At 34.2% G+C, this 72,089-nt stretch overlaps 2 protein-coding genes across 8 annotated transcripts; both read right to left on the reverse strand.

Annotated features, from left to right (window-relative positions):
- Window positions 1-3,074: 3,074 nt before the first annotated feature.
- On the reverse strand, window positions 3,075-5,845 carry LOC129805686 (uncharacterized). The gene is made up of 3 exons (XM_055853769.1): window positions 5,826-5,845; window positions 3,957-4,924; window positions 3,075-3,898 (listed from the first exon to the last, which is right to left on the reverse strand). The coding sequence occupies exons 2-3, from the start codon at window positions 4,922-4,924 to the stop codon at window positions 3,199-3,201; spliced, it is 1,668 nt and encodes a 555-aa protein (XP_055709744.1). The 5' UTR covers window positions 5,826-5,845; the 3' UTR covers window positions 3,075-3,198.
- A 7,619-nt stretch (window positions 5,846-13,464) lies between these two features.
- On the reverse strand, window positions 13,465-59,332 carry LOC129805694 (putative epidermal cell surface receptor). Of its 7 annotated transcripts, none has more exons than XM_055853799.1 (9): window positions 58,921-59,332; window positions 37,800-38,128; window positions 32,497-33,137; window positions 22,219-22,438; window positions 21,392-22,147; window positions 20,607-21,182; window positions 19,872-20,442; window positions 13,772-14,466; window positions 13,465-13,714 (listed from the first exon to the last, which is right to left on the reverse strand). In XM_055853799.1, the coding sequence occupies exons 2-9, from the start codon at window positions 37,873-37,875 to the stop codon at window positions 13,707-13,709; spliced, it is 3,543 nt and encodes a 1,180-aa protein (XP_055709774.1). In that variant the 5' UTR covers window positions 37,876-38,128; window positions 58,921-59,332; the 3' UTR covers window positions 13,465-13,706. The 7 variants fall into 7 exon arrangements, with proteins under 7 accessions (XP_055709774.1, XP_055709755.1, XP_055709782.1 ...); XM_055853780.1 differs by having other exon boundaries at window positions 58,905-59,332; XM_055853807.1 differs by lacking the exon at window positions 58,921-59,332 and adding an exon at window positions 38,875-39,087.
- Window positions 59,333-72,089: the final 12,757 nt, after the last annotated feature.

A 72,089-nucleotide genomic window follows, 5' to 3' on the forward strand; every position in this document is an offset into this window, starting at 1 on the left:
CCTCCGACTCCCCTTACCTAAAGAGGTCAAACATTGAATTTTCAAATGGTTCCAATTGTCAGACCACTTACTGGAAAAATTTTGGTGTTTTGGAAAGCTTTCGTGGAGTACTATAATCCTTATGACACCCCAATTTCATACGATTTAATCGAAGGTCCGAGTACGATTAATCGAAAAATCGATTTTCGATTAATCGATCTCGAATATTTTGAAAACTACACGATGTTTTTTCTTTAAATTTTAGTATGTTGTAGCTGAGGTCGAGACCTTTCCAACGATGGGTCGCACTCCTCCCTCGATGTACCTTGACCTGAGCCATAACCAAAAATGTCTTGACCAGACTGCATTTCTTGTGTTTATGAAAGAATTTCCATGAAATTTTAGCATATACTGTATCTGAGAGCAAGATCTTTTTAATAATGGGTCCCATCCGTTCCTACTCCAACCCACTGTATCCCGACCCTTACTGTATCCAAATGGACCGAACTCTATCTCTAATGTTTATTGACCGAATTCAATGAACTTTTTTTTCTTTTGTTTGCCCTTCTCACAGAGACTATTTAAAATTGAAAATGACCAGTGATAAACCCAGATGAGCTTATGGTAACTGAGATTATTTACAGGCGACCTCGAAATGCGTGCAACTCGGGGTGCTTGCAACGCGGAATGCGTGAAAATTCGACCGGGGAGTTTTGGGACACTTTTTCACATTTTGACTTTAAGATATTATTCCAAAAAACCACGATAGTGTATTACAATTTTATGCGGTATATAAGATACGTATGGGTATTGACTTTATAAAAAGTACTCGATAGAACTTGGAAAACAACTGAGTTTTCTTGGAGAAGATAAAACATTTAACTTGACATTTTATCTTAAACCTCCCCGATGTGGGGTAGTATGGGACACAAAAGGGGATGTTTGGGAAACGTTTTTTCTCGCATAATTTGCATAATTAGAGCACGTTAATTAATTTTAAATACTAGATTAAAAATATTTCTAGCAGTAATAAAAATGTTTAATCTATTTATTTCATACTTAGAAATTAATATCAATTTTTTTTGTACAGTAGAGTCATTTATTGTCAATTAATTATTTAAAGTATTTTCATCTTATTTTCCATCTACCTTTCTTTCCTTTTTTATCCTAAATATTCCAATCATGATTATCAAATTCCTCAGCCGAGTAGATTTTTTTTCCAAATTTCAGTTTTGAACTCATGGACGGATTCCGGTTTGATTTTACGACATCTTCATGGTACCTGTTTTTTTCTTTATTTCTCTGAATAAGCTTTCGCCATTTCTGGAAAACTTGTGAGAATTTTAGAGGATATTGCTCGCGAAATTTTCGTGAAAATAGTTGTTAACGGGATTGGGCAAAGGTCGAATATCCTCTGAAGAAGAAATTATGGATTCCCAAGACAAGGATGGTTTATTTGTCTCTGTAGTTAGAGACATTTGCTCCACTGGTAAAGTTTGCACAAGAGGGAGATTTGTAGTGGAAATTGGGAATTACTCTCCATTTTGACAGTAAGTATTTGCGCGCCACCTACAATCTTGCCGAAAATCAACGTCTCATTCATCCCCGTTCAGGTGTCCCAAACATCCCCGCGTGTAGTTTTGGTATTTAAAACCTTTAAGTAAAAAACAAAAGCGTATAATCTCTGAAACTTTTATAAAAATATGTTCCCAGATTATACTGCTAGCAAATGAGATAAAAAAAGTTTTGATTTTATTATATCGCTGATATGAAATACAAAGAGCAAAACTGAGAAATCAAAAAATACAATTTTTATCAATTTTTAAGAAAGTGTTCATAGAATTATAACCATAAAACTGAGGATATCCATTCTTTTAGTCAATATACATAATCAATGTTGCCTACGATTAAGTAGTGATTAAATCCCAATTATTTCAAAAAAACAAAGAAAAAATCGCCTTCTCCCACACTACCCCTGTCCCAAACCTCCCAGGTCTCCCCTATATCCATATTGAAGAGTTTTTCCTATACTAAGCAGGAGCTTAGTTCAACGTAAACATAAATTTCTCTAGTGTGTAGGGGCCATAAGACACATTTACGACGTAAGTTGAGAAAAAGCTTAACATAATTATAATCAAAATAATGATCATGGCTTAGGGTAAGTGTGCTAAATTTCGGCATAGTTGCTTGCAAGCGCCAAAGTCTTAGGTTTTAAATGTGATATTTTTAATACAAATTGAATTTTTTTGTTACTTCTTTTTAAATCTTGCAAAGTCTTTTTCACATCATTTCGATCGTAGAATGGGCATTTTTTGCTTATATTTTACATTGTTTATTCTCTAGAGTTTGCAATAACTAAAAATTCATGGAATTTTGATGAACAAAAGAGGTGGCCGAAATTGCAAGCTGTCCGAAATTTGGTACACTTACCCTGGTTAGAGGGAAACTGATGGAAATTTAGTCAAATCATTATTTTGATTATAATTCCGATAAACCCTCTCTTGGCTTAAGTTGCAAGTGTGTCTAGGGCATAAGGCCACCTTTAGCACAATCTTCAGTTTGTCCTCTTCCTCCCCTCCTACCGACAAATTCTTTTTTTCTTAAGAATAAAAGAACAAGCATAGGATCAATGTGTTCGAGCATCCCGCAAAGCTGAGATGCTTCTGTAACCCCATCTTCTTGAAGTTAATGATTTAAATTTCGCAAATTTGCAAAGGTTGTTATCAAGAATAAGGTCACGTATGAACAAAAAAAGGATTCATTTTGTGATAGGAGCTAATTAAATTAATTATGCCTGGCCTTCAGTTGATATAATTTAATTCGAAATCCAGAATTAACTTTTTTTTTTAAATAAGAATGGGAAAAAGAAATAATTTTCAGAAATGCCTTATCGTTAAGTTCCAGGACTTGATTAGAAAAAAAATACTAAAAAATTTTCACTTATAACGCTTACACGAGTCATTGATGATACTGGTAACAATCTTAAAATAGCTTTGAAAAATTCTAAGAAATGATCATATATGATAGTGATTCTCATAAAATGCGCCGCATTAGGGGCTAAGAAAATTTTAATTATTGTTTCTTGAAAATCCGAGTCAATTTAATTCTGTCTTCTTTATTGTTTCATTAAAAACCATTGAGAACAATTTTTTATGTTATAAAGAAATTGAGCTTATCGGGATAAAAATCAATTTGAACACATCTCCTTACTAAATATACTCAATAAGCATAATCATTTTCTGGTTCACCAGAAGTATTGTCTTCATCATCCCACGGAATGTCAGGACTCTTCATTTCTTTCTGTCTGACGTGATGCGAGTGGGCTCGTCTTGGGGAATGATGGTCGTAGTGATAGTAGTAGGGATCGTAATCATATCGACTGCGATGGAAGAGTCTATCCTCGTCCTCCTCAGAGTAGTACGGATAATTTGACATAGGTCTGGCTGCATAAGGATTGTTATTCAAATCCTCAACAGTGCAGTTTCTAATTGTAACATTGTTATCATCTCCTATAACCTTGCATTTCTGTACAGGAATATCAAAGTCATTCTCATCGATCACAGTGTCATTAAGCGTATCCGTAATAAAACCTTCATCTTCAGCATCGGGAAATATACCATCTTGTTCCTCATCTTGCCATACCGGAGGCCTATGATGTGGAGGTCTGTGGGGATGATGATGTGGGTAGTGAGGTGCAAATCCCCACGCAGGATCAATATATTCGTGCCCATAACATCCGTAACCGCATTCTAGATCATAACCATCGTAGCATGTTCCAGTTAGGAAACAAGGTGGTTCGTGGTAGTAGTACGGTCTAAGAACAGGACCCCGACGATACATTGGACCATATTCGAAACCATCATCGTAGCAACCATGACATTCTGGACCATGTCCTCCGTAGTAACTGTCGTAGCCATATCTACAATTCAACGACAAAGTTAGTAAGTGTAGGCTTGTATATAAGTGATAGGGCTTACCCGTAGTGTTCATAGCACCCTTCACAGAAGGACTCTCTGTGTCCACCGCAGGTAACATAAGGCCATTGCCTATGATGAACACATCTTGGTCTAGGTTGTGGCACGTAGGCAACCCTTTCTTCGCATGATCCTGTAACAGAACATCTCTTTCGGGGTACAGCATGAATTATTCTAGATTTGCATTGATGACCACATGTTCGACGTCTCTTATGGTGGCATCGGTAGCCTTGAGATGAAGCATGGCATGATTTTGGCTGTACTGAGAGACAACAATCACCCTTCTGAGAATACCCTAATCCATATTTACCACCAGATCGTGAAGAGTTGGTATAGATATGAATGTTATTTACATGAGTTGCGTTAACATTCGTCGGTACGTTGACAACGTTTGTATTATTAATGTAGTTATTCAGTTTGATTACTGTCGTGATATTCCTTCCAGAAGTGAGAGGTGTATCAATACGATTTTCAGCATCTCCATTCATGCCGTGAATGATCACCGAACGGTATTCGTTAGTGCACAATCGTTTGCAGTCAGTCTGACAAGCGATGTTAGAATTACAGTTCCCGACGCAAGTGTGGTACTCTAGCGGACAACCAGAACCAGTTTGACTGGGAACAGTTTGGGTTGGACAGACTGGACAAAGCGGTATACATGTTGAGTTGCCCTGGCATCCTGCTACGCATGCTCTGTAGTCATCGCAGTTGGTGTTAATGGGAAGTACTTGTTGTTGCGACAGTGCAACGGGCATAACTGGTAGTGGTTGTTGCTGCAGAAACGGACAGACAGCCTGACGCTTCTTTCGTCGTTCCTTACGGTCTTCCAAGCACTTCATGTACTTCTCATATTCAGTCTCCTCGCATTTTGGCTCATTTTCTTCAACTTCTTTGCACAATTCCGACGGTGCTGCTCTAATTAGGGCCACCAGCGTAGCCGATATCACTAATCCTATCACCAAAATGCGCATCTACAGGAAAGGAAATGAGGTAGTTGTCTTATCATCACATCAATCAATTGTTATGCACAAATTATCGCATATGTGATTGGAAGCCGCTCCTAACTAGGTCATGTTGCCTTACGATAACTGGCCTAACGTTACATGCTTACGATGAAGGAAATGACAACATAGAGCCCGGGTACAAATGTGAATCAATTGATTGTAATTTTATTGGGCTAGTCGTTGAATTTATCATGTTCGGTGTATGTGATAAGAAAAGAAAATGAACGAGGAAAATCTAATTACAGATCGGCTTATTACAATACAAAAGAATTTCTGGTCTTAAGTTCACCATCTGAAGGACACTTCTTATCGGACTTCTTTTTTTTTGTTGAATTTTAGTCAGACATAATTTCGTGTTGAAAGAATTAGGCATTTAATGTGACGTGATCAAGTGTTTTGAAAATTTGATCGTGGACAGTCCTAGAAATTTCATATTACCACTTAATGATTTATGTGCGTTATAGTGGTAACTTTGTGGGATAAAAATGCTGTAGCTAAGGTGTTACCACTTATCAGCATACTGATGATTTTTTTCTGATAAAAATTACGCAATACTTCGACATATTTTAGGTTTTCAGGAACTTTCTGAATTTTCCAGAAGAATAGTTTATCGCGATTCTTACAGAAATCCCTGGAATAATACTTTTGTATTTAAAGAAATTCATGGATCTTCCTAAATTAGCTTGAACTTGATCTTGAAATTGAGATCATTTTGATGATCATTGTGTGGAAACTTCAACATATGTTGCGTAGAAGTCTAAAAAGTATATAATCTAAATTTAACTAAGGAACTATTGATCACTATGAAACTCTTCCACTAGCACTTCACCAAAGTTCTTTTCTAACTCCTCTTTAAGGAACATCTTACCTTTCCGGATGGTTTGAACACACTGGTTCGCACGATTAAGTGTACTCCAATAAAGAATACCGAATTCTTTGCTAAAGATAAGGGCGCTCTTCAGTGAAATGCGTGAGGCAGGTGTGATAAACCTACTTCTGTTTTTATTCACCTGGAATTAGTATTGTATAGGGCAAGCAGTATGAAACTTATCATCACCGTTATCCAACTCCTCGATCTTTGTTTGCCCTCTTGAAAGGACCTCTGGATGTCCATCGAAGCGTATTTGGACTTTTTTGGTGCCGAGGAAAGTCATTCCTTTAAACAGTGAGAAGCTCAGAGAGGATTTTAGGAATGTGACTGTTTGGCATCGACCTCATAATTACGACACTACCTTCACTTCTAAAGCTAGCAGAATATGGAGGGAGTTATCCATCCTGGAAAATCCCTTTCAAGATTCATTTGCAAGAACTGGATTCCTCCATGGATCTTATAGAATTTTTTTTATCGCCATTGAGGGAGGTTTTCAGCCCTTTCTCTTTCTCATCTTTTGGAACTCTGAGTTCTCTAAGGAAAACATGTAGAAGAAATCATTTTTTCATTAATAATTTGGACAGTTTATTATACGCTGATTGGCAGTTATTTTCACTCTCTGGAACGGGATTGAAAAGAGTAAATTAATAGACAACACAAAAGAAGTTCTGGCCCTTAAGTTCACCATATGAAGAACATTTCATTTCGGGGAGTTAGTCTTGGTCCCATCAAGAAGATGGATCATGGAAGTCTATGTTTCCTGAGCTCTTATGACTGGATAATTCCTCACCCAGACCCTGGGGCAACAAGTAAGGGACAGCGCGCTACCTTCGGACGACTCAAGCTTCGGACAATGCAATTTTTTCTCTATGTTCCTTATGGATTTCACCCATAGCTCTTTTCCGAAAATTTGAGGCATTGGACTAGCTATATTGAAATATAATATTATAATGGGTCAAATTCATTTATAACACATTGAAAAAAATTATTTGTGAGAAGCATAAATCTTCCGAAGGTACCGCGCTTTATTTGATTATTTAAAATCGATAAAAATTCTATTCTTGTAGATGATCACAAATTCAAAGGATGTCTAAATTAAAGATTTTTTAAGCAGAAGTTTGATTAATTTTTGAGTTGCGATATTTTTGATAAAAAAAAACTGTGAAACTGACTTGCTGGATTCCGATCCGGAAAATCTTGAAGGAATAAGTTTCAGGGAAAGCCCTATTTTGCGTCAAAGCTTCTATCGTATGTACTTAGTCTACCTGCCCTCCAGATGAAGGAGAGTTAAATTTGAGGAAAAATAGCATTATCGAGAAACAAATTGGTTTTCTAATAAAACTAATTTATAAAATTTTGTATTTGATTCTTAAAGGCTTGATCTTAATCAAATTTTAAAGGCTTGTAAAAAAGAAGTATGGCGTCTACACTAGGGGAGACTGTGGCAAAAAGTCACAAAACGGATATTTTATTTTTTTACAAGCTACTCGAACGCTTCAAAAATTTCTTATTAGAGCAATTTTATAGGAAATTTACCGCTCTACAATTTTGTGAAAGTAATTTTCCTCTATTTTGTAAAGAAATACGTTTATCGAGCCAATTTCTAAAAGGTAATTTTGTGATTATTCTAAAAAATGCTGGGGCAAATAGTACTACACATTGGGTATTATTATATTTTGATTCGCTTCATTACAGGCTTCCGTAAATTTGAAAAAATACCTAGAAGACATATTTTCATAGAAAATTTATTCATCTACACCTTTGTAAAACACCGTTTTATCTGCGAGAAAAGTGAGAAAACGAGAAAAGCGCTTTTCAAGTTATTTTAGAAAAACACACAAAAGACTGCAAATCGTTTGACCAATGCAAACAACAAGCTTCTTACTTACAGCTTCTTACAAGCAGCTTACTTCGCTTTTTTGTTACTTTTTGCTCTATACCTTTTGTTACTTTTTACCCCAAGTAGCCATTTTTATTAAAAGGATTTCTGGAGAAAGGAACTTTTGTGAATTCGTATTCAAAATATCCAAATTATTTAGAAAATATTCACCAGTGCATCAATTTTGGAAAATAAGTAGGTAATAATTGTTATCTTCTGCAAGGACAATATTTCAAAAATAGGACAAAAAATGCAGATATTTTTTATTTTCTAAATTACTTGTTCGAATTCTAAGAAACTTACAACATTGAAGAAGGTCTATATAGGCTATCTATAGAAAAAAATTGAGCCGCTATCTTTTTTACCTTGGAAGATATTGAATTTTGAATTTTTCGATTTGTGACTTTTTGCCCCAGTCTCCCCTACACACTAAAAGCAATTTTCGTCAATTTATTTTTACATGAAGAAAATACATAAAGAGAAAATAATTTTTTCTGACTACCTAAAGTTATTTTTTTCTTATGTTTATACGTAATTGCAAAGTAGAAGGTTGAAGGAATCTAGGATATTTCTTGCAAGTCTCCACCTATTTGCTATATGATAAATATTTAGGCTCAAAAATTACGAATTTTTAAGTTCTCATATTGAAAATTGATTTTAATTAATTTATATACTTCCAATTTTTTTTTAACAAAGCCGTTTTGGAAAAAGAAACTACAATACTCAAACATAATATATTTCATTAGAGTGAAAATTATCATTCCTTGGTATTGTTAGAAAAATCACTTAAATTTTTTAAAGATTAAACGAACTTACCTGTGAAGTTTAATCCTAATTCTACGAATTCCTTTTTCCGAAATGAATACTCTTGTAGTCCTGCGTTTGTACGTGATTGACCACACATTTGTAGCTAAAATTTTTACAGTGTAGCTAAATATGCTACACTAGCGCCATAGTTTCCCACTGAAATCATTAATTTAAAGCTGCTGTAACGCCCAATTGGGATGATATTTGAATTATTTCAAAGATATTTCAAAGATAGGGGTACTGAAAAAATTGGGTGGGCGTATTCATTTCGGAAAAAGGAATTCGTAGAATTAGGATTAAACTTCACAGGTAAGTTCGTTTAATCTTTAAATTCTACTTCATTCCTTTTTCCTTCAATGAATACTCTTGTAGTTGTTCAAAGCATGCGTTACAGCATATAAGTTCAAACCATTCTATTGGATTTGACATTAGAACAATATATTTCAGAAAAAATTCAGCTCATCGTAAAGCTTTCCCTGATACCTTCGCTACAATTAAAGTTAAATTTTTCCAAAATTTAGTTTGATCATCAGAAATATTTATCAAACAATCAGCTGGAAGGTGAATTACTATTGAAACAACCATGGAATTAAACAAAGGGTACCATGGTTGAGTTGGCCATTTTGGAACAACAATAATTCCTTCCGCTCTATCATATTTGATTTTTTGTAATGCTTTTAATATCATAGCAAAAGGTGGAAAGGCATAAAATGAGAACTTTTGCCACGAGATCGTAAAAGCGTCAATTGCAAATGAATCTGGATCTTTCTTCCAGGAAACAAATTTGCGACATTTTGCATTTGATCTTGAAGCAAATAAATCAATATCTGGATAACCAAACTGATTTACAATTTGCTCAAAAGCCTCATTTGATAATTCAAACTCAGTATTTGATCGTAATCTTCGAGATTCTAAATCCGCTTCTGTATTTTCTTCAGATGCAATATATGATGCAAAAATCCAGATACTCCTTTCTTCGCACCAGTCCCAAATTTGTTTCGCCAGACAACTCAACTCTAGATATTGTACAGAACCCATTCTGTTTATATACGATATTGCAGTTGTATTATCAATACGTAATAAAATCTGACAGTTGAACTTATCACTTGCAAAACATTTCAGAGCAAAGTATGCTGCAGTTAATTCAAGATAATTGATACTCAAATTACTTTCGTTTTCTGTCCAGAATCCATGAGCCTTTTCATCATCACAAGTTGCTCCCCAACCTGATTTTGAAGCATCACAAAAAATTGTTAAATCATAATATGGATACCGTATAGGATTACAACTTAATGATCCAACTGATCGCCACCAATTAAGCTCTAACATTGTTTCCTGATTTATCATTAAGTTAGCGTTGTAATTGCCTTTACTTTTTAAAAGCGCGTCATATTTTAACCTCTCAAGGGCCTTTGTATGCGCTAATCCATACCTGACTGCATGACAACATGACACCAAAAATCCTAGCATTTCTGCAAATTTTTGAATCTTGTAAGGTTCACCTACTTTAAATTGTGATACAAGACTTACAATTTTCTCTCTTTTAGAAACTGGTAACTCGATAAGCATCTTTTTAGAGTTATACATAGTTCCCAAAAATTTGCATTTACGTGTAGGCTTTAAATCGCTTTTTTCGTAATTAATTAGGAAACCCAAATCTTTCAACAATTTTTCAGTAACTTTAACATTTTCAGAACAGATTGTGGAAGATTTGCCTGATAGCCATAGATCATCAATATAAATAACTACTATAATTCCGTTCTTACGCAAGAACGCAACTATCGGCTTCATGATCTTCGTGAACACAAATGGAGCTGTGCACAGGCCAAATGGTAGGCATGTAAACTGATACAAAGTACTTTTGAAGAAAAATCTTAGGTATTTCCGATGGGACTCATGAATCGGTATTAAATAATACGCATCCTTAATATCAATTGATGCCATAAAACAATTTTTGGACATTAGGTTCGCAACAGTCCTTCCATCTTCCATCTTGAAATGAACCGGGTTGATAAACTCGTTCAGTTGTTTTAAATTGATTATGAACCGATTGGTTCCATCTGGTTTAGGCACCAAAAAGATTTTTGAGATGAATTGGCCATCTTCTTGTGAACAATGTTCAACTGCTCCCTTTTGGATCAGTTGTTTTACCAATTCTTCAATATCTGTGGCTTCTTTCTCTGACCATTTTCCTTCACTGGGAGGAATATCTTGCACCACTTTTGAACTGAATGGAATTTTGTATCCATTTAGCCAAGACAAAACGACTTTATCATTTGTTATGGATTCCCAAATATGAGAAAAAAAACGAAGGCGTCCTGCCGATTTCTCTAGAGATTTTTGTATTGACGCCTCAAAGACACGTTGTCTTTGCGTCTCAGGCAACATTGGCAGCAGCGATAGTGACATCCCAGAGTCACAAAACGTTTCCACGGACCTATCCCGGGATTGTTTCACTGGAATTTCATTGATTGCTTTTGCAGTCATTTGAGCCATCTCAACAGTATTTTGTTGATAATTTCTTAAAGGCTCCGTCATCTCTGCTGATCTTATCAACCTCTGTGATCGAGATCTGGCACGCTGCCGATGTCTCCAATGCCTCTCTCTAGATTGGCTATCCGAGCGACTTCTCCCTAAGTTTAAAGGAAAATAAACAATCTGTCACTCAATGTAGAACATAACCTATATTCATCAGAATATTAAAGAAAAAAGAAGACTTGGGGATGCCCCCATTATATAAAATCTGTTCGTGAATGCTCCACGACTAAAGTACAGTCTCCAAGTCTAATTTTAAGGAGACGCTCTCCATTAGACGCAAATTTTATTAACATATAATTGAAGTGTCTCCGGAGGATGAAAGGCGTTTGCCTTCCAGGGGACGCTCCCCAACCAGCGTTGCAGAGTATTGTGGGCGCCCCACCACTCAATGCAAAATCCTCCAGATGATAATTTTCATGATGCTTGACTTTCAGGGGATGCTCCCCGACAAGCACAAGAGAGCTAATAGGAGCCCCATTGCTCACATGTTGTCCAAAAGGTTGTTGATTGATGAGGTTGCTTTCAGGGGACGCTCCCCATCTAGCACTGCAGAGTATTTTGTGGACGCTCCACACTCATGCAGACCGCCGTGGATGACCTTCAGGGGCGCCCCCATCCAGTCAAAGTGTTGTGGATCCCCCACAAAACACTCAGCCCAGTTAGACCATCCAGTAGCATTCAAATGGGCGCCCCAATTGAAGCTTGGTCACACAAAAGCAAGTAGGCGCCCTACTTAATGGCTTTGTGTCAAAAAACTGGGCTCCCACGGGGTAATTCAGCTACAGAAGCTCCTCCAGAGGTGTCCGGAAACAACGCGTGGTGTTTTTAGGTTATGTGACCAGAAATCCACTTACTACGGCGACTGCGACTGCTCCTCTTGTATCTACGCCTGTACTTCCGCATCTCTCTCTCCATCCGCTCCATCCTGTCCCGAATTCGATGAATTTCCTGGTGATCTGCCATCTCCAACACGATTTTTTTTCTGAGGTGACGTGCGGTCTTCTCAGCACACAAAAACAGAATGATTTCAGTGGGAAACTATGGCGCTAGTGTAGCATATTTAGCTACACTGTAAAAATTTTAGCTACAAATGTGTGGTCAATCACGTACAAACGCAGGACTACAAGAGTATTCATTGAAGGAAAAAGGAATGAAGTAGAATTAGGCTATTTTTGTCCCTATCGTTCATAGACACAAAAAGTACACCAAGTCAGACTCTGTTTGCTTTCCGAAAGTTAGATGTAGGGCGTTTTACAATTTTTGTTTATCGGTTTCATTTTTATTGATGATTTTCGATCAGCGAGAACTGTCTCGTCGTTAAAGGGTTAAAGAATTTTTACCAAAAACTTTAACCAGAAAATTTAAATAAATAAAAGTAGAACGTAGGCTAAAGGTTGCAAAGTGCTGAATTTTGTTCACACGCACAAAATATGCCATATGATAAAGCAAGAGTGATGTGCCACAATACTTAGGTAAGATTTATCAGAAAAAGCATACACTCGCCCATCAGACTCTTAAAATAGACTCAGTATTAATAAATCAATAAACTCAGTGGAATCCCATATGACGGTCCAGTTTTATATCGCCCGGGTACTTCTGGTAATCACTTTGTCCTTCCAGCCAAAAAGCCTTCCATTCTAGTTTTCCCTTCTTGGACAGGAGTCACTCAAATGTTTGTTCAAACAATTGATACAAGATTTTTTGTCAGCGATTGTACAGCAACATTGTATCAAACAATGCTACTCTGTCGAATTCTTACACATTTGACCCATAAACACCGTTCACACTTTGATGCTGATAAGCACATAGAGTGCGTTATCAGTATCGCAAACACATGCTAAGTTATTGGAAATTCTGCTAATAAGTTACATTTGTATCTCGAATATCTTCCTTCTTGTTGTTTTTTTTTATTTATTTGCAGAGTGAGATATTTTGGCGGAAAGAGAAGAAAGCAGAGGTAAATGACACATTGCCGGTACTTTCACAATATTTACCCCATATATATTTAATTAATGACTAAAATATATAATGTGATAGCGAGATATAATAGAATTGCTTGTTCTCATTCAGAGCGCACTCATTCATTAATCACAGAGTTAGAAAATCACTGCAGAATTATTTTATTGCAACTTGATAAGATTATATCAGAAATAAGAGATATTGAGTGAATTTTCAGTTATAATTTGAATTCGCGATTGAGATATTGGTAAAGCATATGCTTCACGACCTCTTATTGTGCGAAGCAGCATGTACCTCTAGCAAAAGTGGGAAAGACGGCACAGAAATTCAAATCAATTTTCCGCTAAATCTTATGCTTCATGCAACTATCATCTCTTAAATTAAAAGAGAACGACGAAGATATTTTTTTCATAGCTGAAACAAATAAAAATATTTTCAAAGTAAAAATTCATATTCTTGGTATACAAATTTATTACAAATAATTCTGTCTCACATATATACACACAATTCTTGCATCAAGATGAGGAGTTCTTCGTTTAGGTTCTTATATAGCTTCAATACAATATAATTATATACAGTCACACTAAATTCACTCTCGCATTCACGCGGGCTCACTAGAAAAATTATGGAAAATGCTGCTGCAGAGTCTATGGACGGAATCTGGCCTCTGATGAAGGCAGCCAGCAAGGCTCTTCCTACAGATCTGCAAAGAAACAAGACCATTAGGAAATAGAAACTTGTAGATGAAGAAGAAACCTACTCATTGTCTCCTGCTGGATCTCAACCTTGTAGCTTGGATTATCATAGGAGACATCATTCTTCCTAGGAGGAGTAATTGAGGCAGTTTGATGGGCTCTCCTTCGTGTTAGGATCAGCAAGAGGATTAGCGTTGACATCACCGCTAAGGCTGCAACAACAGCAACAACCACGAGTGGTCCGTAGTAGTCACCAGTAGGTTCTACAGTCTCCCCACTTGTTAGTAACTTTCCGGTTTTGCCTGGAGGTGCAGGACCACCTGGTTTCGTAAGGAAGTTCACCACGTTGCTCTTCTTGATGTTGCCATTCGTAAGGTACATCTCCAACCATAACCGGTACCTCGTTCCTGGCTTAAGGTCCATGATTAATGCACCCTGGGTGGAATCTCTCTTGGCCACTTTGAAGACACTAGAATCTTCTTTTCCAGCGTCACTCTGGTAGATGGCGCGGTAGATATTGACGAACTTGTCCTCCGGATATGGAACACCATTCCAAGATACCTCAACACTGCTGGCCTTGACCTTTGTTACATTCACGATAACTTCGAAAGCGAACATATCGATCTTAGTTGTGGTACTGAGTTTCACCATTTCTCCGGCGAGGAGCTCAGCACCATGTCCAGCAAACGGAATCAAGAACAGTCCAACTTCATAACTGGTATCTGGTTTGAGGTTCTCAATTGTGTAGGTGGTTAGGGTCCTACGACAAAATAAAGTTGCGTAAGAGGAAGTTTTTATTGGGAATTCAAAAATTAATCCGAGGATCAATATAACTCATATGAGAATTTTAGTAATTTGGGACTACACGATAGCCCTTACCCTAATTTTGGTATTGGCCAGATAAAGGAACAGAGCAACGCAATTTTGCCGGATATTTATCTTGATCTTGAGTTCTTGATTCCAGAAAAGCAAAGTCTTAAAATTTTCTTGATATTGGTCTCAGAATGGAGGGCATTGTCTGTTTCAGAAAGATATGAGGAAATTTTGTGTCATGCTTTTAAAAATTGGTACATTTCAAAAAAAAAAAAACAAAGGATTAATATATATTGCGCTCTGTGTCTAGGTTGAGCTTTCTGCGTTCCTGCCATTTCATTGATTCTGAATTGATTTAGCTTTTAATTGTTATTGAAAAATCTTGAAATTAAATCCTAGTATTATCATCAATTAACATCTGTTGCGTCATCAATTCCTTCATACACGTAAGAAATTCATCATCTATATTATTATTGGATACTGACTATACCCCTTAGTAAAGCCCACCTTGCATCGTTCATAGGCGTACCATGGCGGGAGCGAAGGGGGCGATTACCCCGAGCGCTGTAAAAATAAGGGGCACCGTATGGCAACCAAAAAAATTTAAGGACCTAAAAGATTAAAGCGTTATAAATGAAGACGTTTTAAAAATAAACACTTAGCAAATTAGAGCTCCTAGTCACCAAGAAATTAGAAAGAAAAAAAATTGACGCAAAAAATTAGGGGCATTTAAAAATTAGGACATTTAAATTTAGAGCGCCCAAAAAATTAGGGGCGCCAAGAAATTAGATTAGACGGTGAAAACTTAAGATGTTAAAATGTGTAGGCGACCCATTTCTGAAAGATTTTCATCTTAAGCTAATTCAGAAACTCTGCTAAATGGACCATAAATTTCTCTGACAGATATTCTCAAGGATGAGAACGATCCAGTCTGGAAAGTCTTTAGGGGCGGACTCTATGCTACGAGGAGACGAGGCCGACCCAGCCTCAAATTGACCGACGCGACGGCGTGGACCAGGACGGCAGCTCATTAGGGGTGCGGAATTGGAGAACAGTGGCGCGTAACAGGCTCGAGTGGCGACGGGTCCTGAGTCAGGCCAAGACCAGTAATTGGTTGTAGCGCCGGATGAGTAAGTAAGTAAGTATTCTCAAGAAACACCAAAAAAAAACCGAAAATAGCAGTCCTTTGAAGGAACACGAGAAAACTTTGTTGCATTGTGTTATACAATGAATTTTATAGTCAATTTTGTCGGAAACCATAAGAGATGGAGGCCTAGAATTTTACATCCGTTTGGAGCAGCCATTATGCTTATACGGGCTTCAGACCTAACAAGGCTTAACTTCTCAAATTTCTTATTATTCGAAAGTTTTTGGAAAATTTTGACTTAGAAATGGGCTTTTAAGGTAAAGTAATCTATTTGAATCAAAGGAACAAATTAAATTGGTTGTTATTTAGGATTTTGAAACCTTTGAAAACTAGGCTAAAGCTCTAGTCTGAAAATGGTTTTACAATGTGCGTAATTCCTCTTGGGAATAAGAAAAATTCTATGAACAAAAAATACAGTCCGCGAATAATTTCGCGAATGCCCGTGGTTGTACCAAAGATCCGCGAAGAATTCCTCGAGTGCATAGTACACTTAACATAATAATAACATTTTTAATAACATTTTTTTCAGTCTGACGCTGAGTCTATTCGCAAGCTTAAAGTCTCCTACACTGAGAAAAAAGAGGGTGCGATTAACTTTTTTTCCTCATAACTTTGACACTTTTTAGGTGTAAAATTATATCAACATTTTTTAATGTTAATTTTACACCATTTTAAGGGTAAAATTAACATGAAAAAGGGTAACTTTAAGCCCTAATACACCTAAAAAGCATAATATTAACACCGATTTCGGATCAATAATGCAGGGTACAATTAACATTTCCGGAATGTTATTTTAACTTTCTCGGATTTCTCTCAGTGTACAATGACTGTCTTCGGTTTATTTACAACCTGAAGCGGGGTGATCATTTCTTCCCTGTATCTCGGTCTGTTGTGGGGTGTGATCTGGCTCAGTATCTTGAATTTAGAGCTGTGCTCTTTATCCTGCCTTTCTCTTTTGTCCTACCACTTTTGTCTGCTAAGTTGGGGGGCGTCTGTCAGGTGTCGGTGTTTCATGGTGCCGAGATCGCGGGGTGCCAGTTTCCAACGAACGCTCTTTGAGCCCGGGATCTACATTTTTAACTCGATTCCACCTGATTCCAGAACGTCTGAACTCTCTCTGCGGTCTTATTATTTGGGTAGGGAAGTCTATAGGATTTTTTTCTTGTTTTGATTTAACTTTCTGTTTTTTTTTTGTTTTTTTTCATATTCTTTTGTTTGTAACTATACGTGAGGGACATAGAAGTCAATTGTATGATTTTCTTTATTAAATAAATAAAATAAAAATAAATAAATAAATAATATTTACACTAACATTTCGAATAATGCCCAACGCACAATAGCTTTTGTTAGTAAACATGCTTTCAAATTTTCCTATGAGAGTGAGCGTGATGACTAGATCTCGGTTTTATTCACTCTCACAGAAAAGTCAAAAACATGTTTACAAAACAAAGGTTATTGTGCGCTAGTCATACGCTGAGAAAAAAAGAGGGTGCGATTATCTTTTTTCCTCATAACTTTAAGACTTTTTAGGTGTAAAAATATATCAACATTTTTTAATGTTAATTTTACACCTTTTTAAGTGTAAAATTAACATAAAGAAGGGTAACTATAATCCCTAATACACCTAAAAAGCATAATATTTACACCGATTTCGGATCAATACTGCAGGGTAAAATAAACATTTCCGGAATGTTATTTTAACTTTTTCGGATTTCTCTTACTTAGTGTAAGTTTAGCTCTGAAATTTCCCGTCTATTAACAATAAGTGCTCTGCTAAAGCCAACCCAAAATATTCGAGACGTAATGGCTCCCTTCTAGACCAGCGTCTCTGATGGTACCGTTATGTTTTTTTTTTAAATTGGTTTATTTAATTAGCTTTTTAGTTTTTTTTACGAAAAATAAAAGAGAAACAAAATGTTTGAAAAATGTTTTTTTTTTGCTTAAAAATTTCAACATCTCGGAAACTAATATACCGATTAAAGATTTTTTTTAAAATTAGTTCTACACTGCAATAGCTCTACAACATAAGCGTAAAATATACGAAATCGATGAGATAGATTTCGAGATAAACTTAAAAACACGAGATTTTTTCAAATCTTGCAAAATATTTTTTTGACAAAAAAAGGGAAAATCATTGTAAAATTAGCTCAAAAGACAAAAAATTTCCCTTTGCCCCAAAGGACGAAACTAAAATTTCCTAAAACGCAGAAAATTTCCCTTGGCCGAAAAAGACGAAAGTAAAAATTTCCCAAAACAGAGAAAATTTTCCTTTGCCCTGAATGACGAAACTAACTGTGTTATCACACTTGCATATTAAAATTTTAATATGATTCACATTAATTGTCGCTGTTGAGAGTCCAAATGTGTAATTTGTGTATTTGAATCATTTTATATTCAAAATTTGATCTATTTGTTGATAAAAAGGTAGACTTGGCCCGCAAAATTTGATATAAATTGATTCATAGCATTAATGCCAAAAATTAATGCGATTTTCTCTTTAATTTTTTAATGTGAAAAATATTTATGCTTTAGGTAAATTTAAACTTATTTTTGCGGGCCAAGTCCACTTCTTTATCAATAAATAGAAAAACCCCAAATATTAAGTGGCACAAAGACACAAATAACATATTTGGACGCTCACAAGCGACAATTAATGTGAATCACATTAAAATTTTAATGTACATGTGTGATAATGCCGTAAAAACTTCAAAAAAACACCATTATAATATCATTATTTTATTTAATAAAATATACTTGTTTAAAATATATGAAAGACAAGATTTCCAAAGACAAAGTTTCCAGAAAACAAAAATTACCGAAGACAGAGATTCCAAAGACAAACTGGGAAAAACAAAATGTAAAAAACAAAGATTCCGCAAACCAAGATATTCGACCCGGGCGCCAAAATCTCTTGGTATGCCACTGATCGTTTCCAAACTACCTAATTATGGATTTATTGTCATCTCTGTTTTTTGCCCCACCCCCTATGCGGCCATCGCCATCTTAACGTCGATTATATTGATAGATGGGGAATTAACTCTTTCGCGTCATTAGGGTCATATATGATCCGGGGAAAAAACAATTTTTTTGACTATTTACATTAATTGAAATCTATTGGTTTGTGCACGACATCATAATAGAAGGACGTAAAATTCTTGGCTAATTTTCTCAAGACTCCACATATTCAGGAAAAGAAAATATTTGAGATCAAAAATCACTAATTTCGAACTTTGTGAAATGACTTTTCTTTTTCAAAAGTTTTTATATTAATTTATTTTTTTCAGCAAAAAGTTCTTTAGAAACATAAAATAGAATATCCAAAGATTGTATATTGCATATTTTGATATAATAAACTACTCTCAATTTTCCAGAAAAGCGTGTAGAATTTTCCGGGTTATATATGACCCTATTGTCGGCAAGGGTAACAGTGTTTTCGTCCCAAACCTATAGCGAAATGTAGTTGGGACATTGGTTTTCTTTGTGAAATGCAGGTGGGACATCTTGCTCCTGGACATTTTATCTTATATCTGATGAATTATAACATATTTTGCAATATTTTAGAGTATTCTACAAGCGTCTCATATTGTGCAATTGTATTGTGTGTGAATAAATATGTGGATAACTTTATTTTTGTCAAATACCACTCAAAATATTGTGACAGTGACTTTTCAAGGGATTACCCAGGAAGATTCCTTGAACACCAGGAGTACAGTGTTCATCACAGCAATCCAGTTTGCCATGGTTTTGGCCAAATTTCAAGCAAAAAAAACTCTTAAAAAGCCCGTGATATAGATTTTGAAAATGGTATGTATACTTCCCTTGAGGACAATAGGGTCATATATGACCCGGAGTTTTTCCGAGTTTTCACGCAATGGAAAATTTTTTTCCTCTCTGAACTATTATATTTGATCATAAAGCATTAGGAAAAACTCAATTTTACATGAATTCATCTACTGAATAAAAATGTGACGCGAAAGAGTTAAGAGATTTCCCTACTCTAGAGCTCTTTGTAAAGAACCTCTCGTTGATAGATAATTTACACCGATCACTGTTCAGGACTTTGCCAAAATCTAAATTGAGTTTCCGGAACTCAAGGTACTAACTAGATCCGGTAGAAAAGGCTGCATCAACCGAATGATTTTTAAACTTTTTAGTTGCAGGGAAACTACTAAAGGAAGGATAACTCAATGTAAACCAAAATATACCTGTGAATCAATGGAGTAGCGTCGTATAGCATTCCGGATTGTTCCTTATATCGCAATTGGATTCCGTCTACATACTCAATTTCATCCTCAGCCAGTTTATTCCACTCTAGCTTCAGCATGGTTGAATTTCTCTCCACAGCTCTAAGTTCTGGATCAGATGCCTTCTTGAGCACATCAGTTATATGGGGTTGATGGTAATCAATGTTAGAAGGTGGAGTTATGGTTCTCTCAGCTGGCATCCTAACGGTGTAAATCTGGCTTGAGGGTTGAGGATTGAGATCTCTCAGAATAAGAGTAATCTTGATCCTGTATTCGGTATTAGGTTCCAAACCCGGCAGTTCAAATTCCATCTGGGACGTTGCTATTAAGTCTTGAGGAGGGGCAAAAACTTGACTTGTCCATGTTTTCGTGTCATTAGATCGGCCATTGGTGTAGAGTAGTTCCACACGTCCATGGAGACCAACAAAAACTTCCGGAACAACAAAAATTATTCTTACAGTGCGTGGATCAATGGCATCTAGAGCTAGAACTTGGAGGCTTGGTTGAATAGCTGGGAATCCTGCAGGAACACCTGAAAATTTGAATAAAGTTTTATAAATTGGTTCAGGATGTATATTCATAACAAGTTTTTAAAGCAAAACGGCATGCTAGGAAGGATAATAGATCAAAAGACAAAGACATGCATGATTCTAAATACGGGCGAGCATGGTGTAAAAATGAAAGCAAGTAGTCAACCTGGAGGAGGAACTACAACGGGTCTATGTGGTGGAAGGCGATGATCTTGCGCATCAGCTCCATATGGGTATGGCACATTGACATTCTGCCCATGTAACAGGGGTCCGGCACCTCCATCAGCCGCATGAATATGCTGCAGGATTTGTTCAATTGTGAGATGCTGACCATAGTTATGTCCACTCTGTCCCAAAACATTAAATAACTCTGGTGGTAGGGGTTTCTCGACAACCTGCGTAGGCCCCTGATTCTGACTGTATTGTCCCGGATATTGGTGCTTATTGCTGGTGCCTGGATTGAAATACCCAGGACCGGGTTGATTTTGCCTGATATCCTCGTCATAGTTGACAAAGTCAAATTTATTGGGATCACCGAGAAGATGGGCAAAGGGATCATGAGATTGAACTTTCTCGGTCTTATTGTCCTCTTTGGGATACTTCTTGCCGGGTTTATCTTGAACAACTCCTTTTGGAGCTTTGCCATCGGATGTAGGATAGAATGGTTGGGACTTGTTGTCTCTGTCACCACCGACCCCCTTCTGTGGCGGCGGTGTTGGTGCAACTATCATTCCTTCATGCCCTACATATGAATACACATAAAATGAATGATCACAAATCGTCCAAGTCAACAGCATAAGTCTCAGTTCAAGTCAGTGATGTCTGATCTAATGATGGCTACAATGAAGCACTATGTTTAATTTACAAATAAAATTCAAATAATAAAAGTGCAGATCTGCTATTTTAGGTGCCTATTAGAGAGATAGGTAGTCAGTTCAAATCCATACTTACCGATTCCTTTGCTAGGATCACTTGGACATGCCCAGTGTTTGCAGCATTCATCATCGGGAATCAGCATAATCCTGGCGGTTCTTGGATCGCAAGGTAGATGTGATGGAGGTAAGGCTGGGACTGGTGGACAAGCTGGTCTACACTCAATAGTACCCTTGGAGCAATAACAGTGTTGCTCACATCCGGTGAGGTTCGTAGGAATCTCGGACCAATTATCAAACATCTGTCCCTGGTATTCGCAAGTTCCATTATCTACACAACGCATTTTTTCGGGACAACATTTGGGCGCAATGGCTCGGAATGTTGCTGGGTCAGGTTCCCACTGGAGACAGTGAGGATTTATGATATCTAATCCGAAATGAGAGGGACATTCCATCTTGGCACAATGGACACCAGCATCAGTACAGATGCATAGAGCTTCGCATCCATTATGGAACTGCTCTCCGATCTTATACTGCTGACCTTTGTATTCACATGGCCGCTCATCCCTCTTGTCACCTGCCGGTGGTTCACCATCTCCTAGCGTGACATCACAAAGTTCAATCTCACAACAGATATCCGTTGGATCCTTCACTTTGACGCATTGATCCGAGGAAGTTTCATTCATTTTGTGACATCTTGGTTCGCATGTGACCTCTCCTGTAGTCTGGCACTTGCAGATTTTCTCACATCCCTCCTCAATGGTAGCCCCGAAAGCGAACATAGTCCCATTGTAAATACACTTCCCAGCATCAGAAATAGTCGAATTCATAGAATCTGCAACAAGAGTCAAATGTTAATAGCATGGCGACTGGGAGTGAAAGGTGAGACATTTGATAGATGCTGACCTTCAGTTTTGAATTCCATCTTTTCATCCGATGCCAGCGACTCGGAGCACACCATTACGGCACAACATTCATCAGCGGCTGGTTTTTCATGGCAGTGTGGATCATCCAGAATCTTCCCTCGTTTGAAGAAGACGCCCGAGCATCGCGGTGAACAGTCCCATTTACCATTTTCCCGGCAAATGCAGCGTTCATCGCATCCTCGATCACTAACATCGTGCAGCTGAAATTAAAAAAAATAGGCATCATGCCATAAAAGTTCTTATGAATTGGAGCAAAATTTGCTAAATAGCTTTCTTAAATTTTATCCGATTTACAATCCTCGTATGAAAGTGCCACGATCGTGTTTCATATGGATCTATAGGATTTCATGCAAAATAGACCAATGTGGTCTAAAGAAAAAAAAAACCTAAAAGCTCATTCACGTGATATAAGAATTCAATGCATAATTTTCTAATAAGACAAAAATTAGGTCAATAAATATTTAGTAAACGTACCGTAGATTTGAATGACTTTGCCCCCCTACTGTTCGTGTTTAATTTTAATATTTAAAAACGGTTCTCACCGCTCAGACATGGCAGATTGGATCGGTAAAGACCATCCTTAACCCTTTAAGGACGAGAAGGTCAGAAATTGAGGGTCAGAAAAAATCATTTTTTCTAACTTTTTAGAGCAAAATACAACTTTAGAAGGCCGTAGGAAAAATTTCATTTTTGGGTCACCGGTGACCCAATTGTCCTTAAAGGGTTAAGTGCTAGAACTAAAGAAAAACTTATGAATAGGAGGGGGAAAAGTCTCCCACGGGAGGACAAAGTCACCCGCATCTACGGTACTTTGTAGATGTCTTAAATTTACCTAACAAAAAAAAGTAAAAAAAAATGAAAATAATTTAGAATAAATTTAGATTTTCGTTTAATTTTCGATTAAAAATGATTGAAAATATTTTACTCATTTGTCATTAAGTGCAGAATCACATTGACAATAAAATTCTCGCCGTAGCCTCACCGTATTTCGTTAATTGACGCATTTTCATTGCAATTCTTATGCAAATTTTCCAATACTGTATTACCTTATCTCATACTCGGTGGTACTAGGTGAAAATAATATAAGAAAATTGAAGAAATAAAATGAAAATGCGATAAAGGGTGAGCAAAAAAAAAAACTGTAAGAGAAATTTATCGTACAGTTTTTTTTTTGCGTAAATGCGTAAATGAACGAAATACGGTGAGCATTTTACTGTCAATGTGATTCTGCCCTAAAAGGATGATTAGAAAGCTAAATTATATAAGTCACGCCCGGCCCATTTGTTTATATTTTTACTACTCAAAAAGTTTTTCATGTCTTATGTTTAAGCGCGGTGGCAGCCAAAATCTCGAAAGCTAAAATCCTGAAACTCAAAATCGCGAACGCCAAAATCCCGAATATTCAAAATCCTGAAAGGGATGAAATTATATAGAGGAAAATGTTTTGCTATATGGAATCCGGCCGATAACTTGATGATAATAGAGAAAACACGGAAATTTCGACCTGGTTCTTCTCCTCCTTGACTAGAAAATAAAGGAGGAGAAGAATCAGGTCGAAATTTCCGTGTTTTCTCTATTATCGAAAATGTTTTGAATAATTTCCTAAAACAGAAGATTTTCCTTTTGCCTCCAGGGCCTCCAGCAAGCGCGGGTGTAATCATGGGAGTAGCTATGACACTTTTAAGAATTCGGGATTTTGGCTTTCAGGATTTTGACCGGAACCCATTTAAGCGCACATAGTATGGAAAATCTTTTGGTTTCCTAAATAGATAAATCTTTGAGGACTTTGAATTATTTCAAGATCTAGCCAATTTTTAGTTCTTTTATTAAATTAAAAATATATACTCTTAGTAAGAGTCCTTAAGACCCCACCCAACTGCTAAAATTGTCAAATAGATTTTCACAGAAAAGTACGAATCTCAAACTCAATTTTGGTTAGTCTTATTTTATTTTAAAGGGCGTGACATAAAGGTATTTAGGGGCGGGGTTTATACAGGTTATTTAATTACAGGTTAGTTAACTAATTAATTAAGTTAACGATCCTGCAAAATATGGATTTTCAAAACTTCAGTGTTTGCTTTAAAATTCCAAATGACTTCCTTATTAATTTTTTAAAGACCCAATTAGGAGCAACGATTTCTCTTATAATGGTTATGGCAAACACCCTGAACACAATTCGTTTTTGCAAAATTATATTAAATGAAAAGGAAATTATCATAAATCTGAGACTAACCGTGAAAAATAGTATTAACAAATATTTATGTGTTTAAAAAATTTTATTGTGCCAATACATTAATTCATTTGCTCTTTCAATATACTCTTTCGCTAAAGATAGCGGTCATTGGTCATTTTTCTTCTATTAGTCACCCATTCTCCTCATTTGCTATCAATTTGCATAATTTCCCTGCACTTTTCTCACTTAAGTAATTACTCAATTGACATGATTTCTCCTGATAAATTATTCTCCATTTTAAATTCTAATCTTACATAAGGTGAAATGGAAACTCAAGCGCAAAAGGCGTCCTTTTGGAAGGGAAATTTTTCAAAAATTTCGCAGATTGGTGCATAGCCTCATGTTGTTGTTAGATTTTAAGTGCACATTATTCGTCAGATTCGATTTAATGCTGGGATCAATGAAGGTAATTAATGCCTGCCACATTGAACTCATCTTCTCTTTCAAGCAATTTTCCCTAACGTCTGCGGAACAATCGTCTTGTAATGTGGAAGATGATCTCCCGCATGATAGATCTTATGTAACTTTCTCGATCGTTTTGCTTGTTCAATTGCATCTCAACGATTCACATACAGCTTCATTGCCCACTCATATAGCATCTTATGCGGTGTTAGATGTAGCATATGGAGCCGTTGTTTGTGGATCAGACGAGAAGATTGTGTCTTTTTTCCAGGTGAGCAACCAAAGAAAAAAAATTGTGAATTTATAATTCTACACAATTTTCTTGATGTGGTGGGCAACATTCACTCGTCACGATCAACAAAATGAAGTCACAGTGTTTTTCATCTTTCTTTGGTGCAGCTTCAGTGGGAATGATGAGAACCTCACGGATTTTACACATAAGTTCATGTGGAACTTATATATGCCATGTACCATTCGCTCTTGTTGGTGTAGATACCAAACAACAAGAAATTGCATTACCACTTGAGCAATTGCTGGGTAAAACTTTTTGATGTCACTGGAACACATGTCAATATATAATTGGGGGATTTTGATTAGAATCCCTTCACTGCAATTGGAGGGATTAAGTTATGAGTCTTTCTTAATCACAGCTACTGTGATAATGTGATTTAGTCCACCATTTTCGATCGATCTCATATATTCAAGGTAGTTGTTTTTCATTTTATTTCATTTTGCAAAAGCACTAAATTAACAAATCAAAATCAAAATTTCCCTACGGCCGTCTAAAGTTACGTTTTGCTCTAAAAAGTTAGAAACAAAATTTCGGACCCTCAATTTTTTACCCTCTCGTCCCTAAAGGGTTAAACGGATGAAACCAAACCCTGTATTAATAAAACGTACAGCAGTCTCTCTCAATTTCGAGCTAGGGACCGAAATGATATCCAAAATTAAGAAATTCGAGCGTAAAAAAGTTTAAATTCATTAAATTTTAAAATACATTAAATATTAAAATTAAACACTTATGCCTATTATAAATCCTACTTGAAACCATTATTAGTGAAGATTCACAAAACAATTTTAAAAAAATCAGTAAATTTGAGCTTATTTGCTTCATTATAAAATTATAACCAAACGTGAAAAACGTCAGACGTTTTTTTAATGTTAGCTGCCTCCCGAATTAAACAGTAGCTCGATCTTTAAAGAACTCAATTAGCGAGAGTCTAGGGGAATGTTGGCATGGTTCGCACAGAAGCAACCTTCAAACGATGCGAATTTTCTCTTTGTTTGCAAAGAGCTGACCTATCATTCCTCATATCGTTTATTAAGCTTTATAATGATCTGTCTTATGGCTAAGAAATGACGAACTACCTCTTTGCAATCAGAGAGAAAGTTTGCGTTGCTTAAAGGTTCACTCTGTGCGAACCATGCCAACATTCCCCTACTGTATTTTCCTAACGACAACCAGTTTGCCAGGTAGAAGAGTATGGGATAGTTTTAGTAATGCGCAGCTTTCGATTGTATCAAATTGTAGGATAATTCTTGAATTAATATATGGGCAATGAGTAGTATTCTCCAAAATTAATAACCAGGAGAAAATATATAAGTTTCCCTAAAAAGCAAAAATAGAAACTCTAAGCTAAAATAAAAACTTCAGCTGCATAAAACTGGCCCCCTCTCACTTACAGGTTTTGAACCAGGTTGCATATTTAATATTTTAATTTAAAATCTCAATTAAACCTTTTCGCAATTTTAAATATTGGCTTTTATAAAAAAAAATGGAAATTATTTAAAAATTTTGTTCTAACATTATCCAAAATAGGACAACACCATTTTAGGTTTCGAAAATTATATTAGCGTAGGTGCGGGCCAAAGTCACCCACGAAGGATAAGGGTGATTTTGGACCCAACGGTTCGTAAGCTTTTCTTTAATTTTGTTTAAAAATGGTCCTCACCGATCAAGCATGACAGATTGCATCGGTAAAAACCCTTCTAAAGTGCTAGAATTAATGCAAAAGTTACGAACTAGAGTCGGTCAAATTTTCGAAATCGGTATAATCACTTTGTATTATAACAGATTTCTAAAAATTATGTAGATTTTAATTATTCGATTTTAGTAAATTGTAGAACAACTTAAAACCTTTACAATATAATTCCTAATTTGAAAATCCCTGATTAAATTTTCCTGTCTGATTTCATTTTTTTCTTGGAAAAAAAGTTCATAAATAATGAATAATAAAATGACAAAAATAAATTTTATGTATTTTAATATAAAGAATTCATCTTTTTTTTTACTATATTTTCCATTCTATTGAAGTGTATCTGTCCTATAATTGTAAATATTTAAAAATTCAAAATATAACAAGGAAATTATTTTAAAGCATTCTTTTTTAAATTAATTAACAAATTGGATTCGCAATGAAACTAAAAGTAAAAAAAAGTAAAAACTAACTTATCTGTTGTTTTTTCTTATGATATTTTCAGCAGAAAAGACCAATGAAAAGTCCATCACTAGAGTATTTTGTTAGAGAATAAAAAGACTTTTTTGCTCTACAATTGCCTTTTGTGGTCTCTGTGGTAGATGGACACGAAAAAAAAATCAGTCACATTTCTTTTCTCACTTCCATGGCGAAATGTCTATTTATAAGATTTCTCTCTTTCTCAAAAATTTCAAATTACATCTTTTATGTTGTATTGCTCAATTTCATAGAAATCCCACATACATTAATTGGCTTCTGTTAATTGAGCATTTTCACCATGAGAACACTGTGAATTGATGGCTTCTTAAATAGAGATGGAAAAGGTGCAAAGATGGTAAAGGAAGAGCTTATTGCGATAATTTCAAGAACATTGCCAAGAAACGGAGAAATTCCAAATGAGGAAAAAGCAAAAGAGCATAGAAACTCTATATTTGACGGTTGTGTGATTTGCTTTAATCCAGTGTTAATTGAACCGCGAAATACGATGTCACGATGGTACACGCATTAAAGCATAACCAATTGCAAAGCATTACCGTTACCTCACTATTAAGGCATCCCACAAAATTAGTTAATTGATTGTTTTATCACAGAAATATCACAACTTTGTACATTAACTTTCTAAGATAGATTTTTTTTAGTGAAATTAGACTTTTATTTGGCATTTCATTTGTCAACGTCTAATGCCTCTCTATATCAAATTTTATTTGATTGTAGAAGAGGAATAATATTGATTGCACATAACTATAAATTTATTTCCATTTTCCCCATGACTATTGTAATATAACAATCCAGTTTAGTGAATTCATGACAAAAATAAATTGAAATTTCTCCTTTAAAATTCATTTACGTGAAAGATAATTTTAAAAGATGATCTTGAAAAGTTTGTCAATGCAATTTTCCTGGGAAATACACTAACAGGGCACTTGAATTCATCATATAGCACATGCTACATGTTTCCGGTTGTTATTTATATTAGGTGAGATTCTTAACAATCTCACCTACTATAATCCTAACAAAATTTCATGTCCTCCGATCGCGCTCAAACTTGGCCAAAATGTGTTTCGCCACTTCCTGATCACGAATATATGGGGGGCTAAGTTACGTTCCCGGCCGGCCGGCCGGCCGTCCGGCCGGCCGGCCGGCCGGCCGTCCGGCCGCTCTTTGGAGCTTAATAGCTCCTAAACTAAAAAAGATATCGACTTGCGGTTTTCGGCAAAGGTTAAATATCGTATGAAAATTGCAACTTGGTGCATTGACCCCCCACCCCCCACCCCTCCTTCCGCCATTTTGAAGACCCCCCTTTTTTTGTTTTCTCAATAGCTCCGCCCCTATGGCATCGAGCGGGCTCAAATTTTAGTATGTTATAGCTGGGCCTTAGAGCTTTCCATCAATACTAAACTTAAGGTCCCTCGACCCCCCTGACCCGAGCTATAAGGGTCCAAAAAAATTTTCTTAAAATGGCCATAACTCCGGTTCTAATTGTCAGAATTTAAAAAGTGAGGGCTTTTTGGAAAGCTCTCGTGAAATGCCACTTCCTCTTCTAACATCGCAAGTTCATAAAACCACCGCTAGGGGCGCTATTATTAAAAAGAAAATTTTTAAATCTTAAAAGTTAAATAACTCAAAAATTCCTTATGCAATCGGGCTGAAATTTTAGTATGTTGTAGCCGTTGATTATACCTATCAAACAAAAAAAACCTTAAGTCGATCCATAACCCCTGACCCGAGCTATAAGGGGTCAAAGTTCGAACATTGACCGGCCTCTATCTCCGGTTCTAATTAACATAGCGACCTAAATTTTACCTTTTTGGTTTCGTCTCGATGAGCACTTTCAGATGGAAGTTCAAAAAGTCACCACAGGTGGCGCTGTGATAGCGTCAAAATTCATCGAAATTCAAAGTCACTTTTCTCAAAAACGGCATTGTGCAAGTTAATGAAATTTTAGTATGTTGTAATCCAGTCTAGGACGTTTCCAAAATGGTGCGTATGCGCGCTGTGGTTTCAATAGAACCGGAGATATGAGGGGTCAAAGTTCACGAAATTCAAAAAATCATATCTCCGGTTCTATGTGACCGATTTTGATGAATGAGGGCTTAAACGAAAGATCTCACCAAATGCTACAACTTTCTAGAATGTTTGAACTTCGTGGGACCAACACCAGGGGCGCCACAGTCGAAAAACCAATTTCAATATCACATAACCTCAATTATCTCGACTGTCGCTGAACCGATTTTGATGATTACTTCAACATAATTGTAGAGCACATTTGTCTCTACATTTCGTCCATACATCATTTTCCGCTCAGACTACGCTATCACTCCGATTTTGCCGTTTAAGTGTGAAAAAATTGATTTTTCCCATAATAACGCTTTGAAATCACTCAGATGCCAATTTGACTGCCACTACTCCACCAAGATACTTAAAATAGGGTTTTAAATGGAAAGTCCCGCAAAATACAACAATTCTTTGATTTAGTTGAAGTTCAACAAATGAACACTTGGGGCACTCTGGATGAAAAAACGAGTTAAGAAACAAAAAACCTCGCTTATCTTGACTTCTGAGTAATCGATGAGTTCAAGTTCTACGGCAAAATTATAGAGAACATTCTGGTCTACATTTCACCCATATAACACTTTTCTGTCAGTTCATCCAAATCCTTGACATTTTGGTTCAAATACAAAACTTGTATAATTTCACGAATTTGATTCAAGATAACTGAATGGCGTCTCCCTACTTCAGCATCAAATCGAATTTGCATGCACTCCGAGTTAGCTCACGTTAAGAATCTCACCTACATAAGCCGGTTAGGATTATCTGTCCCTTTATTTTTTCATCTCTAAGTGCAATTCTTCTGCACAGAAGTTACGGTTTTCTACGCACTGGTATGGAAAATACGTGTATCCCCGTTAAAGTTCTACCAATATGTTTTATACAGAACTGTGCGAAATGTTCTGATCCACTTTGAAATAAATCGAATAAATAAATTGAATATGTTAAAGGAGCTTTAACACTTTGAGGATCAATGTGTGATCATCCACGAAAATTATTTTTTCTATTTAACGCAATTTTTCAAGTTGAAAGTCAGGATTTTTCACCGGTGCTCCCCCCGACCTCAAGGACTTGAACGTACGCTTAGCCTAGGTTATCACAGTTAAAGCTCCGGCATAAATTAATTTTCGGTCCATTATTAACCTAACTTCCAAGACCTTTCAAACGAATACAACATATCCTAAATCGATTGAGAAATACTATCTCTAGAGTCTTTTTAACTCTCAGCCTTAAAAATAACAAGAATGGAACAAAGGATATTTTCAAGACGAAAATATTTGTAGTCAAATGTTTGGTTAAACATTGGTTGGCTAGTCAATTCTAAAAGGGAAGAGAGAGTGGGGCAGTTTCATGCAGCTGTACTTTTTTCTTAACGAATATGAATATTGTACAATGCAGTGCTTTAGAATTTTTTCAAAATTCGAATTGTCACTCTTTCATGTAGAAAAAAGAAAAGAAGACTACATTGAAGACTACGCAAAAGTATTCTAGCTTTAGAGTGGAAGGCTTTTATTTGTAATTTTTCGTAGTTTGCAAACTACTGGTAAATTCTATTATTTCTTGTTAGATTTAAAAATGCAAATATCAGTTTCACGTAAAATTGGCTCTTTAGGAAGTATGACCTGACTACGGATTTTTACGAATGGAGTGTTTAATTGTGTTTAAAATTAAAAAGAGACTTCTTGATTGAAAGAATCCTAAAAGGTAAAGGTCTGAACTATTTTATCATAAGCGGGGCACTTCAAGCATAAATTTAAATTTTAACCCTTTAACGACGAGACACTTTTTACGGACTGAAAATCAACAATAAAAATTAAACTGAGAAACTTAATGTTGGAAAGTCCAACAGAGTCTTATTCGGTGTATTTAGTGCTTCTATGAACGATAGGGACAAAATAGCCCAAAAATTTAAATTATTTTTCTGACAATACCAATGAATAATATTTTTCGTTTTAATGAAAAATATTACGTATGAGTATTGTAGTTTTTATTGCCAAAAGGGTTTTGCTTAAAAAATTGGAAATATAAAAAATAAATAAAAACAATTATGAATTTGAGAATTTAGAAATTCGCCATTTTTGAGCTTAAATATAATATTTACTACATAACAAATAGGTAGAGACTTGCAAAAAGATATTCTAGATTTCTTCAACCTTTTACTTTACTATTATGTACAGACATAAGAAAAAAATAACTTTAGGTAAGCAGGAAGAATTATTTTCTTTATGGGACACCGGTGTTCCAATCGTCCATAAAGGGTTAAATGACGAGAGTAGCTTGACCCTGAGAACCCATTGTGGCTTTTATTTATTATTATAAAAAATAAATTTATCAATTTCGTAAAAACTTTCTCATAGATTTTTGATGTCTGCAACTTACTTAAGATTTAAAGTACTGAAAAACCAATGAAAAAAAACACTGACCAGTTTATTTTTACCTATTGAGAAACCTCTTTTAATATTGTGGTTGGAAATTAATAATGTGAAGAGTTAAAGGCTGAATAAACTGAAGTCACAATTCTGGAATTCCCTAAGTGTCTTCATAAATAAGAAATACTTTTCAATGAGGAGTGTGTTTTTGTTACGTAGGTACTGTAATACAACTCTTGCTTAATTACTTTCATCGTGAATAATAACTTGACCTAGTTCTGTAGCATAGCTGCGGAGTTCTTCAGACCATAAATACCACTGATTTGAGCACTTGAACTAGATTGCTTCGGCAAGCTTTAGAAAAACTATAATCTCCGAAATCCAATAGCCAATATAAAATCAAATTGAACATTTTATCATGTCAATCAACAGAGTGAAAGCCAGGGAAGTTTTTCGTGGTATTCAAAACTCGCAAATCTTCTGCTGAGATGCGTATTGAGGAGGCATTTCTCAATAATCTCTCAACTTTCCGAGTCTTGTGTTCGGAACAAGGAATGTGAAATCTTGCTGAAGATATACTATTGAATTCATGAGGTTGCATGTTTAATCATTTGAGGTGGTTTAGGATACATTGCCACCAGTGATTTTCATACAAAACACCTCTTGGCACATCTCTTGCGGAGAGAACCTGCAAGAGTGTATATATAGTTCTCCTTCTGGGGACTTACCTTGAAGCTCTGCCCCTCAAACATACAGACGACGGGCGTAATTGGTGCAGAATTATGTTCCTCGTCTTCTTCATCCATGCTGACGTCACTGAGGTCTATAATCGGCTTCCGTGTGGCAGCACCTGTTGCTGCCGTTACATAATTTATCGGATTGACCGTGGAGGACATGTCGCCAGGAGTTAGTGTGGTCTGGTGCCCATCGTCATTCCCAGTCTCCATTGAAGTGAAATTGATGGCTCGACCTCGAGCTTCCTGTGCCGGAGGTGTCATCATCGTCGATGGATTAGTGACTTGAATTTGTGAAACAGGTTCCGTTGGAGATGCACCATCCGTAGTAGCACTTCTTTCTGTGTCAGTTTCACTTCGAACAGTCGTTGGGAGGAATAATGGGGCAATTGTATCTTTTTTGCTTTCCTCGGTGGACGCTAATGAATCTGCCATTGATCCGGGGTCTTTGTCTGCATTCGGAGGTGATGAGTGGCTTTCAGTCGTGCCATCTTGAGCGCCTCCACTTTCTGCTACTTTTTGGTCATCTTTTTGGTTAACATCCACCCCCACAGATGTGGCATTGTTCGAGGAGACTTGTAGTGGCAGAACTGACGTTCGATCGGGCACAGATTCAGATACTACCGACGTATTTCCTGCAATTCAAACAGAATTGAACATTTTTAATGCATTTCAAGATAAGAAATTTCGAATAAAAGAAAACGATCAGTCGATAAATCCTGTTAAATGTAAACATGATCTCAGCTCAGATGACAAATTGAATAGAGGAATAACTGATCGAAAATTTATTTTTTGTAGAGAACTAAACTAAAAATAAAATTTCAATTTGTTTAATAATACCGTAGATTCAGGTGACTTTGCATACCGGGGGTGACTTACCACCTCTGCTTTTCGTAAGCTTTTCTTTAATTCTAGCACTTAAGGATGGTCTCTAAAGATAATCCATTTGTGTCAGAATTAAAGGAAAGTTTAGTAAAAATTAAATAAATATAATTTTTAGCACTTTTCTTCATTATTAATTAATACAGCCTCTAGTACGTGAGAAATTTAATTAAATTTACCGTCCTTGATTTTTTGAAAAATGACTTTTTTCCACATTAAACCTAAAAGAATTCAAAATTTGTCGTAAAAATGTATAAAATACTTAAAACAAATAGGTGAGAATGTTAAGAATTTCAACTAATATCTAAGATTTTTCATTTTCGATTGATAAGTTAGTTTAATGTAGTTTTCTATGAAGCTGAGAAAATTAAAAAAAAATTATTCTATATAATTAAAAGGATTTAATTTAAATAGTATCCTTGATAAATTATTTTAAAATCATATTTATTCTATTGTAATAAATACATTTATTGCAAAACAAATTGTCAAATGAAACTGTAAGAAAATTATCGTGAATGTTGAAAACTGCAAAGAATATTATAATCTACGTAAGACCAAAAAGCATTTCTATAACTTTGTGTGGTGCATAATAACACTGAAAGCATTTAAGCACTGAATTTATGAAAAATTCTAACAAAGTTGTTGAGTTTATGACTTGAAATAAATATTCATTAAATTTCTTACTAATAACATTATAGTCTCGAAACCACTGAAAAACTACATTAACATTCCTATAAAACTGTCATGAGAGATTCGTGAAGAAATGTGCTTCAAGTTTTTTAATTTTACAAATTCTTAAAGTATTGCACGGAATTTTTAGCATTGCTGATTACAGCAGTATACTTTAGAATAGGAACACATGAAAAATTATTTAATATTGTTCGAAAATCTCAAATTCTCATACTCATTATCTAAAGCCGGCTCCAGACCCAAGGTTTAGCCCAGTTCCCAATTGTCTCGAAATTCAAAATAGCAACCAATTTTATTGGTTTTTCAAAATTTAATGGATCACTTGCCCATGTTGACCAATCTTAAGTGATAATTTTACAAAATAATTTTGATTAAGAAGAAATTAGAGAAGTTAAGCCATATGGCTAAGCTTTAGGTCTAAAGCCCGTATAGCCTTCTTATGCATACGTCATTAATCTCTATTACGTTTCACAGAAATCAAAGGTTTTATTAAAAAAAAATTCAATGTCATACATAATGCGTATTTTTAGAGTGGACTTTATTTACAAACGATACAAAATTACGAAATCCAATAATAGGACATTGCCATTCAATTGCCACAAATTCAAAGTTTAATTTAAATTTAATTGAGATCTCTATCAAATTGCTCTCGCATCTTGAAGACAAAAAGATCAATTTGGCAGAACGTTCAAAATAACTGCTCTTGGAAAAAGATTGTGAAGCAATTTGTGATAAATTTGCGAGATCCTAATCTAAAATGTACTCAACTCTAATCTAAGCAGATGCTTTATGGGGAAACCATCAAATGCACTTTTCTTGGGCAAATGGGTAAAAGGAATGAAATTGACATTGTGTGAAAGTCTCATTCATTGTTTTTCACCATTTCTTTTTCATTTCACTCTATACACTGAGATTTCTTCACCATCCCATGAGCAAATAGTCTCTTCCATCACACTTAGAAAAATATTTGATTGTAAAAATTACTAATTCTCATAAAAAATTCAACAAGGCGAACATTTCGTTCATACACTATCTACTTGTAACGGGAATATTCGAAATTTTGGGTTTTTAAAGATTAAAGTCAAACTACTTCTATGCAATAATCTCATTAAATCTTTTCAACTTTTTTTTTAATAAATTATTTACTTTTCCTTTTAGTTGATGATATATTTCTTATGGCTCTGGCACATCTTTTAGATCGGTCAAATTTCATAAAATCAAAATTCACACCCTTTCTTTCTTAAAAGTTTAGCATATGTCTATCCTACTCTTAAGCACTCTTCTTCTTCTTTTGAAAATCACTCCAAATTAAATTTGGTTCAGTCCAATTTTGAGACCGAAACAGTGGGATAGACTTATGCAAGTTTTTTGAGAAAGAAAGAGAAGTGAATTTTGATTTTTTGATATTTGACCGATCTAAAAGGTGTGCCGGAGCCATCAGTCACAACTTTCAAATTATATCAAAGTGGAGTATAAACTGCTCTAAAGAGTTTATTTCTCATGCAATTTGGACGAGATTGCTTTTTAGGGAAAATATTTATTTTTTAGCAATTAAATTTTATTAAATTCAATAAAGCAAAGAGAAAATTCTAAATATAAATTTAGAATAAAAATATAAAAAATACAATAGCCGTACTCACTATGGCGTTGTTATCTCGTAATCTCCGTAATCTGTTATCTTGTTATAATTTTTCAATTATAAAATACATTACGAGAACATAACGAGATAACGATATAACGAGATTACAAGATAACAGCGCCATAGTGAGTACGGCTAATATTTAAACTATATTTTCTAAAATTTTTATTTAACTTTTTAAAAATTTAACCATTGAGACTTGACTTTTCGAGATTAAAAGAAAAAAGAAAAACATAATTTTCGATTCACAAGATTTCGAAAGTGGTTAATCTGACCAAAAACTAAATATTTCCTATTAGCATATGAGTTAAACTAGTCCTTGAACGAAGGATTTTATGATTACTTGATCACAACTTATTATAAAAGACGAAATGTGGTCTAAAATATATCAAAAGTGGTTTTTTGTATGAAATTCTCTCAAAAATTCAAATGTCACTTTCTTTAGTTAAAAGGAAATATTTGATTTGGATTTCAGATGAACCAATTCCGAGAAATCTTGTCCACTAAAAAGTATGCTTTTTTTCAAAAAGGTTTACGAAAATCAAGTCCAAGAGGCTGAATTTCTAAAATTTTAAATAAAAATTTCAGAGAATTGTTTAAACGTTGAACTTTCTTATGCCTAAGGGCTTGAATTTAATAAAATTTTTATCATGTTGGAAAAAGATAAGAGAAAAGTATGCAATTTTTTGGTCTATTTTGACCCACGCAGCCCCTTAACCCTTTAAGGACGATTGGAACACCGGTGTCCCATAAAGAAAATAATCTAATTACGTAAAGTTATTTTTTCGTTATGTTTGTACGTAATTGCAAAATAGAAGGTTGAAGGAATCTAGGATATTATTTGGAAGTCTCCAGCTATTTGCTATATAGTAAATTTTTGGGCTAAAAAATAACGAATTTTTAAATTCTCATAATGAAAATTAATTTTAAATATTTTTTTTATACATACTTCCAATTTTTTTTAAACAAAACCGTTTGGGGAAAAGAAACTACAATACTCAAACATAATATTTTTCATTAGATTGAAAATTATCATTCATTAGAATTGTCAGAAAAATTACTTGAATTTTTAGACTATTTTTGAAAGAGCCTCAGTGGATCAGTTGGTAGAGTTGTGGCTCTATGACTGTGAGGTCACGGGTTCGAACCTCGGCAGCTGCAGATTTTTCAGTAGCCATATCGAATTAGTCCAGTGAATGGATGAAAAAGTAATGCCTAATGCATTGTCAATGAACCGCATAAACAAGAGATGCTGGTACATGGCATAAAGAGATCTGCCGATAAAAATACACATTCACTGCAACTGATCCAACCAAGGCTGGTCTGCCGCAATATAGAAACGGCACTGTATGTGTACTTCAGGCATACAGAAGCCGAGATATGGAGCTGGGGTTAAGATTGGGGGTTAAGATTGAATGGAGTAATGGGGAGTGCATAATGGGCCCAAATAAGTGGCCTGGATGCAGCATAACCGATAAAGGTTTAAACCGACCCATAGACAAATCTTAATCTTAATCTTAGGCTATTTTTGTCCCTATCGTTCATAGAAGCACAAAATACACCAAATCAGACTCTGTTGTCTTTTCGAAGGCCAGATATAAGACCTTTGGCCGATTAGGTCCCCGGTGACCCAAAAAAAATGTTTCTAAGGTAATATGTATATGTAAAGTATAATATTTTCCTATAAAATTTTTCAAACAAAATAATATTTTTTGACCTAGAATTTTTGACCCTCTAGTCTTTAAAGGGTCAAAACAATTCTATTGACGAGTTGAATTAATTCGATGGACTTTGATGTACCTATTACTCTTTTTCGACGTAAGATTTCACATTCACATGACGGTTGGCGTTGGTAAACCATCCATCTTCTTCTTACACTTACTATCATTCTCTATCTTCATGTTAAATTCTAATATCCTGTTCTAAATCTAAAACTTTTGAATAATAACTTCTATATATTATCATCGAAATAAACTTTAATCTAGATAAACCTTAAAGTAACTGAGCATAATTTTCTGTGTGTATACCATGTCTTTTATGAGGGAATTAGATATTATGCTGTGGGAAAAATACCAAAGAGACTCACCTTCATTTGACTGTGTTGCAACCAATTGGCACATGAGAGTGGTGATTGCGAACAAGAGGAGAACTTTCAATTCCATCTTGACCACTTTTCACCAAACAAATCAGCTCTCTTTTTCACAATATATGCCAAATTTTGATGCTTCTGCGATGATTTCTGCAGAAACTTTCTTGTCCACTAAACACCTTTCTCCACCCCCCCAATAAAAACACAACACACTTTTAATTAGCTCCTCGATGGATCACTTTTCATTTTATAAGTTTGCCTCATCTTAAGTATCTTTTCCCACTGGATTGTTTGTTTTCTTCACCAAAATTCTGCTGGCTGTATGTCTGAAAATAAGAATGGCACGGATATTAATGCAAATCCCTCACATATGGAGATTCTTATGTAAATCATGATGGATTTCTTGACGCATTGTTTGAGATACTGAGAATTTGTATGCTGTTGGGTAAAAAAAAAAGATCTCACTTCATCAACGGAAGAGCTTTAATATGCACATTGTGCCCGCAAAAGCGAAACTGAAACTCATGGATGATGTCATAGGTGATTCTTTCTTATGGGGCTTTTTTTGTCAGGTGGAATGAAGAGTATTTGTTGAGAGTTATAAATACACAAATTGTAGGAGGGAAAAAAATTCCAGAGTCTTAGAACATTTTCAGAGGGGGGTACAAATAACCATTAAAATGGTAATTGCGCGATAATAACCGCCCTTGGAGATTTTCTTTTCATTTGAACACATTTCTGGTTGACACATGACTCTTAAGCTCAATCGGGAATAAGTTGATAGAGAGTCAGGTTATCAGTGAAACAGGCAAATTAGTGCAAAATAAAACCTCGTGCAACTAATTTAGTGCCACAAAAGAGCATGTCGACCAATTGACACACTTGTCGAGCTTATAGTTTTGAAAATAAATTAAAACAATCGCTCCAAACAGCCACTATAAGTAACGTACGATGGTAATTAACTCGATGGCTTTTAGCATAAAATAAATTTGAATTTAATGAATCCATTAGGTCACAACTTTTCACACTAAAGCATGCAATTGAGTAAAAATCTACAAATTTCCAACACTACCACAATTAACTCCAAATTGACCCCATCACTTGGACGCCTGAGAGCAACTGGAAGAGTTTCTCAGGAGAATTCTGTCGTTGCTTCTTTTGTGTGGCTCTTCCATCCTTTCCTCTGCCTTCACCAGAGAAAAAGAAACACCTCAAAGCCACTAAAGAAACCTATGCTATTTCGTACATGAATTCATCTTCAGCTGCTGCCTAATCCGTGTGTGGAAAAACCTGTTCTTCATCTGGAATTAGAGATAGCGATTCATCCAACATGGTGTGAGGAACATAGAAGATGATGTTGGTCGAAAAATGTGTGTATTAATAAAAATTTCTCAAATACTTCTTATTTCGTGAGCTTCTTAAGACATACAGTGGGTGGAAAAATGACAGTGACACATTGCTGAGAATTGGAGAATAAAGCTATGGGGTGCTTGTGACGGTAATCTATAAAAGATTAGTCGTTTCCTAGCAAGGATATCATGCTTTTATTTGCCGAATTAGAAAAAAAACTATATAAATACACGTCGAGTGGCACAATTCTACTGTAGTCTATATAAATTACGTCATGAAAACGTTACTGGAACGCCATTGAAATGATTTGGAATTTTTATGTACTTTTCTCGAGGTGACATGTACATCAGCAAAACGTTATTTTATCCATTTATCCTGCTATCAACCTGCTACCAAATGGTATCAGGTATCCAAGTACAGTCTTCAGGGACCTCCTCAAAAGTCAACATTGACTAATTATGATTTTCTCGTTTCCATCCACCTTGCACCCCCCGGAGACCAATTTTCTGAACAAATCTTCACGTTTCAGAAGATTTCTGAGAAATATGGTCACGCTGTTTGTCCGCCGGTCCGTCTGTTCGTCTGTCCGTCCAGCTGTCGCCAGCTCTAGAGACCAAACGGTTAGAGATAGCTACTTCAGACCTACGGGGGACCCAAGGATAGTTACCATGCCCCTGATTTTTTCCCACCCCTCCCATTCTCCACCAAAACAATGTTGTGGGATTGCTCGAAAACGCATAGTGCGATTTTTTTTCATTTTTGGATATATTTTAAAGATTATCCAGACGGAAATTTGACCATATACAAATACACCGTTAAAACATTCATAATAACGATTTTTCAAGGTCAAAGGTTAAAAAGACACTAGAGAGCGCATTTATAAAATGAATGAAGTCATGTTTAGGCTTTTTGGCAAGGTCTTGGAATTTCCTATAACAAATTTTTATCCGAAAATCAATCCTATTAGTTTTCAAACATTTTTGGAGGATATTTTGAATGATTAATGAATCGGTTCAAATCGATTGACCCAGGCTTTGGGTAGCAAAGCCTGGGATGCGTTGCTACCCCTTTTGTTTAAGGTAATGGCCTCTACACACTGGAGAAGTCCAAGCGCAGGTAATATGTTTCAATATGGACATAAATTCCATCAGATGGGGTAATTTGGAACCATATCTATTTTGGAATTTTGAGATTTTCTCACTGCTTTGGATAGTCAAAGAGAAAAAAAGAAAACCACAAAGAAGTACAAGTTTCTACATTCAAGAGTACTTTTCATTATTTTTCCTTTTTGCCTTCTAAAACTATTAGGAAATCTCACATTTTCAAATTACACATTATTCCAAATTACTCCTTCTTATACGGGCTTCAGACCTAAGACTTAGTCACATGGCTTAACTGCTCTAATTTTGTCTCACTCACGATTTTTTGGAAAAATCTACCTGAGGATTGAATTATTAAAGATAAATGACCTATTAGGCTATCAAAAAGGAATAAAATTGCTCGCTATTTAAGATTTTGAGACCTTCGAGAACTGGGCAAATCCTCTAGTCTGAAGACCGCTTTAACCTAATGTGGATCTAGTTCCAACGATTTCAACAATATTCTGATATGCGTTTGCAATTGTCCACTTATTTACTTATTTACATGTTATTGAAAAATATGTAAGGTCGAAAGAACACCCTTTTTCCCAATTTTGTCTAAGTATTGTATTATATTTAATATATTTAATAAAATGCAAGTGGTATGACATTTTCGAATTAATCTGCCTCTTCCTAAAAATTTGATGTTAAATAGATCATGACGCAAGATCTTAAAGTGCCATTTGACCCTATTGAATTTAAATAAAAACAAGTTAAAGAATTTATTTCTAAACTGATTCGATTACTATTCAATTTATTTCAATTATATTTTTAAAATTTTTCAAATGCAGAACAATTTTAAAATTTCCTGAGGGTGATATTTTGGAATTGCTCAAGGAATATTACAGTTTTCGATTCTCAGAAAAATGAAAATTTATCATTTTTATTTAATAATAATTCTTCAAAAAGATGTGACCTAAAGGAATTTATGAGCATAGATTATTCCAGATTAAATTGTTTCTTCTTGTTTGATTTGCCCAACTATTTTGGGTTATATAAAAGTTATAATTAAATTATTACATGTAATATGATATTTTGTAAATTTTGTAAGACTTTTGAACAAATCCCTTATACGGGCTTCAGACCTAAGGCTTAGCCATATGGCTCAACTAATCTATTTTCTTGTCCATTACGATTTTTTGGAAAAATTTAACTTAGGATTAGATTATTAAAGGTAATTGACCCATTGGGTTGTCAAAAAATAATAAAATTGTTTGCTATTTAAGATTTTAAAACCTTCAGGAACTTCGCTAAGACTCTAGTCTCAAGACCGCTTTAAAGTAAAAATTTAGGAAAAATCGGTTCAGCTGGTTTTTTCAAGAGATTTATGATCAATTCAAGTAAAACTACTGAATTTTCAATGGATAATTTCTATTATAATATTTAGTGGGTAATTCTCTATAATTTTCGTAACTGAAAATACTGAAACAGTTTTGGCTCAAAAATGCACTCTGATTTTTATAAATCTCCTTATAAAACGAACTTATACGAATCTTTTGGCTTCATTAATATTTTTAGAGGTAAAAGAAAATTTTGTTGATATAGTGCAGAGCTAAGTCCCTAAAGTTTCTGAAGATGCTATTGTATGCAAATGCCATGTTATTGACTTGATTGTAACACAAAACAATTTGATTTGGATATTTAATGGACTTTTCTTGTTTGGAAATATTATAGCATTTCGAGGGCATTTCATAGTTTTCATCAAACACGATTCAACTATTTTGCTGAAATTTATTTTTAATGTTTTTAGAAATGTATTGTAAATGTAAATTAATTCCGACTAATTTTATACAAGTTTAAAAATGTATAATTGCGCTCATGATAACAAAAAACAATTTCATAAAATTCTGATTGAAGTAAATTGTTTTGAATCAATAAAAATAACAATAATATTATATTTTTATTATTTTTGTCATTATTATTAGTAAAATTACCATTATTATTTTAGTTTCAAAATTAAGATACAATCCAAAAAAAATTAAATGTTTAAATGTATATTAAGAGCCTAGTTTATGGTAATGTGAAGGTCTGAAATAATTTATTTGAACTCAATCCTTTAAAGAAAAATCTTTGAGAGTGAGGTATATGTGAGTGGAGGAGTGGAAAAACATCTTCGAATATTACAATCTCTATTTCGTTTCGCGTTTTCTTGAAATTAAAAATGTGCTTGTGCCCAGATTAAAAATGAAAGATCTTTATTGTGAAATTCTATGGAGTTTTTTTTCAAATTCATGTTAAAAGAATTAAAGCCAATTGCAATTAATTATATAGATTTAGGGGAGAGATATTATGATAGAGACACTTTTTATATTTTATATTTAAGGCATTATTTCCAAAACTCAGAAAATCATCTTCAAATTTTGTATAGCGCTTAGTATATTCACTAGTATAGACTTTATTAAGAAAAACTCAATAAGTGTTTTTGAAACATTTATTTACGTAATCAAAGAATAATATACCGTGTCTCAAACATGCAGGCTCTCCCCTACTTAAGATAATAGCAATACGGAAAGTTAAACTGATAATTTTGAATTTCGCAATTAATCATATTGAGTTGTCACCGATTGAAATGCCAAATTACTGCTTTAAATTTTATTCAAAGTTTGGATTTAATAATTCTGGCAGCTCTTTCATTTTGGTATCATACTTGCTCATTAAAATTTAATGCGTTTCACATTAATTTTATCGCTAAATGCGCTCAAAAGTATCGTTGATGTATTTTATTCAATTAATTATTTAGTGAAAGATACATTTTGTGTGCAAAAGTTGATTTTACTTGACTTAAAAAAGCATAAATATGAATATGATATTATATTTTATATTTCATATTTTATTTTTTTATTTTTTGCCGACAGTATATATAATATTTTCTTGCACTGAAAATGAGATTTAATATTAACCAATTTCTCGAATTTACTATGTTCAATTTATGCAGCCGAATATTAGTGGATACGTGAAACAATCTTTCAACTTGCAATGTTCATCCATATGGGTTAATTTTTTGAAATTCACACTGTGCGACAAAATTTACCTTTTTGTGGGTGTACAGAATATATATACCATTTTGGGTGTACTTTTTCGAAAAGTCTTTATAAAATGTATTTGAAGTTCATGTAGTTCCTTGACTTGTTGTCAAAAAAGTTGCAGAGAATGAAAATACGTGTCGTTGTAGCTTTAAAAATTAGCACCGAATTATTAGGACCTGAGATATAATATTTCGAATTTTAGAAAATATTATAAAACTAAAAATGCATATTTGTTAAAATGTGGACGTGACCCCGCCAAATGGATTTTAGATATGAGATCCTTAAATGACCCTATAAAAAGTTTTGTCACTTTTCTCTACAGAGACACTCACAACGTGTCGCACAGTGTAAGAATCTAAATTTAAAGGAAAATTTAGAGAAAATTTGGGAAAATGATTAAACCGGTACTATGAAAAGCGTGGCTTTCAGACATTTGGGAAAGCTATTGATATATAGAAGTACTCTACACTTTTTAATGTTATTTATTAAATTAGTTACCTTTTAAGTGGCCTAAATAGGTTTATGCTGAAAATCGTATTTTTCCAAATCACTCATAGAACCAAAACTCTAGAAAGCTTCTCGAAAGCTTTATTTGCACGTATACTAAGCTAAGATATGCTTTCAATTGTCTTTAAATTAACAAACTACAAGCTCTCACTTCATTCACCAAAGTAGGAATGATTGAATATCCAGAGCTCCTTCTGTACATTGCACAGTAACCCCCATCAGTATTGTAATCAACGTCCTCGCAACTAAAGCGTTTCGAATAAATGATTATCCTAGGAAGTAAAACATTAACCTTCTAGCCCAATGGAAAACATTCAAGACAAAGGTTCTAAGAAGGTTCAATAGGTATTGTAAACCTTCTTGGAAATACTTCTTGAGAATTGTTTTTCTTCAATTTTTCCTCATTTTAATAAAGCACAACAAAATCAGTAATCATTATGCGCGCAAAAGCAGTGATAATATTGCAAATAAATCAACGGAGCGAGAATTGCGTTGAAGATGTTCTGTAGATGCTTCAAGTTCATGACATTCTCAATGTGAGTGTAGTGACGAATCTTGGTTTTATGTCAAATAGAATGCTCGAGGTGAGATTTGTTGAATTAAAAGACGAAAAATTCTACAGAAAATATTTCTGAGAAGAATAATTTTTTTCAACATGGAATTTTTCTAAATTCGCTTTCCAATTCAATGATTTTGCAGCAGGTACTCAACGTCTGGTTGGAAAGAAATGCTCACACGGTTCAGGTGTTTCAATTCTAGGCCAAACCACACACTATTAAAAAGGGGGAGAAGATAACATCCCGTCTCACACCATGGATCACCCCCAAAAGGTGTTCCTCCTTATACACCCAAAAAACCCCAAAAATATTCACAGTTTGTGAGGCTTGAGAAAAGGTGGCAAATGTGGTACATGTGGGGCAATTTATGAAATTAAACCCATCCACAGTGCGTAAGGGATTTTTTCTGTGATGCTTTTCGCGTTGAACTTGCAGGAAAAAATGTGTTTTCACCAACTAATACCCCACGCACGTGGTAAACACTTTGAAAATATGTTTTTCCGATTTAATAAAATCGATTTTCAATTGAAAGTCACACGGAAAATTTCCCATTCATGTTCCCACAACAGTACCTAATGTTGATCATGCGTTAGTATTCACCACAATATGGAACCATAAAAATCATCCTATAAGCAGTAATATTCAGTGCTAAAAGAGGGAAATCTCTTTGTCAGGCATAAAATCGAGAAACAATAGGGGCAAATTCTTAAAATTGAAGTTCTTTGATTGTCTCTCCAATGAGATGTTATTATGTGTAGTTGGGAGATTTTTTCTTATTGGTATTCAGTAGAAAGTAACGAAGTTTTTGAGAAATATTAGAACTTTATGTAAATTATTCAGAGAGTAGATTTTGCACACAAGTGAGAATTATTGCATGAAAAAAATTAGAGAGAATAGTCATTAGCCAAAACACAAATTTGGCTATTTTTGTAAAACAAGTTATATGGAAGTCACAAGATTCAGCTAACTAGACAGTTCTCGATTTCGAAAGCTTTTGGAATGGAACTATTCTTAATAAAATTTCTCGTATGGCAATGCTCGCAATCTACAGAATCGGTCTCATATGTCAGCATTTTTCAGAGTTACTTATATGTACATTTTAAATATTTTGAATTCAGGATGCCAATCCATAAAAACAAATTCGTGAAAAATAGTTAATAAACTGTGATTATAATCTAGTTAAATTTAAAATATTTTATTATTTGTGTCGAGCCAGAATTAGTAGAATAATAAAGATAAGACGAAAGTACGATTTACCATTGGAAGTTATAAAGATTAAGAATTAGCCGCAACAGGAGCTGAGATGAACCACCCTTTTTATACTCAGTATTACGGACACGTTTTTAACGCCAGACAAAAGATAATCTCACTGCTTTGTCATTTAAATACTATAAATTTTAGATAGGGTTAGTGTGCCAAATTCCGGCCAGCTTGCAATTTCGGCCACCTTTTTTGTTGCTCGAACTTCCATGAACTTCTAGACTTTACGTACTCTAGAGATTATACAATGCAAAAGAATATCAAAAAATGTAGTTTCGACAAACGAGATGACGTGAAAAAGATATTAGAAGAATTCCCGAAGGGCAAGGAACTATGAGAATGAAGGTGGCCGAAATAGGGCACCAAAGCTATGTCTATATTTTTATTCATTTTAAAATGTATTAAGAATGATTTTAGGGTAAATAAAGATGGTAAACTCTTTACAAGGTTCCAAGCAACATTCTTTAAGAAGAAAGAATTGAAAAAAATAAATTTGTATTTAAAATATTACTTTTCAAACTTGAGACTTTGACGCTTTCATGCAACTATGCCGAAATTTGGCGCACTTAACCTATCAATAGTTGAAATGAAAATATTACCTCGAAAAATTAGTTAAAAACTGGTTAAAAGGTATAAAATTAATCGTCAAAGGCCCAGTTAAAGATTTAAAGCTTTGAAGTCAATCTTAAAATTAAAAGATATACTTGCAAAATAGTTTTGGACTAGGTTTTCTTCACTCCCAAAATAGTTTCTTCTCTGGCCTCTATGCCTTTGTGATCTTGCGATGTTAAGAATTTCGACCTATTTAAGGACAAACAACGGTTTTCGGAAACTTCGTATTTTACATTTCGAATTTTACATGTTCGTATTGCACATTTCGTATTGCGGAAACTTCGTAATCTAGCATATTTCGTATTTTACCATTTCGTATTTCACATTTCGTGTTTCATACATTTTGTACAAAAGTGAACATTGTCTGTCACGAGGTTTCCGCAATACGAAATGTGCAATACGAACATGTAAAATACGAAATGTAAAATACGAAGTTTCCATATCCTAAAATAACACACTTCGTAGAAGATTAGAATATCCAATTACATTCAATAAATTTTAATAATATATTTCATTTACTCTATAATATTTTAAATATTTATGTCAGTATGATTTGTTTCTTTTAAACAGGATAATTATCATTAAATTTTCACGAGTTTGACACAATATAAATAAGTCCATTAATCAACCCTATAACGACGAGGCACTTTTTACGGACTGAAAATTAACAATAAAAATTAAACTGAGAAACATAATCAATGATAAGTCTTACATCGAACTTTGGAAACTCCAACAGAGTCTGATTCGGTGTATTTTGTGCTTTTATGAACCATAGGGACAAAAACAGTCCAAAAATTTAAGTAATTTTTCTGACAATACCAATGAATAATATTTTTCGCTTTAATGAAAAATATTACGTATGAGTATTGTAGCTTTTATTGCCAAAAGGGTTTTGCTTAAAAAAAAATAGAAGTATAAAAAATAAATAAAATCAATTATGAACTTGAGAATTTAAAAATTCACCATTTTTGAGCTTAAATATTTACTACATAGTAAATAGCTAGAGACTTGCAAAAAATATTTTAGATTCCTTAAACCTTCTACTTTACTATTATGTACAGACATAAGAAAAAAATAACTTTAGGTAGTCAGGAAAAATTATATTCTTTATGGGACACCGGTGTTCCAATCGTCCTTAAAGGGTTAACTAATTACCTAAATTATTATTATTTTATTAGTTAATTATTGTTTATTGAGTAATAAACTATTTGAAATATATAAAAAAAATTGTCTAACTAAAACTTTACTGAGTTTTGAAACTTTTCTAAAAGTTCGAATGCAATCAAAATCGTTAAATATGTTTTTAAATATTTAAATATGCTATCAACTTATTTTTTATAAGCTTTTTAAAGTTTCGTTCGATTGTTTTTTTTTAAATAATTCGGAATTTCTTATGAATTTTCATTTCCAGTATTATGAATCAGGAATTATCATGGATTTGGATAGCGTGTTCCCATGAAACTTATTAAAACTTATGGCATGGAGAGTTTGCACATAAAAGCCAAAGTACATTTGCAATTGGACCGTAAAGTCTCTATAGAATATCATGCTTTTATTTACTATCAAATTAGTGCATTGCACTCTCTATCTCACTATGCATACTTTCAAATGGCCGTTGTGTTGTTTTCGTACTGAGATTTATTGAAAGTAGTGCGTGATTTGGCTAGGTAATTTTTTGAAAACTCTTTGCATTGAAACACTATCAATGACTTATGCATGGAAAGTCCGGTCGTAATGTCTTAAAGACGAAATTCGTCACCACAAAGTCTTACGAAACACTTTTGCTTTTTCCCCCTTGCGAAAACAAGTTTACAATGTATCTTAACAAACTTAAAGAGTACTTTGAAGAGCATCAGTTTTCTCTCAATTCGATGACTAACTCATAATACTAATTGAATGCTAAGTAAATAAAAAACGATTCAATACCATTAATATTCCCCATAGAAATCTATATAGACGTCGTAAGATAACCCGAAGCCAATCTCAGTGTTCAAACACTCAATTTGCAAATAATTGATAAAATTTTCTAGAAAATGTTTAATAATATACTCGAAAATCAATTTGCATTATTAACTCTTCAGCAATATTCAACCTTTTGCATTCATCTCTATTAAATGGTGAACATTGAAAATTTAATTCATATGTCACGACTTTCGGAAATAAATTCTTATAAATCCAACAAAAAAAAAGACAAGAAACTTTTATTAATGAGCACAAGTTTCAAACTCAATATCATTAAAATGGAAACTTTTGAAGATGGTTTTAAAGGTGGCTCTCTGTGGTATTGGAAAGTGATAAGTGAGGGTTTTTCTGAATCGTTTGTTTCCAACCCTCGCAATTTTCCACCAATCTCTACTTTTTTTTTTAATAAGAAAGATAGTCACAAATGTCTTGCAAGGGGCTTAGCACAAAATCTTGCTATGGTTCATCTCTGATTTAAAATCTCAGGATTAGAACTTAAGCTCAATACATTAATTTGCTTTTCAGCCCGTAACTTAGGAAAAACTTTTTTGTATTTATTTTCTTGTAGTATTTTGGTCACTATGGCTTTAAGTCGCCTGACCAAATTTAACCATCCACAAAGAAAAAGTCGAAAGCTTTTCAATGATTGATAGTTTCTTGTAGAATCCTTAATTAGAATCATTAAATTATAATTATAATAAACAATTAAATGAGAATCATTAGGGATGCTGTGATTTTAATTGTCAGTTAACGATGACAGAATAATGACATTCTTTATATATTTTACCAGAAATATCCTTAAAAGTAAAAAAAAAAGTTACATTCAAATTGTCTACCTTACTTTTTAGAATATTTTAGACGCTATATTTTGTGTATGCATATTGTATTTGGACAGAAATAAAAATCGAATACTCACCTAATGAAGGAAAAGCTTAAAATCTTATTTTATATAGAAACGAATATTAACTGTGTTTAAGACAGATAAGTAAATACGATTTATGAATCTAAAAGGTTGTTTCTAACATAGGGTTTTTCGAAGACAAATACTAAAAAAAACACTAAGGAGCATATTTATCAATCCATTTGGCCAAGTTTGGTGTTGTTCGAAAAATCTTTAAATTCTTGAGATATCCAAAATAACTTTTGCAATCAATTTTGAACCGTTTTTGTAAGAAATTCATTGCAAACGCTTTGAAATATCTTAAAAGGGTAACTTAAATGTTCCAATTTCGAAATATGTAACTAATTTTTCAAGAATATTTTCTCAAAATTTCAAATGATTAGGAATACAATTCTTGAAGATCAAACGCAAGCCCTTAGTCTGTCGCTATTTTCGACCACTGTAAAGCGCTAAATTTAATTATTTTTTACCTAACCTTAATTTTTGAAAATAGTTGTCAAGATTTTTCGAAAACTCATCGATCGATTACATTAAAATTTTGTACTATTATTCTAAAACCATTTTCTAGTAGTTGCAGGATTTTTCTTCTCAATCACAACCTGTTTTTAAAGGCGAATTTTATCTAGGTAGAACATAATTGGATGAAGGACTGGAGTGATACGTATAGACAGGGGACTTTCCGATGATGACCAGTGGATTTGAAGTCACCTTTCAAAAAAAAAAAACTTCTTTCGGTCAATTTTTCAGTCCGAAAGCTCTGGGAAAGATTAAGGAATTGTTTTTCTTCTGAGGTGACTTCAAATCCAATAGCCATCACCGGAGAATTCCTTATTTTTATGTAGAACGCACTGTAATGGAGAGTGTGTATTTTTTGGATAAAATTCCCCTAAAACCCCTATTTTAATTTATTTCAAAAATCTATTGTTCAAGTTTGAATTAAATTAACCTTCTAAAAAAGAATAGTTTTTTTTTACAACAGATGATTGTTATTTAAGTAGTCTTGAATAGAGCAAACATAGTTTCTTTCAAAAGGGACTTCGAAAATCAAGTCCGAACGGAACAACTTTCAAGATTTTTAAATCAGAATTTTAGAGTATATTCTACTTTTAAATTCAAGAGCTCGAATTAAATAATTTTTTAAGTTGAAAAATTACAGAAAATAGCATTTTAATCTGTGAGACCCGCGTAATCTTTTCTAAAATGCCTATTACTCATTTCAAATCGTTTGGGAACCGCTAATAAGGGAGAACCGGCAATGTTTGAGACATTTTTTTTATGTTTTGACTTTAAGGCATTATTTCCAAAACTCAAAAAATTATCTTTAAATTTTGTATAGCGCTTAGTTTAGATTAGTTAGAATAGATTTTATTAAAACAACTCGATTTGTGTTTTTGTCATATTTATTTAAGTAATTAAAGAGTAATCCATCGTGTCTGAAATATTCGAGCCCTCCTCTATATTAAAAATGCTTTAATTGAATAAAGACTACAAAATTCTAAGTCGTAAAATATTTAATTCATTCTACTCTTGGGGTAGCTCAAATATTTCGCAAAGTCGGAACACTTTACCACCCATTTTATTGAACAATTTGACGTTGAATGTGATGCAAAGACTCTGAAATAACACAAAAATATAAAATGAGTTCAAAACACTAAATTTTCCCTCCAAGTTCAAGGTTTGAAGCAATTAAAAATCAGCGAAAACATCAAAATAGGAAATACCAGATCAACGATCTTGGAAATGAGTACCCCCTCAAAAAAGTTTTGGTGTTACAGAAAAACTTTACAATTTCCCCAAACGATTGACGACAATTTGTGGGCAAAAAAAAGTCAAGCAAAGCTTGAGAGTTGGGTCTGCGAATTTGTTAAATTAAATTAATTCCATGAGAAAACGGAGAGAAAATGTTGTGGTTATCACAGTACAGAAATTTTCTCTAGCTAACAAAATAACCGGTTAATTTATGACAAATAAGTTAGATGAGGCGAGACAGAAGTTACAAGAAGGTATGAAGAACAAAATCAACCATTCTGACCATCAAATAGAAGAAGTCACTTGACTCTTAGAATACACTCACATCGATTTCTCAAAATGTTCTCAGCTTCGAATGTTTGAGAAGATATCTTAAGCAGAAGAATTATTTGGACATGAGTTGAGGTGGAAGCAAGAAAAAAAAACGAAGACGTCCAACTTCTTCTATTGCTCACATTTTGACTAACTGACTCACTCACTCACCTTGAAGGTGAAAACATCATGGTCTCTTCACACTGGAGATGAATTATAATTTTGATACGTTAGAAGACGAGTTGTTGCTGGCAGAAAAAAACATGGGTTCAAAATGTATTCATACTTTCTTCAACCCGAAATTATATATAGAGATTTGAAGTTTGAGGAGCAACTTTATATGATGGATAGTTGAAGATGTGTAAATGTTCCATCGTGCAGAGCCCTATTCACACCATTGAGCAAAAAAACAGGCTAGATAGCCAATGAATAGTTTAAAAAAAAAACTGTACGAGAGTTGCTGAACAAATAGCATCTCAAGAGTTCAACAATCTCCCACCGACCAATTTCCATGTGAGCAACATTCAAAGTGTTTGCCACAGAATTCAGCCAAAGTTACCACGGACAAGTAAATAATTTTACGTGTTACTTTATTGAATATGCTCACACTTAAAATGGGGTATAACACCTCTATTGGTATAATTTTCAATTAAATCACGCAAATTGCCCATCATACCCAACTGCTATCAACGTAGTTTCAATGAGGCGAGAAACTAGTGTGATATAAAAGTGAAAACGAGCTAATAGCCAAGTGATTTACAAACAATAAACAAAATGATACTCTGCAATAATGTACCAAATGGGGATGCAAATTGCTCGACATATTGGCATACAATGTTAAAAAAAAACGCAATATCACGTCATTGGGTCTTTGATCCAATGTTTTTTTTTTACTTCTTATTTGCTCTGATGAACCAAGAAAGTCGCCTTTTCAAATGCTTTGTGTGCGTAATTTATGTTTTTCTATTGAATTTTTGTCCTTCTATTTGCAAAAGGAATAACCAATTGGAAATGCTAATCAAAGGTGAAGAATAAACCTGACATATACTGTCGCTATTCGAGTTATAGGAGGAGCAAAAGTGAACAATACTGATTTTGATATTCTAAACTAATTTATGAACATTTGAGACTGGTTGAATGATAGCAACAGAAATCATTATAGACTTCACAGCATTACTGAATCAAGGTTGGGCTATGAATTCTTCCACTATCTTAGAACCAGATATTTCTAAATAAATTTATTTTAGAAGCTCAGTTTCTTACTAACAAAATTAATGTTTCAGACTTTGTATTGTGTCTTATATTAATTCTGAATAAGACATTTCACTCTTTATTTTTTTACTCTTTTTTATATATTGAGATATTTTATTATAAAGTTCAATAAAGCTAAACACACTTCTTCAGACATTTCGAAAATTTCTTACGAATGAAATTACCTGAAGAAACAATTTAAAATTTAGGATAATTTTAAGATAATTCGGTATATCTAACATTTCACTGTTTTTGGTGTTATCACACTGGCTAATGTAATTTCAATGCGATTCACATTAACTGTCGTTAATGTGCGTTCAAATGTGCGACTTGTATTTTTGATTCACGTTTTATTTAGAGTTTGATACATTTATCGATAAAAAGGTAGATCTACCCAGCAAAAATTGATTTAAATTGACTTGAAATATGTTTTTTCACATTCAGAAATAATTGAAATCGTATTGTTTTTTTAATCAAAAAAATAAATCAAATTCTAAATAATGAATTATTGAGCGTGATTGAGTGATTCACACAATTGAACACATTAGCGATAAAATTAATGTGAACTATATTAAAATTTTTATGAGTAAATGTGTTATTAAGATTAGTAGAATAAAACATTTCGATATCGAATGCTACCTATTTAGTTTTTAGTCATAAAAAATGTTTTTAACGACTTTGTTGTTTCTGAATATACACACTAGAAGCAATTTTCGTCAAAAATGACTTTTTTTTTAATTTAACGTTTCTGATTACAATGGTAGAGGAAATTTACTCTAAAAAATATTTTTTAAGTTTCTCCCAGTATGTAGACGCCTTAAGAGATCCTTTAGATTTTCAATAATCTTTAAAAAAAGCTACTTATATTATACAACACCTTATTAACTCTACAAAACTATGATTTTACCAGTCTTAAATAGGGGAAAGTACTCTTCTTTCGATCGTTCATGCTTTCGAATAATATGAATTTTCTTTTAGTTTTCCTATTACACATTTATATTACATATTAGTTAGCCTATTATCAATTATTGATAATTATATTATGTGATAATTATGTGTAAGTCTCTTAGGAAAAATAAAAGAAATTCTCATTATTCGAAGGCACGAACGTTTGAAAGAAGAGTACTTTCCCCTACATTGAATTTGAAATGTTGGTTATTGCAAATAATATTACGAACCCTTAGAAGAAAATGGGGCACTTTTGAATTGGGGCAGCTTTAAAATTGTTTTTTTTTTGTCTAGAATTTGTTAATGAAATTAGATCTTATCATATGGTATAATTCAACTCCACAAACCAATTGCGAATCTAAATTACGGCTTAATTCCATTTATACATAGTAGAAAGAAGCCCAATTTCAAGAATTGACCCATTTCAAATGTGCCCCACTTATCCACTGAGAAAAAACGGGGGTGCGATTGACTTTCTTTCCTCATAACTTTATTACTTTTTAGATGTAAAACTATACCAAAATTTTTTAATGTTAATTTTACACCTTTTAAGGGTAAAATTAACATGAAAAAGGGTAATTTTAACCCCTAATACACTTAAAAAGCATAATATTTACACCGATTTCAGAACAATACTGCAGGGTAAAATAAATATTTCCGGAATATTAGTTTAACTTTTTCGGATTTCTCTCAGTGTTCCTACCCGGGGCCTTCATAAATCTTATATGTAAGCTCTAGTCTTAGAAAAGCCGAAGCGAATTCAGTTTTTGCTAAACCGGCATTGGGATCTGACACTGTAGAACAGTGGTGCTTGGAAAGCTCAAATGATAATGACTCTTGAATCTGATCCTGAACTAAGTCAAGAGTAGTAAATTAGTTGTAGCTCTAGCCTCAAATAAGTAAGAAATATTTTACGTTATTTTATAATTATATTCACTTAATGTGTTAATTTCGTTTATTAATTCCGTGTAATTAAAATGAGTTTTAAACATTAATCGAAAAGTAACTAAAATTAAGTCTTTCAGCAAGATTAAAGAAAAAAAATCAAATTCTGTTTGCTTTTAAATTTCAGTACGGTTGATAAACTCTGTGTCATAAGGTTTGTTCCATCAAGTTTATTGAAGTTCTTTGAAGTTTAATTGGAATATGAACTACCTGTGGGGCTTAATTTGGCATATTCTGGTAGTGCAGCAGCAGCAAATGCAATTGTATAATTAGCACTAGCACTGTCGCGATTGAGAACAAACTGTGTTCACACAAGAGATTTAGCAATTCGGTCTGCACAAAAGAATTCAATTGCCATTTGTATGCAAACCGAGATTTGACGGTTATATCGAGGGAAAGGGGCATTAGTCACATGAGTATTTTTTCCCTCTCTTGTTCATTGGACTTTAAGAGTTTTTTTTTGTGGGAACATTTGGTCTGGAAGTGTCTCAGAGGTTCGAATAAAAAAAAAAGAAATAATGAAGAAATTCCTCAGTGGTTCTTCCATGATGAAACTGTGCGATTTCTTTGGGATTTTTCTTCAAGTTGCGCTGCTCAGTGTTTGAGCCAATTACATGACGCCTAATTCGCGATAGGTGCGTTTGTTGATAAAAATCAACTTCATGGGAACTTAGTTTTGGGCTTTTCGGTTTTTGGGCCTATTCATTGTTGCTGTTGTGATTTAATGGGCTCATAAGACAAGGAGGCACAACTTCTGGAATTGGCAAATACATCATCACGGTGTTGTCTTCTGTGACAACAACCGTTTGGCATTCAGCAACAGTAGCATTCAAAAGATGATGACTTGAGTGGGATAGGATTACTCATTGTATCACGTTTTCAAAGTTGGTAAAATCCGCAGCAACGCCCACCAAAATCAATATCCCAATTGCAATGTTATTAGCGGTGGTATTTTTGGTCACAGGTTGATGTGACACGTATTTTTCGGTGAAACTTTCTTAACAAACAATCTTTAATGGGGAAGGTAAAAAATGAGTGTGGTCGAGTCATGTGCCGGAGAAATGTGCCATCCCACTCTCTTTCTCTTTTGCCAAGAAAGTCTTAAAGTAAAGCGAAATTCGAGTAAGAAAAAAAACAAAAGAGATAGGAGGAGAAAGACGATGTAGAAAAACTTGCAAAATTGCATGGCTAAAACGAAAATCAAGGTGAATCGCATTCGAAAAACTTTTAGAATATTAGAAATGTTAGAAAACTGGAGTGAATTGTTGGGCCAATTTATTTTACTCAATTTGTTGCAAAAATTGGTAGAATTTGAAAGTAGGTCCAATGTATGACATTTATCTGACAAGTGACCTTGACCTCCTTGATCAATCTGTGGATGCATCAAAGAAAATTTCAGTCATTCGTCCTTGCCGAGTATTGAGATCAAGCCGACCCGTAGGTCAATTCTAAACATTTATCTATCAAGATATAAAAAATAAAATAATCTTAAGAACTCCTATACAAACACCTAAATGAGACAAAGTTTAAGTAGATTGACTTTATTGTATCAGCCACAAAATTAAGAAAAAAAACCTAATTTTCAAGTCCAAAAATCCAAGAAAAATTGTATTTGAGCATTTAATGGAATATCCATCATTTGAATGCTGGCAAAATATGACATATCGTTTGTTGCATTTTACTGTTGTTGTATCTGCATTTGGTATAAACGACGATGCAAATACTTGCATCAAATCCTGCTATAAACGAATTGGCAATTTTAGCATTATAAATTTTAAAAATTATTAGAATTCATGTACGTAAATTTTCTAACAACTGTAGCCCCATTCTTTAGTTCTCTATGTTGTCACTTGCATCACCTAATATCGTATAAACATTTTACGATTTTTTATACGTATCTGAAATCTTCTTTTACTTTTCTTTTCCATTTCATATTTAAATGGTTAATGAACCTCATCTGATAAATATAAACCCATTAAGGCTTCTGCACATTGAAGAAAATTTTTTGAAGAAAAGAACTGCACATTGAAGAAAAAAAAGAAGACACTCAAGAGAAATTTATGTCCATATTTGAGAATTTTCCATACACATGTGTATAGGCAATTTGCGTAAATGTGGACATAGATTTCTTTAGTGAGTAGGAACCATTACGGGATTTTTCCATCATCTCTAGTTAAATGATTTCCTAAATTAGAAAAAAAAAGAAAAACATGTTTTTTGAAGAAAATTGTTCGTTATGTGCAGAGGCCTTTTAAAAATTAAATAGTCCATAAATTAAATAGTTGTTATTTTCAATTAATTAATTGAATATGATAGCATCCTTTGCAATTATATAATAGTACATCCTTTCTTTCCAAAGAAGAATTAGCATATTTTCATTCGTTTACACACTACACTGAGAAAAAACGGGGGTGGGATTAACCTTTTTATCCTGCAACTTTAACACTTTTTAAGTGTAAAAATATATCAACATTTTTTAATGTTAATTTTACACGTTTTAAGGGTAAAATCAACATGAAAGAAGGGTAAATGTAACCCATAATACACTTAAAAAGGGCATTATTTACACCGATTTCGGATCAATAATGCAGGGTAAAATCAACATTTCCGGAATGTTATTTTAACATTTTTGGATTTCTCTCACAGTGTACATACACGTTCAAAACAAATATCTAAGCATAACACGAAAATATGACCAATATTTTATTTAGAAACTTTAGTCATCTAAAACGTTTCGGATTAGAAAGTCTGAAAAAATATTTTTTTATTAGGGAAAACTGGGGCACCACCAAACACGGGGTAGCACCAAACACTAATTTTCATTTCTAAACTACTTGGACTATCTCTACCATTACTTTAGTGGACAAGCATCCCTATAATGTCTAAAAATTTCTATAGGTTTTGTCATCAGAAGTCGAATATCTGATTAAAAAATCACAGTGTTTGGTGCTCCGTGTTTGGTGGTGCCCCAGTTTCCCTTACTAACTCGTATAACTTTTAAACTACTCAGATATGACTAACTAAGTCGATACCTCAGAATTATTGAAATTCTTATCATTAGAATTAGTTTCTACTACTTGGGAAAGCAATGTGAAAATTGCAACAATCTTAGTACCAAACGAGCCTACAGAGTATTTGATTCGCTCTCTATTGGGAATTTTGAATTATATGATTTAAAATACACAGAACATTGTCTTACAAAGGTCACTTGCATATATTAAAAATAAAACGGAGGCAAAATATGGTTTTATAATGTTTCACTTAGAATTTTTACACTAAACGATATAGGGTAGAAAATGCTCCTTGGGTAGTGCAATATTTAATATTTTTCATTAAAAATAGATTAGTCAATGAATTATAAAAATTTTTGAAAACAATACCTAACCGGTGAGAAAAAGCTCTCTTAAACAAAAATACCTCCTACTGAAAAGCTTAAAAATTGCTTATACGACATTGGGTGATGCAATCGACAATTTGCAAATAAATTTCCGTTGCATTTTGAAGAGCAAAATAGGAAATGACCCCGTCAAATCATTGCTCTACCTGCCGATTTTATTCTGAGGTTTTTTGAATTTTAACGGTATATTCTAGTACATTCAGAGAAAATCTGCAGATTCTCGGCAGAATTTCTCCCTAGAAAATTTGCATAACCTCCATTACTTCACAAAAATATTGTTGATTTATGAAGAAACTGTAGAAGTTATAAAGAAAATTGTATGCTCTGCTTAACAAGCATTACCGAGTACACATTTTAGATAAGTAAAAAAACTGCGAGCAAAAATACTAATTTCTTAAAAATCACCAATCGAATGATACAAAAACACGAAATTTTGGTCGACACTCTGTTTAAAGTTTTCACTTCACTATTCTCTACTTAGAACACGGCGTCGCAGAATTCTTTATTTTATATAAACACCGTGATATTACTAAGAATAACTCTATAGAATTTTGCAATCTTCAGTGAAAAATTTTTCCATCTCTTCTGACACATCTTGTCTGGAAAGTCTGGAATGTAGAAAAAATCTACAGAATATCTACAGAAATTCATCAGAGATTCGTCATAAATCTGCCGAAATATTCTGACGAATTTTGTCCCAAGCCCAAATAAAATTCGTAAGAATATCTACAGAATTTATCTGCAGATATTCTGTAGAGGTGTAGATTTTCTCTACAGAAATCTTAAAGATATCTGCAGATATTATTTGACGGGACATAAATACGATTATGATGGGTTTTTTTCATTGCCCCTCCTCCCGCTGACAAATGTAAATCTCCGTGATCAAGTGGGTTAATGCAAAGCCAATTTATGTCAGAGATGACGGAGAGACTTGTGGGGTTGTTCTGTAGCGTTCCACCACATCGGCAACCCAATAAACATAGCATCACATAACTGATTTCCCTCCTGGGTGGTTTTGCCGGAACTGGGAGGGAAAAAACAGGTCGGTAAATTTCTTCCAATTATCCACTTGATTATTTTTTTACAATTTTTTTTCTTTTTTTCTCTTCCACTCATATCTTCGATATTGGTTAATTTTACAGCATCTCAGTGTTGTTCTAGTTACGTCTTTGAAAAAGCCATTTACCGTTAAGACCACTCACTTATCCACTAACACCGATCACTACAGAGTATTCTCCTTCAGCACACTTATTTTTCCTCTCACTCACTCAAGAGGTAGTCTCGAAATGGGTACCAGATCTCCTCCGAATGGCCGAAGTAAATCAACAAGCTTTTTGAACCAAACTCACAAGATGAAGAAATGGTGATATTGCATAAAGAAATGTAGCAAAAATTTCCTATGGAAATCACTGACTTTCCTCACAATTCACCACCAATTCCAATGTTCTTCACACCACAGTCTCTTATGTAAAATTAGTAAGAAGAGAAAGAAAATCTCTTGCGGATGCAACTACTGATTTTAAGCCTCACCTCAAATAAATTCACTAGAGATGAGATTTTCTTAAGGGCGACGCGACGCGACTCTCACACAGCATAGCTTCTAATTTGCAACTGAAGTTCGGAGCGAGAGTGGAGGTGAGCAATAGTGGTCGATGGTATGGTTAAGGTGTAGTAGTTGGGCATTCTTCTTCTTCTCTCACCTCCTCAGCCATTCAGTTTACCTTCCCGGGCACCTTCGCCGTGCAAGTCTCCCAGAGCCGCGTATTTTGATTGTGTTGTCCAGCATACATAAACTCAGGTGTGTGTTGTAAAGTAAGAGGGGGCATTTCTTAAAACACTACACAGGCCACATACACTATCTCGCTAAGTGAGCACGCGAAAGAAACCCGATGATGGTGAGGTGATGGAGAAACTACTGAGGTAATCTGACTCTCTTGTTAGTCTAGTGGAACCGCATTGTGGCTAAACTCGATTTAAATTACTCTGTTCGTTTTAGGTTCAATCACAGTAAAGTTAGGAAAGGGCTTCAGGATCAGGGACTAGGGTGCGTATTCAAATTAATGATTTGTGTCTAGGATCTTTAGTAACAGAATGGCGGCGGGAGTATTAGAGGAAAGATAGTTTCTCTATGACTGTAAGGGCCTTGACAGACATGAGGATTTAGTCGAGAGACGGCTTAGTGTAATTATACTGGAAATAATAGTTAAACCACATTTCTGTCATTTTCCACTAAGCCGTCTCTCGGCTTAAGTCGTAAGTGTGTCAAGGGCTTAAGATCGTCTTTAGACTAGAGGTTTAGCCTAGTTTCCTAAGTTTTCAAAATCCTAAATAGCATCCAATTTAATTTGTTCTTCTGATTCAAATAGATTAATTCCCCTAAAGTCTATTTCTTAGTCAAAATTATGCAAAAAATTTCGATTGATAAGAATCCAGAGAAGTTAAGCCTAATGGATAAGCCTTATGTCTGAAGCCCGTATAAGGTCTTGAAATCGATTCTGAAAAGCTGCAGATGTTTCAGCTGTCGTATTTATCTCAACACATTCGACAAAGATTTATTTCTCAACCAGAAGCGACTAACCAGTCAACCTTCCTAATATACCTGCCGGCCTAGCCATAATAAGCCATTTGAAATTAGAATTTAAATAGACAGGGGTAGTATAAGAATTGTCGTAACCTATGGACTGGCCTGATGAAAACGAATCTAATAAGGGAATTGGGCTTTCAATTTCGACATTTTTGGGATTAAAACTGTCAGTGTCTTAAATCAATTCCACTCCATTTTTGAAACTCTCAAAACCGTAACCAAGAAAAGTCGACACGTAGTTGGACTGAATTCGTAGTTTCCTACGCATTGTCTAAGGCTAGGTCACTGGTACGCATGACAGGTCCAGCTCCTTCTTGTCGCTTGAATTCAAGCCACAATATTCGGTTTACCATAGAACTGCTCTAGTTCATCGATCATCTGAATTCGGAATACTCCCGTTGCAGAAACTTTATTAATGAGTTAAAATCCAACGAAGAATTTCCTTTGAAAATATGTAACCACTGGTCTCAATCCGCAAAAAATACTCTGACTTAAAAATGACTCGTTAATAAATGGTTAAAAAAATACTCCTAATTGGAATCTTAAAAATTAGTCATATTCGCGTCGAATTTTGGTAACAGCATTGTTGGTATTGAATTAGTAATATAATAGTTATTTTACGGTTCTAAAATTTACTCTACCATGCAGTAACAAAAGCGACTCCAAATGACGGTATTTTTAGAATGCAGAATACATACATCCAACGGTAATCTTACTCCAAATTGCTATTTGGGGTAACCAATCTTCTCAAGTTTATTGATTTTGTCCTCAAGACCGTATCTAACGATGAGTTTACAAATTCTTCAAACTTTTACATTCATGTTTTAAACACTTCAAAATTCTACTATTATCTATTAAATTTTTTATAACAAAATAAATGATTCTTCATAATGTAGTCGAGATTTTCCACCTGATAGCGAAATAGAGCCCGGCTGGTGGATTCCCTTCCCTGTTCGCGGGAAATTCATATTTCCCGCCTCTCGCTCCAAGCAAGGCCTTTTACTGGCGGTAATAGTTCTGTTGCCCGCCGTGTGGGGGATTGGCTGACAGGCGACACTGGCAGTCAGTCGGTAACATGGCCTGAAAGAGTACGGACGGAGGCACAGAGCTGGGTCGCTGCCGGGCAATTGGCCGCGATAAGCCTTGGTCTCCTTATGGAATCTTTCAGGGCAGAAGCCCGGCTACAATAAGAAAGGTGGTCTCATTTTATCAATCTCCCACTCGGACAAATTTTTTTTTAGCAATTTTATTGCTCGCCAAGTTAGGTAATCCTCACAGAAGCATATAGCTGAACTTTTCGAGAGCAACAAGCTCGCGAAGACGCTATAGTTAATTTCATTGTGATTGTTTAAACTTGAGAAATTATAGACATGGTAAACTTCTTTGCCAAAGAACTATTTTTTCTCGACTATTTCACTTATTTCTTGGGCCTTTTCGCTTTCTTGCGAACCAAGTATTCCCAGAATGTGAAGCTGCGAAAGAGCGTCACTGAAAGAAAATAATAAAAAAGAGTCAGTTTCATCCCACCACAAATTTAACCTGGAGAAGAAGTTTATGGTAAAAAAGTAAAATCCTCCAAGAGAATTCCATATATGCGCGTTCTATGGAAATATAGAGAGGAATTCTTCCTCTTCACCACTCTTGCCTCATCCATGGAATGATGCTGCATATGGGAGTTTTTGGTGCATGTCTGCTTTAAGACTATACTCACGGTGAACGCCGAAAGGGAATGTATAGATGTGTCTTTTCACGTGAGTAAAATATTCAGAGTTGTGCAGGAGCCCCAAGAATGAAAAGACGCCAATGCACAAAGGCAAAAGGAGGTTAGGGGGCAAAAAGGTAAGAAACAAAAAGCCTCCCCCTATGTCGATGCATAATTCCTAAACTCAACTATCTATTTTGCCTTCCTGCAAATTCACAAATAACTCGGCGACATGACTGAGGAAGTCTTCTACAGTCGCGGAGGTGAAGAGTTTTGGATTAAACTTTCTAGTATTCGGAGCTTTCGCATGACTTTGAAGGAGTTTACAATTCTTGTGGCAATATTCTGCCTCAAAGGATCATTGGCCCTTTCTCCTGACTTGCACTCTGTAAACTCCTGAATTCGATTTTGACGAAAACATTTGATATAACGGATATAACATCATGGGATATGCCTTTTAGTTTACGAAAGATAAAGCTTCTGGTTTTGAAACCTTATAATATAAAATCCTTTATTCATAGCAGCTTTAAATGCACTTTTTTTTTTAGAAAATTTCACACTATGTCTTAGGATCCTTAAAATCCTAAATTTTGTTTGGTAAATCAAAAAAAAAAATGAAATAAGTATAATATTTAAATAGCTCAAGGCAATAAAAATGTTGGAAATATCTCTCTTTATTGCAACTTTTATTTCTTTTGATTTTCTCTTATTTTTTTTTAGAGATTTACTATTCAAACTTATGAGTAACTTCCGCCCGTAAGTAAACTGAGAGCACACCCCATTTTAGCACCAATTAAAGTTGATTTAGTTTATTTTTTTATACTTAAAGAAATGTTGAAAAAGCTCCAGAGTAATGGTGCTTTCCAATGAAAAAGTGACCATGTTTTTTTTAGGACATTACTGTTCTCAAGTACTAAAAAAGACCATGTCTGTTCCCATACGTCATTTCAAGGAAAATAATGATAATACTCCCGGCCATCCAAGTGCATTACGCCACCAAGCTGACATGACAGGTTACTCCACACTGACTGAATGTCAGATGGCATTGTGATCAGGTGAAAGCTTGCTCGGAGGCAATATTCGAATTTGGATTTCGGTTGAACTTTTCTTTTGTGTCGGTTCCTGTCATGACTATTTGGTGATTTTAAAACACGACGAGGACTGGGGAAAATATGAAGTTTTTGTGTAGAGAGAAAAACCTTACATCTTGTCAATCATGATAAATAAAATGTAGAAAATACTATAAAAGTTAAAGCATTAAATTAATCTTGTCGATTTCCCAACCGAAATCCGAATTCGAATATTCCCGCCGAGCAAGCTTTCACCCGATCACAATGTCATCTGACATTAATTGAAATAATATGAGGGAACAGTCATGGTCTTCTTAGTACTTGAGAACAGTAATGTGCTAAAAAAAATGCTCATTTTTCATTGGAATAGCACCATAAACCCCAAACATTAATTCAAAATGCACATACATATATTAGAGTATTATAGTTTATCTCTGTGATTTTTTTAAAATTCTATTACGGGATGGTGGGAAAGAACCTAACAGAAACTGGTGGTGGGGTTCTTGATAAGATTTAATACATACATAAGATTTAATACATAAGATGGTTTCTAACCAAACCTAATTTATCTGGAGAAAATAGCGTTGCTAAGTGAATGTTTCTATACACATTGAAAAACTTAAAATTCTTTTATAGCTTTAGGTTTGGATGTAAACGTAAAGTTTTCTTGAGTGGTTCTGGTTTAACAAAAATTCTTTAAATAATCTATGCCTCCTCCTAGAATTAAAAATAGTCATATTGAAAAAAAATGAAAGAAGTAAACAAAGTATTTTTAAAACATAAATTCGATTCCCAGAAGATTTCTGGGACATCATAATAAGGTCCTTATTCTTAAATAAAATTTCCAAAAGTGGAAGAATTTTCTCAAAGGTATTCTTTCTACATAATTTATTCTCTTGCGGGAAATTTGTAGGATTTTGATGTAAGAGGCTACACCTGTGTAGGCCACATATTTGTATGCCAAACTACATCAATAAGCTATTTTTTTTACAAAAAAACTTTCTCAAATTGATTTTTCATCACAAACAAGGCTGAATCATTCCAATATAATTTAAAGTTGTAGTATCGGCTTGTCTTAGATGTAACAAAATTTTATTTTAATGTACAAATTAGATCATGATACGAGGAAAAATTATGAAAATTAACTCTCTATCAAATTTTACAGGTACTCAGTTTTTAAAATGCCTAACCTTTTCTTTTGTGCATGTAAAACAATTCAAATTTAAATGGAACTTTAAAAAAAGAGTACATCTCGGCGCTTTTCCTATATCAATTCGATCCAATGAGTATGAGTAAATCAATAGTGAAGGTTTCGGTAAAACGTCTAAAAAAGTTTTGAAAAGTCACCTGAACTGCCAATTGAATGAACAATCTGCTCAAGTAATTAATGAGTCAGAATAATCTCTCTTTTCAATATAATTTTCACTGTTTGGACTACCCAGAATGTTGCGATGAAAGGCAAAGACAGGTGGATTAAGGTGAAAGTTTTGAGGTAAGAAAAGGCCACGAGGACATCATTAACAGTACAAAGTTTAACTCGATGGGGGTTGGAAAAGGGAAATTGGAATTTTCCGTGTGGTAGGAAAATCTGAGATTTTACATACACAGCAAATGGAGAAGAAAAAGGATTGTGTTCCGTCCGAGCAATTGGGTTTTCATCTCGTGGGGTCTTCCTGTTGTGTGTTTTCGTGTGGCTTGGAAAAGCTGTTGGTGGGAGTTGGGGATACCAGTAGAATACTAATTGGACGGCGACGGTGGCATGATTTCTGTGTGGGCCTCGAGGGTTGTCCAGATAAATAACAAAAATTGCAAAAAATGAAGACGTCAGGGCATTTTTCCAATCATAATTCTCTCCTGCTATATTTGCAAATAATACTGGCGGTTAATTTTTGTTTGGTCTCTTTACTAAGTCGAATCTCTCGAAATATTGAGTTTATTGTTAAATCTTTCATTTAGGGGAGTATGGGACAATTTCAGCCATGCACGACTTTTGTAACTGAAAAGATTTAGGATTATAATATAGCAAATGTTGTGGAATGTAGTTAGACTTTGATTTTCCATTTGTCTATGTAGCAAAAAATTCTTTTCGTTCTGTTAACTATCATTTAATATTGATCCACAATCCTCACAAGTCATGCAAAAATTGAGAGCCTAGATCTTAATCCAGCTAGATGCTAAGAATAAAAAAATGAAAATAAGTTCTAAACTGTAAATCTGATGTTTCACATTCATGTAATTTTTTATAATAAAAATCATTTTACTGCTGTCATACTGCTACTGTGCCTTATAGAAAATTAACCAAGTTAATGTTTCTGTAAATAGTAAATTTTTGTTCAATAATACAAGGTTACAATATTGAAGATTTATACTTTGAATGATTTTTTCTTAAAATAAGATAAGTTAATCATATTTCGACCATGATCGACAGCCTAAAATCGTATAATAATGCACCGCATTCGCCCCACAACTCCGAAAGCACGGAAGGAGCATTTATATCACGGAAAGACGCTACTACCCAAGAAGCAAAATAGCTGCCTTACAGAACCAAGTATTAAACAAGTCTTTTAGTGCACTTTTAAAAAACTTAAAGTGAGAATTTTCTGTGGAAATTCCTATAGACGCTTAAAGATCCTTAAGAGTGCGCCACTTATAGTAATCCCAGTGATGGAACCTAGAGCGTTATAAGCAAATATAAAGATTTTTGATTCTATAGTGCCTTACTTAAGGATTTCTACAAGACTATATTAAGAAAAAATCGTTTCTTGGGTAAGCGGTCTACAATACTTTGCGGATTTTGACATTGTAAAAACGATTATATATAATTTCATAGATACTATCGAGGTCCTTGTTCCTTTAAGAAATGGTTGACATAAGCACAATAAATAAGAATCAGAAATAAAAATCAATTTTCACTGCTGCCCCAGTTTCCCATAGTAAAGAGGTTAGTTAGTGAATTAAGCTTCAAGCTATTTTCTTTATGGCCAGCTTCGTGTAATTATCACAATATTATCAGTGAAAAATGAAGATTAAAAACCGGCTTTAGTCATTTTCAAAGACACACCATAGAGGCTGCCTTTGTAAAAGTCTGCATCACATTTTCAATTTCCTTATCAAATAAACTGAGGACTTGTGAGTGTAAAAGGAGTAAATACAGAAGATGCATAAATAAAAGAATTTTTAATGTAGTAGAACATAAAACTAAATTTGTGGATTACTCAGAAAAAATCTTGAATATTGAACATAATTTTTTATTCAAAAATTCGGATTCAAAGATAGACCCATATTACCCTAATGAAAATTTTCAAATAACAATATCTGAGAAATGACACTGAAAAAAGAGATGACAAAACGTCCCAGCTTTGCTGAATGCTCGAACTCACGAGATAGAGCTCTCCGTGAATTAGTTTTTTTTATAATCTTTTGGTGCTTACTGGTCTAGTAGAGATGAAATTGATTCATAAAACACAAAAAGCATTTGAAAATTTAAAAAAATCGGTACTTAATCGGTTCATTACCGATGAAGACTGATGCAGCCGAGTCCATAATTTCAATACCTTTCCAAAAAATTCACATTTAACCAAATCCGTTAAAGAATGGATCATAAAAATGGTTGACTTTTGACCTTTTATAATTCAAAATGGCGAATTTTTCGGTCCTGTACGTTTGGAAGAAATATTAATTCGAAAGTATATCCGAAAATCATTGAAAAGTTTGGGCCAATTTTGAGAAAAACCAAAAAAAAAAAAAACATGGGTAGGTTAAAAAGATTTCTAAAAAAAATATTTTTTATTGGGGGTTATCGAAGACTGGACGTCGATATCTCTTCCTGTTTAAGATCCAGAACGGTGACAAGTTAAAAAAAAGACGATCAATTGCTTTCTCTTTGAGTTCGAACAGTAAAATTATCGGCACTTTGCTCATTAATGCAGTTTTTTCTATGGTAAAAATTTAGTTTACGGTTTCTAAATTGCGTTTAAGTTTTTGAAACATCAGAGACATTTTGTACTAATAGGAAGTTATTTTACCATTTGGCTGAAACGCTCTTATGGCTTCTACATACTAGAGAAAAATATGTCCATATTTTAGTGTTTTCCCTACACAAGCGTAAGGAATTTGCTTCAGTATGGACATAATTTTGTCTAGTGTGTAGATATGTCATTAGTTAGAGAATAAAATTTATGGAAAGTTCTTGTTCCTTACTGTAAGTTCAGATACCGCTGAAAATATCACCCATCTTTCAATGTATCTGCACAGAAAAATTCGTAAAATTGTTTGTAAGTGTTTGTGAACTCCTACTGGGGAATTACGAAATACTCGTAAAACATATAAGCCACTGTTCCTAAAAGTTTGTACTTTTTTAACAAATATTGTTCGTAATTTGATCACTTGATAAGCTTTTTTTTGCAAACATTTGTCCATAAATATTCGGAAAATACACAGAAAAGTGTTCGTAAAATTTTACAATTTGTTAAGCGATCATGTTACGCAAAATGTTTGTGAAAAAAGTACAAACTTTTACTATCATTTTAATGGATTATACGATTTACGAGGTTTTTTGCCAGGCCCCATTGAGATTTCCCAAACATTTACGAACAATTCTACGAAATATTTTCTTTTTATATGGATGTCAATTGTCTGGTGACTGATTCATTCACTGAAGTTAAGCTCACTCACTAGAGTACGAAGACTATTGACTCAAACACCCCAGCAAGTTATGATTGAAGTTTTTCCGGTGATCGCCAGTGGGAATGAAGTCATCTCGAGATTAAAACACTTTTTTAATCTTTCTCATTTTAAAAAAGTGTCTTGATCCTGAGGTGATTCCATTCTCACTGGCGATCACCGGAAAATGTTCAATCATACACTAATCACGCCAGTCCAAACGTCCAACACCCCAAAAAGATTCAGTTCAGCACGCGCCTAAACTTTAGGATTTAAGCATTATAGGGAATGAAAAATGGGTGGATTTAAGCGTACACTTGGCATGAAATTTGTCGAATGGGCCATACATTTACAATTTGTGTTTTTCCCATGAGTTATGTTTAAGAAATACTAAGGTTGATCCCCTAGATTAGTAACCTGTCCAAACTATTTTGCACTGTAATATTAAGAACATGAATTAGATTTTTTTTTAGATAAATTTCTTTAACCTATGTCGCCAAATTTTCGACCTAAATATTCTTGAGGACCAGCTTCAGACTATTGGATCTTTAAACTGTTAAACAATTTTTCAACAAAAATAACGCAAAATTAACTCTTAGGGAGGATTTAAACGGGGGGATTTTATTTCGAAATCGCCATTTTGACACAAAAGTCCCCCACTAAGCTTTAGACCGGTGTATTTTGCCTATCTTTCAGCGCTTAAAATCTCCCTCTTCGAAAGCTCCATTTGTTTTTGTTCGAATATTTTGACATTTCAAGCGATTTTAAATCTTTATTTTTTTGTTTTCAAGAGATGTTTTTCTCGTAAACTATTTTCAAAGTTATCAAGAATCGAAAAGCAGATGAAATGGGGACACGATATCGATCACTCTTCTGAATGCATCGTTTAATCTTCATTAATGGTCGAATTGTTAAACTTGATTTATAGGAAAATAAAAACTTACGATATTGTCTTAATTTAGCAACAATATTAGCATAAAATCCTGCGGTAGGACGATTTTGATATAGAGGATGTATGCCCCATCTCCTCTTCCTTATAAAGTGTTCGTCACCAGGCATAAATATTAACTTTACCTATCTTTAACAAATTCTTTGATTGTAAAACACTGTGCGATTGACGTTCAAAACGTTTCCAAATAAATCTAGCCTTCCAGACTATCTATTTTAGTTAGAGAACACTTGGAGAATTTATAACAGAGGGTAGAGAAAATTTATCTCAGGAATGAACCACTAGGGGAGATTTCCCGAGACTCATAGGTGCATAGTACATTGGGGTGCATTTTGAAATCCCCCCGTATAGAAGACGCCTTAGGGTATAGCGTCAAATTCGTGAGTTCGAGAATTTCACAAATTCGAGACGCTTTTATTAATAACTTTTCACTATAACCCTATCTTTTTTAAACATAATATAGGCCATTCGATTTATATAAAAGTGACTGTTCTATGATGAGAAATAAAATCATTTCGGTCTTATCATTAATTTGTGCAATATTGCTATTTTTTCTTCACCATCAACTTCTTTCCGGCGATGTTTCCCGGAGGCAAATGATGGAAACGGCACTATGGACTTTCTTCTGTGGAACAATGTGCGAAAAAAGATTGTGGGTGGAAGTTGCAAAAGTTTGTTCGGTGTTGGAGGGTGAAAATTTAATAATAGAGAAAAGGGAGATTTACTATTGCGGCATCAACTGAATGGAAGCTGCCCCAAAACGTGGAAAATTGCAATTCCCTTCCCCACCACAAAAGATCCCCATGAATAGGGTGTGTATTTGAGGAAATCAGCAATAATATTCTTTTTTTTTACTTTCACCTCCTTTTTCACACTTTCCCAGAAAAGTGTGTATGTGTGTGTGTTGTTTTTTTCCCCGGGTGGACGCGAGAGAAAACTTTTCTCTATAATAGAACTTTCTCAGGGGTTGACTGTGAGCCATCGACTGGGTTGAGTTTTATGAACGGTGCGATATATCAAGATTTATTTCACTCACATGCACTATGAGTTGTACATATGGAGGGATATAAATCATATGCTCGATTGCTTGGTGTGTTTCTTTCTCTGGAACTGGTTGACGTGGTCGTAAGTCATGGGGAGTGAGAAAATACTTTGGTTGGATAAAATAAATAAAATATAAATTAATTATCCCTTTTCGCGTTTCATATTTATACCTCAGACCTCACACCTTGAGCCATTACTTGCGGCAGGACGAATTATTTATATGATTTTGGGTGTATTTACAAGTGTGCCTTCCAGTAGCAAACTCACAATATCATGCAACGTTGTCAAAATTTTCCGAGGAAAACCTCTGCCATATCAATTTTACAGCAAAACATCCATCACCCTGTCCCATACTAAGAAATCACAATTGGTTTACTCCACCACATAAATCCACATTCACTTTCAACCATCTTCGCCTCAAAATCATATATAGTTTTCCATTGTAAATTTATGGTTCAGAAACATCTTCATGGAAATTTTGAAATTTCGTAGAAATTATTCAGGGTTCCGTATTTACAGTATAATAAGTTACATGCATTACAATTCTAGAAAACATTGCAAGGTTTTCATTATACCTCAACCATTTCAACATTTTCCTCGACTTTTAACTCTGATTTTGTTAAAGCCACACAGTGATTGTAATTCCTGTTGATTCCTAAACCTTTTGATATATAGAGCGGTTGTTCAAATTTATTCAGCAAGTGCGGAGGAAGAGGCTGTCACATTAGGAACCCGAGTCAAAATTCAAAGTATATTTTTTTTTCATGTTCTACAAGAAAATATCTAAAATTTGCTATTAGATATTTTTATAGGAAGGACACTGAATCGGTCAAGTGGTAGAGTTCTCATTCCATGATGCAAGTGTCGCGGGTGCGAATCTTCTTTAAGTCATCAAGAATTTTTCTGGTCTTAAAAGTGTCAAATGCATCCAGTGAGCTCCAATTTATTTCTATAGGACATGGCATAAGTAGTCTGTTTAGAAGCGTTTTTTATTTCATTTTTGGATACGAAAAAAAAATAATTTTACGGAATGCTCGAACTTGTGACTTAGATGTTATACTTCAAATGTGTTTTCGCATGATTTAGCCATTTACCGGTTTTATACCGATTTAAACTGATTCATGAATTATTCAAAGGATTGCCCAAGACAGCATATGATTAATAAAATTATTATTCGGATAAAAATTAAGTTATTAGTTGATTGCCAATTCATCTGTGCTCGGTACCACAGGCAATAAATTGCCTGGATCGTGAAGGAGAAGTTTAAAGCTCCTCTACTTCTTTGTCTCATCAACAGAAATTGCCTTCCATGTCTCATAAAAGCATATGCGTAGCCCTCCCGAAGTATAGAACTTAAGTGTAAAAATGCCACTGAAGACACTATTCTGCAGTTATCTCTCCAAAACGGGTAGTTATGACTATAAGGGGCACAAAGGCGCATTACTGTGGTAGAGGGGAGAGGGAGTGTCGTGAATAATTTACTACCTCCAGCCATTTAACCCTTTAAGGACGAGAGGATATCCGCTGAACGAAATTCAATGAAATCAAGTTTCTTTTAATATTTTGGCCTGAATTAGCAATTCGCGGTTAGAAAAAAAATTTCCAGTACCTAGGAGTCTTAGATAGCTATGGGAAACTTGTACTTCAACGGTATTTTTCACAATCGATAACATTTTCAATAAATTGTTTATTCCGTTTATCTCACAAAATTATAAAGCAAAAGAGTTATTTAACCACCCGGAAATTTTTTGTGTTTTTTTACCTCTATGGACGATCGGGACATATATGTCCCATGAAATTCAAGAAGCTTTCTAGAAAATACCACTTCATGATAATTTTTAGTCTGAATAAAAATATTATGTGCAGTTATTGTAGTTTATAGATACCAAAGGGTTTTGCTTAAAAAAATTGTAAATATAAAAAAAATTAAAATTCATTGACCAATTCGAGAACTTGAAAATTCCACATTTTCGAGCTTAAATATTTAATATATACCTAATAGCTAGAGATTTGCAAAAATTATACTAGATTCCTACATCTTTCTACTTCGTGATTATATAAATATTACAAAAAAGTATCCGTAAATTGTCAGGAAAAACAATTTCTTCTGTGGGACACCGGTGTTCCAATCGTGCTTAAAGGGTTAAGAGGCAAATTCGTCATAATACCATTCGGTTGAGAGACTTTTGACTTTGAAAAACCGTTATTAGGAATGATTCAACGGTATTTTCGTTTTTACGGACGAAATGTCCGCCTGGGTAATCTCTAAAACAAATCTAAATATGAATAAAATCGCACTACGCTTTTTTGTGCTGAAGGGGTGGGGGGGGGGAATGAAAGGTATGTTAATGGTCCCAGGG

The sequence above is a fragment of the Phlebotomus papatasi genome, chromosome 1 (genome assembly GCF_024763615.1).
Source record: "Phlebotomus papatasi isolate M1 chromosome 1, Ppap_2.1, whole genome shotgun sequence".
NCBI classification, from domain to species: domain Eukaryota; kingdom Metazoa; phylum Arthropoda; class Insecta; order Diptera; family Psychodidae; genus Phlebotomus; species Phlebotomus papatasi.

Bases quoted from the DNA above. Each gene is read 5' to 3' on its own strand.
- LOC129805694 (XM_055853799.1), bottom strand. From the start codon at position 37,875: ATGGAATTGAAAGTTCTCCTCTTGTTCGCAATCACCACTCTCATGTGC. The intron at 33,138-37,799 runs GTGAGTCTCTTT...TTTGAATTGCAG, and splicing joins TGCAACACAGTCAAATGAAG to GAAATACGTCGGTAGTATCT. The intron at 22,148-22,218 runs GTCAGCATCTAT...CTCTTGTTGCAG, and splicing joins GATGGAATTCAAAACTGAAG to ATTCTATGAATTCGACTATT.
- LOC129805686 (XM_055853769.1), bottom strand. From the start codon at position 4,924: ATGCGCATTTTGGTGATAGGATTAGTGATATCGGCTACGCTGGTGGCC. The intron at 3,899-3,956 runs GTAAGCCCTATC...GTTGAATTGTAG, and splicing joins GGGTGCTATGAACACTACGG to ATATGGCTACGACAGTTACT.